Raw genomic sequence first — 60,948 nt, 5'->3', positions numbered from 1 at the left:
ATTGGAAATATATCTTGATGGAACCTTTCTCCTTGTTCACTGCTGATGTCAACCAAGTCTAAAGCGAAAAAGTCCAAATGAGAATGTAAAAAATGAATTTTTAACGACATTCTGCAGCCTAAATTTTTGTACTTTATGGCATCACTTATGAAACACTTTTTATATGTATGATAAAACCACTAACACAACTAAAGAACACCGCAAGTCATACCATGAGCTGAAGTAATACTGAGGAAAATTTCATCATGTTCAATTACTTATTACTTGACTCACTGACATGTCTATTCATGTCTGGCTTGACATGAAATGACATCATTCGACTTTTATGTATCAAGTATAAATCTACAGCATGCATCAAAATATAAATCAGACGTGAATAAGCAAACATTCGGACATATTAGCTTATTTGTATTTTTTGTTCCAATGAATGATGGAACATATAAATTTAAGGAGTTGTAACTTAAGAACATTACGTGATTGATTGCTTTGAAATGCATATTCAGATTCAACACATAAAATACTATATAGAACACCTACTCTTTTCAGTTTCAAATTTTATGTTGACCAATGTAATTAATACTTTAATAACGAACTATATTAAATAAAATTAACCAATAAGGAATCTATAACTAAAATAATAGATAAAGAAATATTTTTAAAAAGAAAACTATTTATTAAACAAATGCATTTATAAACATTATCTTAAATATATGACTGTTAATTACAATGAATGATCTATAGCAATAACTATGCTACAATTTTAACTTTGACATTATCACTTTCATCTTCAGATTCTGTGTCACTCTCTAGTTCCTTATCCTTTGGTAGATATGGTGACATATCTAATTTTAGCCTTTCTACAGATGGCGGAGACTTTAAAAGAACTCTAAGAAAAAAACATCAAATTTAAATAAAAATAAATAGAATTTTACAAAGTCCGAGAAGGGTGTAAGGACCCCTTCGCAGATAACAGAAATACTAAGAAATAACATAAACACTAAAATATTAAAAATGAAATAAAACTTAAAACTAATATCATAGTCAGAATCTTAAAAAATACGATAAAATTATTTAAAAGAGACAAAAATAAAAACAAAAAACAATATAAAATTTACATAAACATAGAATTTAACAAAACCTGGGAGAGGTAAAAGGCCCCTTCTTGGATAAAAGAATAAATAACCAACAAAAAAACATAAATAAAAAACAGACACATTAAAAAATTTTTCCTACAAAAACTATGAGCAACAATATCAAATTTTATGTATAAGACCAACACAACGCAAAAATAAAAACATTTGGTCTAAAACTTCATTATCATTGCGCAAGATTGGTACACATATTTCTGGGGAATTTAAATTTACGATGCAACGCTGCATAACATACGCAATCCACAAGTATGTGGCGCACAGTCAAGCAGCAGTTGCATCATACACATAGTGGTGTGTGTCCTGCTGATATGAGGTACTCGTGCATGACTTTGGTATGTCCTATCTGCAATCGACAGAGGACCATTTCCTCATGACAAATTTTTCTGCATGAGGAATCCCATGGCAACACAGAATCTTTAATGTGCCGGAGTTTATCAAAGGTAGCTGTCCAGTCACCTTGCCTCTTTGCTCAAAGAGACTGTTTTATACAATTAATAAAGTCCAACGTAGTAATAAAAGTGGTGAAGGGAGGTTGATTACATGCATCTTTAGTAACTCACTTGTGTGTTGCAATGGTTGAATTCAGCAATTGTGTTCTAGATTTTAATGACTATAGGATGTCTAGAATAAAAATTTTCAAAGGCTTGGAGAGCTCTACATGAGTCACTGCAAATAAGGATATCTAGGCACTTAGGGTTAATGATATTCAGAGCCTTATTTATAGTGCATAGTTCAGCACACTCATAATACCAGGTAGACCAAACATATAAGTTCTATTACTGACAACAAACAAGCAACCAACAGAATTGTTCTGTTTCGATCCGTCAGTGTATACTACTGGGTCTGGGTTTATCTTGGAAAGAATATAGTGAAACACTTGCTGCAAGACAGTAAGTAGGTGGTGTTGATTCTTTATTGTGTATCATAAGGTTAAACATAAAATTTATAAGGTTGATTCCATTCCTATGCAGGATATGAGCATGGATATGTTGGAAAAATGGAATCTGTGTCAACATTTCTAAGGTGCAGTAGACATTGGGTATGAACACCTACAGGTGCAGTACAACATGGATGGTCCTCATACCTTCCTGAATTAGGATTCCAAGAACTGAATCAAAAACTGGATGATTTGGCTGTCTTTTGAGATGAGCAAAATAAGATGCTAGAAGTTGGTCCTGTCTATCCCAAAGTGATGGCTCACTGCAGTCAACAAGTAAGCTTGCAACAGGGCTTGATCTAAAGGCACCTGTGGCTAGCCGAAGGAAAGCATGATGTACAGCATCCAGCATTTTAAGCATGGTATGACACAGTGAAGAGTAGGCGACACAACCATAATCTAAACGGGAACAAACTAAGGAGTAATAAAAACATAACATACATGACCGATCGGCTCCCCAATTGATGTTGCTAAGGACTCGCAGCATATCTAAAGGTTTGGAACATTCTGTTTTTAATTCACTGATGTGGTTGACCCAAGTAAGGCAGCTATCAAAAAATAAACCTAAAAACTTGACATCAGGAGAGGTAGCATTTAGCACTCCGTTGAGAAAAACTTGCAGAATTGAAGGGTCCCACAGCCGAGAAAAGACTACACATTTTGTTTTCTCAGGTGAAAAGGTGAAGCCAGTAACCCTGGACCAAGCTTCAAGTGAGATATAATGTTCTTTAGTAGTCTCTGCTGTGGCTGTTAAACGGGACGCAATTAATATAGCAAAATTGTTAACAAATAAAGAACATGAAACAGGTGGTTGCACACAACTAGTAATACTGTTGATGGCTATACAAAATAAGGTGCTGCTTAATGCACTACCTTGAGGTACTCCATTCTCCACAATGACGCTACTGGAGAGAGAATCTCAAACACAAACACGGAACGTTCGGCGATTTAAGAAACCCCTAATAAAAGCAAGCGTGTTGCTCTTGACTCCCCATTCTTTGAGGGTGTTTAGAATACCACATGGCCAGGCCATGTCGTACATCTTTCTGATATCAAAGAAGATAGCAACGAGGTGTTGCTGGAGTAGGAAATCATTTTGAATAACTGTTTCCAATAACAATAAATGGCCAATGGAAGATCATTCTTTTCTGAGACCATACTGTTCTGGAGATAAAAGGACATGTCTCTCCAATTACCATGTAAGCCTGCGGTTCATTATTCTCTGCATTACTTTGCATAAAATGCTTGTCAAGGAGATAGCTTGAGGGGTTTGCTTTGTCTTTACCAGGTTTAAGTACTGGTACGACAAAGGCTTCTGACCGAACAGGTGGGAAGACTTTAGCAGAGAATAAATTATTTTAAATGTTCAATAGGTGTTGTAACGCTGAATTAGGAAGGTGTAACAGCATATCGAGATAAATGTTATTAGGTCCACGGGAGGTGTTACGTGAGTTTTTAAGTGCGTGTGACAACTCATTGGATATGAATGGGGCATTTAATTCACCGACCGAATCACCAACGTTTAACGATAATACTTCCATCTATCTGTATTTTGTATCTCTGAAAATCATTATTATATGATGAAGTGAGACACACCGTGAGGAAAGAATCTGCTAAAGTAATTGCCACTGCAGAAGATGGTGAAAGGAGATCTCTTTCATAAATAAGACACAGAATAGATTATTTCGGTGATTTGCAAATTGCATGGATCTTTCTTCACAGTAGACGCAGGAGTAGTGCGTGAGACAGTGTTCAAGTATTTTGTCTATGACTTCCTCTTGCTGTTGAAAAATACTCGATGACATACCATTCTAGTCCTATGGTATAAATTTAAATGTTCAGTTGTAGGCCTGTGGTTAAATATGCATAGTGCCTGCCGTTGACTGCTAATAGCGTTTTGGCAATCATCATTCCACCAAGGAATGGAAGGAATTCTTGGGTTACACGATGTTTGTGGGATATATCTATTAGCATTCTCAAGCATTGTGCACGTAAAAGAGGAAAGTTGATCAAGGATGTCTGGGCCAACATCATACTGTGGTTATGGTAACTGTTCCAATCCGCCTTTTCAACAATCCATCTTCGTGGTCTTTTTTCACCTCATGGTCAACACCAAAAGCAATAATAAATGGTCTGTGATCACTGTTGTGAAAGTCATCACAAACAAACTAATTAAGACGAGAGATTAAACTCTGTCAGCACATGGAGAGGTCAATGTTGGATAAGGACATGAATATGTGTGACCCATCATTCAGTAGACAAAGATCCAAGTCTTGTTCACTCTGTTTATCATATTTCCTCAAGAGGAGCAGAAAGATAAGCCCCAGGAAATATGGTGGGCATTGAAGTCTCCTAATATTAACAACAGTGGTGGGATTTGTGTCAGGAGGATTGACATTTCTAGGGCATTTAACTCAAGAATTTGGTAAGTGATACAAATTGCAAATATGCAATCTGAAGGCGACAGAGACCTTCAAAGCAACAGCAGGAGTAAGGATGGCTAGTGGAATCCTTGTAGCCGACATCTCATTCCTCATGAAAACACTCTCTACTGTCAATTAGACAGTTGTATCTTCCACTGAAATAGCCTCTGAGTGTTAATGCATCTTGTAGAAGATGTGTTTCTTGGAAGCATATGATTAGTGGTTATTTGTGCGCGCCAATACAATAATATCTTTAATGCAAGACCAAAGACCTCTAACGTTCCACTGAATAATGTTCATAAGTAAAGGTAGTTATATATTCAGAGTTGTAGGAAAATATATAAAAGTTAGTTGGATGTGATCCGATTTTTCTTTTTTGCATTTTTGATTTTATAGAACTCCGATGCCCAGGGGTCGGGCAGTTCCTCTACCACATCCTTCAGTAATGGAGGAGGAGATTTGGAAGAATGGAAAGTTGCAGATGACATCCCAGAGGGGGCGGTTATGTGGGTTCCCTTAACAGGAAGTTTATTACATGGGTTACCACCAGCTGTGATTACTCCTGCCCATACAGGTAAAACTTTGGGGACAGGAAGTTTCAGAAGGATCCCACTGTTGGATTCACTAACTGCAACTAAAAACTTTTCCTTCATCTTTGTCAGCTCTGAAATACTGGCTGTAAGTGAAGCAACTAGATAACATACGAAAAAGTATTTTTAGCTCATTGCAGGATCCACACTGATGATTACCTAAATTTGTAGAAGCTTGTTTTGATGTAACGATGGCAAAAGATACATCTGGTTTAACCATGTTCATTGAGTTAATTGGTTAATTGTCGTTTTATATTCACTGTGTGCCGGTGGGAAAGATAGCTTCTGCTTGATAGAGATTCTGGGAATTGCCTTTTCTTAGTTGGGCACTCAGGAGTGGGCTGTATGTGAACCAAGATTTTGTAGTGTGATCATATCATTGGCATTTGAAACAACGTCATGGGATTGGAGATTGGAATGAAAGGTCATACTTGAACTGAAAGATAACAAACTCTTATTTTTTCTGGTGGTACTGGAAGATTGAAAATCAGTGTATAAGAGAAGATAGAGAAGTTGAGAAGATAGAGAGTTGGTTCTTCTTTTCCGTTCTGCCATTTCATTATATGTTTTACTTCTACAACATCTTGGGGATGAAACTTACTAGCTATTTCAGTGACATCCACATCCAAAAGGTCTCGGCAAAAAATTACTCCCTGGCTCATATTTAAAATTTTTTGGGATTCTGCACTTATATTTATACCACCCATATTAGTCAGACGTAACAGAGATTGCTCTGATTGTCATTATATGTCTCCATCAGAACTGATCTGTCTCATAACTTTTTAATGTTCGGCAAACCACTTGAATCCGTTATGACTTTGTTAATTAGGAAAGGTGAGCCACCTTTCTGACTATTTCTAAGAACTACAGATCTGATGTTCTTGCATTGCAGATGTGATTTGTCACCATTTAAATTACCATTGTGTTCTGGACTGTTATCCTCATCAGACACTGAGTGAGGCCTTTTCCCTAGAATATTTTTGGTGGTTTTTTCAGATGGACCACCAACCATCATAAGAATTTCTTGTGGACTTGTAATTTTGGTCCCACGAGTACCGGCGATATAATGCACCACACCAGCTGAATGCACGCATACTGGGGCTAAAGCTAAATAGAACTGGGTTTGCCCAGGTACTCAGAGGCCATCATTCAAGACTCACTACTAACAGCCATTCACCTATCGGCATGATACATTCCACCTTCGGTTATGGTTGTGTTTTGTAAGATGTTGCAACACCATCGAGTGTAAATGTAAGAAGAATCAGTGTAGGATGTTGTTGTGAAGTTGTGTAAGGGTATATGTTGTTCTTGGAATGTGTGTGTATAGTATAAAGTGTTCTGCAGCTTTGGGTGTAGTCAGAAGAAAGGATGCAGAGGCTAGGGCCATGGGGATGCCAACCCCCAAATTCTTAAAGAGTAAGACTCCCCATAATGGACTGCTAACTCATTACTACACTGACCTATCAAAGGATAAAAAGGATTTGAATAAAAATTTGAAGTTTATAAATACAAAATAACTTTCCTGTAGACCACAACCAAGTTGTTATCCACTCTGAAGTAAAAACCCCTGTAAGCTAACAAATGCTAAAACTCATCAAAATACTTAATTTAAAAAAACACATTTCAAACAATTACCTTGTAATAAAAGGTTTAGCTGTTTTTGGAGGTGCTTGGGTCAAGACATCATTTATTAATTCCTTGAAATTTTCTTCCAGAAGGTTAGTATCCATATTCAACTGGAAAATAAAGTAAAGTACTATTTTTATTCATACCAGAACTAGTAAAAAAAAAAATCAACAAAAAACAAACTAATACAGTAAACACATATGAGGTTTGTTCAAAAAGTAACAAGAATTTTTGTCTTTTGGAAAGAGTTTTATTTATTTGTCTACATTAATGTTATTCCCTTCAAAATAGTCCTTATTATATATAATATACTTATGCCAGCGCTTTTTCCAATCCCCGAAACACTTCTGGAACTTGATCTTTGTAATAGTGATTAGCTCTTTCAGCTATTCGCTTTTAATCCCATCTATGCTTGTAAAATGCCAGCCCTTTCAGGTTCTCTTTATTTTTGGGAATAGATAAAGCTGGTGAATATGGGAGCTGGAATATCATTAAAGTGCTGTTTTTGGCTAAAAATTGACGAACTAACAATGAAGTATGAGCAGGCACATTATTGTGGTGCAAAAACCATGAATTGTTTCACCACAAATCAGGGTGTTTAAGCATACCTTTACATTCAACCATACTTGTTGAGCTTTTTTTCGGTCTTGGTAATCCAGAATACCTCCACTGAGATGACTGAGCCTTACTTTCGACATCATATCCGAAAACCATGTTTCATCACCTGTTGACATGTTTCAGTAGTTCTGCATTGTTGACTTCATTCAGCAACTCCTGAGTAACTTTCATTCGCTGCTATTTTGTTCAAAATTTAACAATTTTGGAACAAATTTTGTTGTCACATGTTTCCTACCCAAAACAACCAAAAAAATTTCATGGCATGAGCCAATTGATATCCCAACATCATCAGCGACTTCTCCGATTATGATTCAGCGATCATTCATAATCATTTCTTACACTTTTTCCATGATTTCATATGTTGTTGATGTGCTGGAGCGTCCAGGGTGCTCATCATCTTCAACGACTTTACGACCCTTCTTGGAATTGCTTATACCACTCGTAATCACTGGAAATGTTTATACCACTCGTAAACCCTTGCTTTACTCATAGCAGACTCACCAAAAGCAACATTTAACATTTTTAAAACATTGCTATACTTTATTCCATTCTTATAGCAAACTTTAATACAAATTCTCTGAATTTAATACAAATAAAACATCGCTGATCGTACCAAAACACGTGTTATCCTTATCACAGCTGACAACATACTAAACATCCAATATGAATAAAAATGTACAAATATAGTTTAGACATGCTTACCAATACAACAATGAAAAAATCCCAAGAATTGATCTAATACAACCTACGAAATTTCAAAATTCTCGTTACTTTTTGAACACAACTTTTATATACAGCTGATTTTTACTCAATTATAATAATATGAGGCATGTTTTTAAAGTAAGTACCATTTTGAATATCTGCAGCTGCTATGCTGCGGTCAGCATTCCTCATATGCGCACTGTGTACTTGCATCTGTTGGCATGCCACAGACGCCATTACGGAATTATTCTACGGTGTTAACATTTGTTAGTGAGTATTTAAAATGCCTCCACTGATCAAGAATGCCACTGACTGTGAAATACATGGTATGATTCTTTTTCTTAGTGCTAAAGGTGTTAAAGCAGCTGAAATTCATCATAAGGTCAGTGAAGTGTATGGAGAAATCATTATGAGCGATAGAATGGTATGAAAATGGGTTAGAGCTTTTAAAGATGGCTGCCAGAATGTTCATGATGAGAAATGAAATGGACGACTTTCTGTCATTACTGAAGATTTGGTGCAGTAAGTTGTTAATGAAAAAGTGAGAGAGAACAGATGCTTTATGATTTCTTCGCTATCTGAGGAGTTTCCTCAAATTTCAAGAAGTGTTGTCTATGAAATTGGGACCAAACGCTTAAATTATTAACGATGATGGTGTCAAGGCGACCATGTTGCAGTGGTTATTAAGTCAGGCGGCAGACTTCTATGATGACAATGTTCAAAAGCTGGTTGCATGATACGACAAGTGCCTTAATATTGGTGGTAATTATGTAGAAAAATAGATTATAATACAGGCTTTCACGTAAAAATAAAGTTGTTAAGAATAGTGTACTTGTTTTTTTTTAATTCCAAAATGGTACTTACTTTAAAACATGCTTCGTGCTAATATACTATTCAAATATATAGATTAAATTTCATTTCATAAAGCACTTTTTTTCTTCTTTTTAGTTTTATAGAGTGCACAATTAAGGTTCATTATTAGCACCTGATAACGCTTTCAGAGTGAACATATTATATAATAACACTTTCTAGTGGAAATGTTTATAATTCTACTGATATCTATACATCCTTATACTTCAGGGGATGTGGTAGTAGTAGCAGGCTATCTGGTTTGCTGACTCAGGAACATGCAACATACAGTTGTCCATGTGAGAAGCAATCCGCATCTAAATCTAAACCACACAATTCTAAAGATTGACCTTGAGCTTTATTGATTGTGATTGCAAATGCCAATCAAATTGGGAACTGCAATCTTTTAAATTGAAATGGTGTATCGGTTGGGATCATGGGTATTCGAGGAATGAGGACATCTTCACCTTCGAAAGGCCCCGTTAAAATCGTTGCTTCCACTACGTTATTCATCAATTTCTTAACTGCAAGTCGCATGCCGTTGCAGAGTTTTGGCCGATTAATATTCCGCAACAGGATAATTGGCACACCTATTTTCAATGTTAATATGTGTGGTGGCATCCTTGGCAGATCAAGTGAGTTTAAAAATTCTGTTGGATAATTAACTACTTCATCTGCTTCCACAACGGTGTCTATCGACTTATATGAAATTTCCTCACTTTGAATGCTGGATTGAATAACATTATTAAGTTGATAAGACAACTTTATTCTTTGAGGCAAGGATAGCTCGTTCACTGAGCCAATCGTGATTTCTATGATTAATCTGAATATCAGAAAATACTTTTTCGATCAGTTCTTCTTTCGATGTTACTAAATTACAAAAATTATCAGGAAATGATATTCGTCTAGACGTCTCATCGACTGGCAGCTGTCCGTTTCCAATGTCCAGTAACTGTCGTGAGAATACCTCAGCTGATGGATGATTCTGCAACTGGACACGCATATTCGTAGTCAACTGCAATATACCTATGTGTCGCCACAGTGTTGAATATTTCAGGCAAGCATTTATTTCATCTGCTGGCGTCGATCAAGAAATTACAAGCAATGTTTGCCTAAAATCTCCTGTGAGCAATATCAAAGCATTCCAGAATGGTTGAACGTTTCCACGCAAATCTCCTAACGACCGATCAAGAGCTTCAAGCAATTTTTTATGTGCTATTGTGCCTCATCCCAAACAATGAGTTTACATTTTTGTAATACTTTTCCTATACTGGATGCTTTGGAAATATTGCACGTGGGAGTCTCTATGATTTGCATATTTAATGGCAACTTCAGAGCTGAATGCGCAGTCCTTCTACCTGGTAACAATGTTGCAGCTATTCCCGACGAAGCAAAAGCTAAGGCTGTAATTTTTTGATCGAACTGTTGCTAGAATCAATCTAATGAGGAATGTTTTCCCAGTTCCTCCTGGCGTATCCAAGAAGAAAGTTCCCCCAACTCCGTCATTTATCATTTGCAGTATGCGATCATAAATGCCTTTCTGTTCACGGGTTAATTTGGGAATGTTTGATTGGACATATGACTGAAGATCACCAATGTTGTAACTCTGTTCACGGCGTAAATCCACATCAAATGAAGCAGTCGCAGCTCGGGTGGGTGCTGGCATTCCCAATTGATTAACAACTTTATTTGCAATAGCTAAGCACTTGTCTTCAATATTTATCAATGCTTCATTGTAAATGCCTTCTGTAAATTCCATGGTCATATTGGCATTTTCTAGGCGTACTCTATGCAAAATATTCTCAGCCATATGCGATCAATATCTTTCCCATAACTCTGTGGGAGATGAAGGGAAGGAAGCGGTCAATATAATTGCGAATTATGCACGAATTTAGTTTGGATGTGCAGTGTTGCACACGTCATTAATACATATAGATGACATTGCATCTTGAGCATATTCTTGCATGTGATGTGGACTGCCTATGTATGAAGATGGCAAAATAGTTAGCTTTCCAACGTTGGTTGTATTACTGTCATTCACAACTACATCTCGCAAATGAATGTATTCTTCAGAGCGGAATTTAGTCTGATTCAAACGGAGGAATAGCAAACATTCCGTTTCAATTTTTGCATACACATCCAGAATATACTGGTGAAACAACTGACGTCATTTCAAAATATAATTGTCCTCGTTCCTCCGAATCATTAAGCGGTATGCATAAAAGTTCATTGAGCTGCACTTTTTATTGATTTCTGCACCATTTACTAGATTTATCATTTTCACATTGAAATGATATCAATCGGCACCATCCCAAAAGATAACTGGATATTGTAAAGCATCGTAACAACGGTGAGTTTCTGCGACGTTTATCAATTGATCGTTTCTTCGATGGAGAACAATATCTCTAGGTTAGAACTGATCTCCGACTATGACAATTGCTACTTCGTCTATAGTTGGAGCATTATATCTCCGGACATGTTCTCCAGCAGACGTTTTGTCTGTGTGAATGACAATCTTGTGGGTATCTGATGGCATCATATCAATTGTCGTTTTGAACAAACGCACCGAATTGTTCCTTTTGTGAAGGAGCTTCTGTAGCTGCGAAATAATGGATCTTCTTAGCGAGGTATGCATTCCACAACGTGCATCGACTTCATCTATATCATCACCAATGAAGTACATTTGAAGGAATTTATGGTCACTATCTGGGAACAGGAGCAGGGAGCCAGCTTTGTGATATATTTACCCTTTCATTTTAAAAGTTGGCATGAATTGAGTTGTCACGATTTCTGCACCAAATGACGTCATTTGGAAGCAAGAGTTATATTTCCTGATGTTCGATAGGAAATGCTTCGATTCAGCGGTAGATCCAGCAAGTAGAGTTTTCAATGGCTCTGGTGGTGCATCAAGTTGAGGCAATTTGATTCTTCTGCCAGCGCAACACATCCCTTTCGTTTCGTTATTAAAATTTAGAGCCTGGCAGTAGGTACAGACATGACTCTCATCTGGCCAATGACAACATGCCGACTTGAACTATAATCAACAGCTGGAATGTACCGGAACGCAAGACGGTTGTATTGCAGATTCAGATCAGCTGTTCTTTGGGCTCGTGTTTCAGCTATCCTCACCCTGTCGCGTTCATTCTATTGAGAACGAACCAAATCTGTTGCTGCAGAACACGAGTGACGTGCTCGTAATCGTGCATCTCGAACCTGGCTGCTCATCTTTCTGCCGTTTCCATGTTACGTATCTGGATGGTGCTTAGTCTGTTCCTCTCTCGTACGGGATGCCTGCTCTTCCTCAGTCATATTCGAAAGCCGTCTTCTTGATCCTTCTGTGTGCCCAGATTCGACGGCCCAAATTCGATTTTCTGCGAGGCATTATTTCGATTTCTACTGGAATGGAAGGAAGGGATAAGATTATAACCTCTTATGGCTCTCACAGCTCTAGGTTGAAAACCATGACAGAAAGGACAAAAAGTTTAATAATGAAAATTTTCATTTAGAAAAGGTCAAAAAAATTTATTTTAACTTTTTTCACCTATCTCTCATGGTTTTCATAGCTGCAACTTGACAACAATAAGACACAGGACAGACAGTGGCTAAAAATTAATAATATTAACTAAATACATGAATTTAAATAAATAAGTAAAATATTAGTTAAATGAAATAGTTAAATAATAATTATAAAAAAATAATTTTTTTTCTGACCATCTCTCATATAAAACATAACCTCTACTAACGATTTGGTGAAAGGCGCAGCTCAATCACGACACGATCACACAAAAGTACCTCGATTAAAGTGAATATTTAATTCAGATTGTATAATAATCTGAATCAGATGCAAGTGGATACGTTTTTTTTTTTTTTTTTGTTAATAAACAATGTAATTGGGAACAGGTATTGTTTCACATGTGACTGTGGTTGTCGTTAGCTAGTATGGCGAGTATAGCAGATGGCACACTTGCCATCTGCTTCCTCGCTTCCGGCAGATGGCACGGTCACTGGTACACAGCTGACCATTAAAAAAACAGTTTTCTTACAGTCGCAGGTATGTGACTGATGCGAAAAATAGATAAAAACAATCTTTGATGCGGGTTATATATTGTGCTAAAATTTGAGCTCAATCGGTGCAGAACATTTTGAGTTTTTGAAGCGTTCACAAACGAACTTAACATTTTTATATATAAAGATGGTATTCATATAAACATACTTAACTAAATAGTATTTAGTATATACTATTAGTATTATATTTAGTAGTGGTGATGGTACTAGAAGTAGATACACTTATATTTAATTTGGTAATAATATTACAATAAGTTCTCTCAATAACTTTATTATTTTCTGAAGTTCCTATGATCTGCTTTTAGAAAACGTACTATGCCAAGTCACAAAAAACAATAAAAAAGACTTCACTTATAAAACGTGTACTTATTTAATAGAGAGTCTAAACTACATTAAACTATTAACAGGTTCTCCTGCAAGATTATCTATTATATAAATAGATAAGCAGAATACCAACCATTCCAACTGTAACATCAATCCAACCATAGTCTAACTCTTTCTCATCTCTAAGAGCTGTATAGGTGATACCATCTCTAAATTTTTTAACTAATGCGCTCAGGTTTGTTCCCACAGTTCCTAAACAACAAAAAAATATGAGCAATGTATTATAACAAAATTAACTCATATTGCAGTTTAACAAAAAAAAAAATTGTTGAAATACAAAAAACACTAAAACATAAAGAAAAATTTGATGTGGTACCTTTGAAGATACATTCTTCTTGAAAAAAAATAAATAAATTAACAAAAAAAAGTAAAATCATTTTTCTTATATATATGGGAGATATATAGATTAGACAGGTTTTAACAAAAACTATCATAATACCAAGATCTGATATAACTACTTATAAGGAAACCAATGAAACTAAAAATTCAAGTTTATTCAAAAACTTTCATACAACTCTACATATTAATGAAATATTAACAGCAGGGGCAGTGCAGAGAATCTGTTACCTTAATGGGAATAGTTGTTTGTTTTATGTCAAGCTAACATGATTTGTAACTATTACTGATCTTTGCTGCCTTACATCCTCATCATATACTCTAATATCAGTCAATTTAAAATTGCTTCCTTCAGCTCTTCCATTTACATTTTGTGAGTAAACTGAACTCATAAAGCGTAGCCTCCTTTCTAAGAAGTTCTTGAGTCTTATGAAACAATAAAAATCACTAGCAACCAAATCTGGAGTACAGGAAATATATAGTCAAATATTTCTAACTGTTAACAAATCACATTGCTTGGGCAGCAGCATCCAGAAAGATGGGATCATTCAAGAAGAAGGATCACATTGGCAGTCAATAAACCTCTCCAACAATTGTGGGACAGAGTTGAATAACTACCTATCAAAATTGTTTATTCATGAAGTAGTTCCTTTTACAACTGGTAAATTGCAAAGCTATGTAATATTTATATTCTATTGTATTATATATTTCTAAATAAATTTCATATAATTATTGATTTTTTTTTACAACCTAACGTTATTTGTATTATTTTTTATAATTTATGCAATTTTACTGATTAATGACTTACCTAAATTTTTGTTACAGAGTTTTTTTTTGTTTTTTTCTGAGTTCTACAAATTATTATTTTAGTTAATTTTCAGTCATTTTTTTTTGTGAATACCACTTTGGAGTTATAGATTAGAAATACCAAGAATAAAGAAATCACAGATAATACCATTTTAAATTATTTAGTACTGGTAATCACAGACAGAGAAAACCATGAACATCTATCTACTGTAGGTGAAGTTAAGTTGGGTGAATATCTTATTTTGCTGTGCAAAATAAGATATTCACCCAACTTGCACTAAGGTTTTGCGCCTTTTGCACCCAATTTGCAAAAGTGAGTATAGTGGTACATCAAAACCATTTTCCTTCCTCGTTATCCTCTGAACAAAAGTGACTAACTGCGGGGACAGTTCCTCTGATTCTTTAATACCAGACAATTCATGACAGAAGATAATTCCAGAAGATCCCCTGGCTGGAATTTAAGGTATTATGTGGTTCATCCATCACTTCATCCTTCCCTACCAACTTAAGGGCTAGTAGCCTCTGACTTTGTTCATCAACTTTCACTTCAATCAACAGGGTGGCACTTCTAAGTTTTTTAACTGACTTCCCAGAGCCACACACTGTAACAACACATTTGTTAATTACGAAAGGTGAAACCTTTTCCAACCACCGAAAAAGTATTTAATGGGACAGACATATGGTTCCTGTGAATACCAGCGATATAAACGACCAATCCAGCACATTTCAACCCCCATAGGGAAAGACATGCCACACCACCCAACAGAGGTCGTCTTTTGACCCTCTGATTGATTACATATCACAGTCATCAGCAAGGTCTCAATTGGGATTCAACGAATGTAAATGCCTCAGTAGACATTTACATCAGTGAATTTTTAACTCAGCCTTTGCCTTTGCTGTAGAGGTTTTTCGAATATTTTCTCTGTCCTACATCATTGCCTTATGAACTAGCTAACAGAGTCTGTGGAAGCACAAACCTTGCATTTAGTTTAATACTTTAAACAAGCTACGAGTGACTGTAAATGTCTCATAATACACGAGTCTATTTTCAGTAATGATATTGCACACTACAAGAAACGATTGCAAAAACAAAATTTATACCTAGTTCCCTTAGTGATCTCAACATAATCAATTCTAAGCCTTTAACTTAATTGCAACTACGGACTCCGTTCTGGTCTACCAGGAAGTAGAGGACAGACCTCTTTTTCCCGTTTAGCTCCATCAAAGAGTCCTGCGTGACATTTACTTCTCACATAATAAACTACCCTCATCAAGATGGTGCTACACCTCTCGACTGCATGGACAACCACAAGCCCTTGGCAGTGCAGTCACAATCCTGCTGACAGCAATACTGCTACTCATTCCATAAACCGCCCTCGATTCAACCTTATACGATGGGCAGACATAAAGAACATAGTCCAAAGTATCATCAACTCTACAAACTGGGCTGAGGTCCAAATTGACCAAACCAAACCTAGCCAAACGTTCCCTAAAGGTACCATGTTCTGAGAGAAATTGTGTTATATACCGATTGGGAGAAACCCACCTAATTACTTGTGACAAGTGGAAGATTCATTCCACCTAACTTGCTGAGATTCTAAACCTTGGTCTTCAATCTCTTGCAAATGCCCAGGGGAGAGAAAGCTATCCTTCTTATTAATATAACACTTGGTACGTTCCAAGTGTTATAGTGAGGTTGCCACGAACAACCTCAACATAGTGCCTGGGCTGTGCTGGAGCAGGAGCTGGTTTTTTAACCACCTTGACCTCCTTGGGCTTCAAGGCCAAAGTCTCATAGCCTTCTGCAACAGCAGAAAAGGCTTCCTGGATATTTAACAAGCAAGGAAGAATTGTCTTCCTCGCACCTGAACTGACGCTGCCAGGGAGAACTAAAAACTCTATTAAGTAGTCCAGGTCGCCCTGGACTGCTGCAGCCAGTGAGGCAGAATTACTAGGTCTGCCCTTTGCTTTCTCAAATCCATCTACTGCTGATGACGGTTTAACCCGGGTGGGTGTTCCTACTACCTCCATATCTGAAACTTCATCTTCCGAGGAAGTTTTAGCCAATGGCTCTGGCTTCCTCTTTCGCCTGGGCTTACTAACTACCTCTGAAAACCCTTCCATGGCCGGAGATTCCCTAACCTGATGGGAAATTTATAATTCTCTCTTGTCTACCTACAATGACTAAGTTGGGTGAACTCACTTATGTGATGACTACCTGCAGTGAGTACAGGCAGCTGGAGAAATGAGGTATTCTGCTGTCACTCTTATACCTCTTAGCCGCTTCCAGATTGGTTATAAAATAATGAAGGATTACGGCCCTTGGCAACACAGAACAGAACAAGGGCTAGGGAGTGATCCCTTACTTGTGTTGGGGCGAGTACACATAAGCAAATCTGTGCTTTATACTTCGCAAGATATAAACCAATGACAAGTCTACAAACAATAGTGCTACACAGCAGCTGCAGTATGTAGTCAGTTAGCCTGATATTATCAGAAGGTGCACACTCAAATGATAGCCAAATCACCGAACAGCAAACCAAGAAGCTACAGAACTTTGTTGTAATTTGTGTAGTGTCTATGGTGTAGTGTATGTGTATGGCGTAAAAGATTTAGCAGCTCAGTGAGTAGTAGAAAGAAAAGATGCATAGGTTTTGGAGGATGGGGATGCCATCCTCAAAAGTGTTCAAGAGTAAGACTCCTCATCAGGGTTTATAGAAGATAGAATATAAATTTTAATCTCAAGTATTGGAAGGATGAATATATTAAAGTTTAGTAAGGGTTTTTTCCTACTTTAAAATCAATACCACAGGTAAAGTTTTATCATAATACAAAGACATTACAACTAACCTGCTTTTGGATTAGGAAATCTTTTTTTTAATAAACCACGAAGTCCAAGCATTTCTTGAACAATATCTGGATGTGCCAGAACAAAATTAAAATCTGGAAGCATAATTCGCCCTTTCTGAAAAAATGTATTATATAAAATTATTTTTTACAGTAATAATTAAAATTGTGTAATACAATCTTACATAAACATAAATTATTATATTTTTCTGACGATAAACATAATTTTCAGCAAAAGTAAATTTCATAATTTCACCTGTGATTTGTAGAAACACATTAACAGAAATCAAACTCTAACAAAATTTTACCACCTACTAGTGGAATAAACGTTAACATTAAACTTAAATATTCACATAATTTAAACTGTATCTTATAGTTCCTTAGAAATTTTCAGAAAATTGTAAAACACAATTTTAAAGCAAGTTATGGGTAGAGATAAGATAAAACTAGAGATATTGGATGTCATGTGTTTAAAAACTATTTTGCCTTACTATAAGTAAAAGCACCTTGATTACTAATCATTTATTACCCACATAATGTAATTATTCAATGAAATCGGTGGTAAAAAAAACTTTGGATATGTACAATACTTGTTTCCTTTTAGGAAAGAGACAAGTTTCATTACGTTATAATGAAAAAAATTCCAACTAAGTATATTAGATTATAAAATCTGGTGTAATTTTTTACTTCACTGAAAAGAGTTATGTAAGAAACCATATAATGTGTATGTTGCAATCTATTCAACTACTGAACAATAAGCAACCACTCCTATACCTTCAATGAGATGAGGATGATATATAAGATGTAAATGTGGGGTAGTCTTGTACAGACTGAGGCCGACCATTCCTGAGATGTGTGGTTAATTGAACTCCAACTACTAAAGTACACGATCTGCTATTCAAATCCATATAAAAGCAACTAACTTTTATTAGATTTGAATCTCAGGCTCCAAAAATCAGCTGTTAAAATTGACCTGCAACCAGGTAGATCATAAATGGAAAACTGTAGCTCTTTTTAAATAGCAAACCAGGAAGAAAACAATATGATAAAACCACCAAATTGTAGAATTTGGTGGTTTTATCCATTTGGACCAGCAAAATGGATGAACATTCACTCACACATACAAACATTACAAAACCATCATCTATGTACACATGGTGAGCACCAATTTAAATATACATAGCCATAAAATTAGCGCCAAAATGATTCTCTGGAGGCATAATTTTTATGAATCATTAAAACTTGTTAAGCTTTTAAAAAAATATTGTAATGTTTTATCAAGGTGACCAATGAACAGAATTTTGAATACTCTTTTACTTTAAAATTTTTAAATTTTATTTTAAACTGATCATTCAAATGAATTTATATGTGCGCATGCCGTTTCAAACAGAGATCTTTTAATATATGGTGGGAATGTCAATTTTATTCCAAAATTGAAACAACTTTTCTGATGATTGACATTTAACCTGACATAAAAAAAAAATGGAAAGCTCATGAAAAACCAATGTTACCTGTGATCATAATGAATGTTCAAAAGATCGTTCTTTTGAAAACAATATTATAAGCAGGCATTAACTCTGAAAATGAAATAAATTATGTAGAAAATTATGGGCCTCTTTAGTTTGGAATAGCAGCAAACAATTGAAATGATCAACATTCCCAGTCAGATTGTTAGCACAAATTATGAAATAATTTGGATTAAATTACAGCTTTTAAAATTACAGCAAAACATCACATAAATATATTTACTTTATTCAATATACAAATAAATATGATATGAAGGACATTTCTACATGTTTGTGCAAATAGTTTTTACTAATGTCAATTTACTGATAATGTAACATAAAATCTTTAAGAGAAAACCGATTCTTTTTATCATCACTCAATGATTGGTTTAATGAAATTTTCCATTACTTTCTGTTTTGCTAATCTTTGAATATCAAAATAATTGTCACATTCAACATCTTTAATTTTTGTTTAGTTACTCAATCTAAAAATCCACTTCAAATTTTGTCTTACCCTGAACGTTGTACAACAATATTAACCAAAAATTAATCCAATATAGAAAGTGTAAAACAAAGCATAATACATACTGTTGCACTTAACAGGAGAGTGCTTTAATGTATCATTTAACAACCTAATTCTTCTCCTAGTAAAACTTTTACCACAGGCTTATTTTTTATGGTAACTGAAGATACTCTTTTCTTTCTTTTTTGTACTTTTTTACCTTGTGCATTTACCTGTTTCTGTCATTATTTTTTGTTTCCATTGTTGCTACTTATTTATCGTTGTTCTAATGCTATTCTACTGTTTGTGATATTTTTGTTTTGTATTTACCCATATTTGTTTATTTGTCAGCCTTTTATTTATGTTTGTTTTCTTTTTCATTCATTCATCTATCAACCTGTATTCATAATTACATAAAAATTTTCTATTTGATAAAATCAAACATCATGTGAGAACTGAATGTGCTGGGACACATGTGGTCCATAGATTGCACAAGTTATAGAACCCAGTGATGATAGTGCTTATGACATAATGAGTGTATTACGTTTACTGTTATTATAATCACATAATATTAACAATTATTAAAATCCACCTTATCAGCACATTGAAATATTCTCTACATCTTTTGGCTTACTTGAATGCCATCATCAGGAGTAAAAATATCAAATTGAAGTCAAAATTTAAAACTCCTTTTTTAACCCCTGATGATGACTTTCAAGTAAGTCGAAAGCTCTAGAGAATATTTCAATGTGCTGGAAAGGTGGATTTTAATAATTGTTAATATTATTTAATTAATTAACATATCAGCGGTACCATGTTCGAGAAATCAGTTATTAAAATCATTTTCAGTTTCCTCATACATTCTTCATAAAACTCATTTAAATTCATAAAAACCTCATATTCATTCATGATATAAAACCTCTTCATTTTAAATTTTGCCAACTTAATTTTCAACATGCACCACATATTAGAGCCTCTATTCTTTGCCTACTGGATTTCTTACTTTTCATTGTTTTGTTGCATTATAAATATATTTTTTATTATTAAAATAACCCTCGTATTATAAAAGCAGATGTTTAAGACTGATAAAAGGTAAAACAGTTATGATATTTCAATAATTTGAACTTTTAGTATCTACTGTTTACTCAAACTAAGGATGGATTTTTATATATATATATATATATATATATATATATATATATATATATCTATCTTATTTCATAGAAATTAATATATTACATTATTATGATTAAGTTTCATATTATTCCTCTGTACTGTTAAATTATATTTAAATAAATCACCTAGTACAGAATATTAAGATGAGCCATATCTTACCTTAATTTTTCATGAAAGTACTTTTGTGGAGTCCTGCATCCTCAGTCATGATTGAAATAATTCTGTTATTGCATAACAGAAATTTAAAAATAAAAATACTAAGATAATAAAAATTGCGTATTAATTTTGCATAAGTATTCATCTGTTATAGTTTGTATAAGACCGTCTCCTTTGAACACTATCATATTGTTTATCAAATTGAATTTTGTTTGTATTTATATGTGTAATATTTTCCTAATATATATGTTAATGTCATTTATTAATATCTAATATTCCTAAATTTGAGTTAATATCAGAAACAGTGTTTGTTGTTTATTAGATGGTCTGCCATATTAGATAAACCTAATTTATTATTTTCGTAATTTCTATAATATTCAAGAAATTCAGTTTTAAAGGATCTATTTGTTTTCATTAACATTTAACTTTCATTACATTTAACTTTATAAATTCTACCCAGATTGTTTAATTTTATTATTTTTGTTTTTTAAATATTTTATTATGTGGTTATTAGGTCTGTATGCTGGTTTAAATATCTTTTTTGGTAATGTTGTCAATAGTATTATTAATATATAAATACCTTATACCTTTTTTTTATCTAATAGCCTTCATTTCCACGGTCTTGGGATGCTGATATGCAACAGAATACTTGGTTCAGATAAAAAAAGGTACTGAGAAACCTCGCCACATTCCTCATTATGGTCTTGGAGCTTAATACTCTTGAGAATAGCTATGTGATTTTTGAGAGTATTTTGTGACTAATGTCAGATTGTCTACAATCTCTGTCATTGTGGTTCTTAACATGTACACAAACTAAACTATTATACTAATAGAGTGACTTTCTATTATAAACAAATTGGCTGCCACTCCTCAGTCTACCTGTAGACTGTGAGGAATAGTGTGGTTGTTCAGAAAAGTTTTAAATGATTTATTGTACATATACTTGGTAGCCTGGTAATGTTTTGCAGCCTGTAGGGGGATACTAAACAACATATTTGTACTTAGCACTACCTATTGAGGATTGTTAGAAATAGTTTTTCAGCTGATGCTGTTGTAGCACAGATATCTACAAGAGATTGCTAAATTGATGTCCATGATTTGCAGTCAGTGTCAAACATTCACATATATGAAACTATAATTTTCATAACAATACTAATTATAAGAATAAAATAAAATTCAACAAAAATTAACAATAAACATTAAAACTGATGAAGAAATTAGATAAATAAATAAAATCATAATATGTAAATTAGGTTGTGGCAATCTCAGGTACACCACAGTTAATTTATTTATTACAAGTATGTCATGAAAATCACCAGCGATGTTATGTATGTTCTTATTATGCAATATTAGTTTAAAATTTTTATAAAATACAGTACTTTTAAAACAATATTTGGCATCAAATATTGTTTTTTTTCATTTTTTCATTTTTTTCCTTTTTTTCATTTGGCATCTTAGGAATGATTATCCATACATATTGTAGCAACAAAAAAAAATTGAATACTTAAAAAAAAATACTTACTTCAATATCTCTGATGATTTCCGTTCCCCCAACTAATGTAGCACCAGCCTCTTCAGCAGCTAACTTCTCTGCAGGTGATTTACAAAATACTATTATTGTACGATCCTCACCATGATCAAATCCATGAGGAATCATAGCAGTTCTAGAAAATTTCTCAACAAACTTAGTCTGTAAAATATATATATAAAAAGAGATTAAATTTAAACAGAAAAATGCAGCACTTTTTTAATACTCAAATAAATTTTTATAAATACTTAGAACATTTTAATTACAGCCAAGTGCAGATTTTTACAAGACCTTTTCACTTTCTTCTGCTTCAATTTATTTCACAGTTTCAACCTGTTTTCAATGTTGCCCTCATCTTCTCACTGCCACTTTTACATCCTTTTTTTCAACTTTTCTTGTAAAAACCTCCAGATAATTTTATTTTAGTTTTTATTTCTCTCAAAACATATTATAATAGCATTTATTCTATTATTTTTATATAATCATACCAGGGAATGGACATTCCTCAGTATTTTCTTTCATCTCTTATTTCAGATGACTATTTAAGTGCTACTAATATAATATTTCTTTTAATTTCTTTAACTGTATTTCTGTATCATCATTCATCCTTTCACAATATATCTTACTGTGAGGATGAGACAAAGCTTATACATTAATATCTTTTCCTCATTACGACTTTACTATCCCAAATATTTTAACCAATTTTTACTGACTAGTGTGGCTCACTGTGAATTGACATGGCCCCCACTTCTTTTATATTATTTTTTGTCAGTGTAATGCACACATGTACTTCTTAAAATTGTAATGCAGTTTAAATATATAATTAAAAAATAAAATAGTTCCAAAAATTCCAACTACATGTCAGTTATATAATTAAAACGACATGTTATACTGAAATTCTTCACTTTATAATCATTGATGTAATAAAGTAATATGATAATCAATAGATGCTGTTACTTAATGAAAATCCATCATAACAAAAGAAAATAACAAATATAATTGATTTTACAAAACAACTGTTTCAGTATGCAGTACCATCTCATCACATGTTAAAAACAGAATCAGATTCTGTTTGTAACACTCAAAAAGTAAAACACTGTATCTTTCTAAATTTTCCGTTAGACACTCAGTTTGTAATATTTTAGGAAGGTACTTTGTACCAAAACAGGCTGTTATGATTTTTAAAATAATTTTGTGAAAATCAAATTAAAACAATTGATTACTTTTTTTTTAACTATTTAAAATAATCTGGCTAACTTATTACACTATAACATATTAAATAAAACAATTTATTCAATACCTTATGTATTTTACTGTATGCTTACTAGTGCATTATGTACTATATATTCATAAATGTCTGCTTTATTGATGTTTATTTTTACAAAATGTAATTCAATTCAAAAAAGTATCAAAAATTTATGTTACTAAAAAATAAACATTTGTCTCAAAAGAAAACCAAATTAAGTAATTTTTTTTTCTTATATTTTAATCCTTAATTTTATTTTTTTATTCAATAAAAGAGTTTTTTGAAATTATTTTCATGGGTAAAATTATAAGTGAAATGGTTAATAGAATATCGTTCTATTTTATTTAATCTTTCTAAGATAACATGTGTCACCTCACCATCTAAAATCTTGTCTCCAGGTGCAAATTCTAATTCTTCTCTGTTTATTTTTATACACCTTCAAAGTTCTCTCCCATCTATCAACATTATCATCTTCCCTTTGCTTATATTAAAGAGATTTAAACTATAAAACCAGAATTAAATTTCACAGGATAATATCATTTTGTGCTACGGACACAATAGAATTTAAATACAAGATTAAACTACACTTTAAAAAAAAAAAAAAAAAAAATAGCTAACTCTTAATTAAAAAAGTAAGTTATCTTATAAAAGATGCACAGAACTGTTATAGATTAGAATGATATGAAGAACGAACTTCAGTGAATATTACAATTACTGATGTTATAGTACTACTGCATTATTACACTTTGATACCTACATTTTTTAATTAACATTGCACATTGTGTGGATATGATTGCATTAATATTTCTATCAAGGAGGTTGAAAGTTCAAGGCCTAGTCAAACCAGTTATATTTTAACGCTAATGAAACCTTGATACTGTTCCCAGTCATCATTTTGCTGCTGGATTCTAATCTACAATACATCCTGGCCTAGTAATCCATGGATGTAACAAACTTCAGTATACTAATGATGCAAATAAAATATATAACTCTTATTCAAGAAACCTGGACTAAATAACTGGAGACTTCCAGAATATCATAAGAATCAGTCGATTCAATTAAATTTTTCTCACTCATAAAATAATACTTTAGATAATTGAATTTAAACTTGCTAAACGAAGTATCTTTACAATATTTAATCACTTTGCCATTAACAGTTTATTTAGACTCTTCATCAATGTAGTTCAACAAGTACAACAAAAGGAGTAGTCATGACCCAGAATTTGTACAAATACTTATTTCCTTAAAAATATAAAGTTGTAAAAGTAAGGTATTTATAATAAATCAATTATTTTAATAATGAATAACCCATAAAGTAGCTCCAAGAATTAAATTGAAATAAATGAAAGTTTTTTGTGAATATGTTTTTCTTTCTCTACTCATGTTTTATTTTTACAACAAAATCTGAATTTTCAATAATTAGTTTATTAGTTCGTTTAATAAATAAAATATATCTAAGGAAAATTATAAAAAAAAATCCATTCATCATCTAATTTGTGTAAGTATGAAAATAAATTTAAATACAACATCAAGAATAATGTAAGAATAATATAACATTTGAAATATTAACCAAATATTTTAAATATTTAAACATTCAAGATTTTGTTAATCCTCAAATTTATTCCAACATAATTTTAATTAAAAAAGAGTGAAATCAAATATTGTAAAAACACTAAGTATGAAACATATTTTTTTCTTATTATTTAAAATTTGGCAATAAAATAAAATTTTGTATTCTACTGCACTTAAATGCACTCCTTCAGTTACTCTATTTTCACCTAATATTCTGGTTTTAACCCACCGGGTTGATCTAGTGGTGAACGCGTCTTCCCAAATCAGCTGATTTGGAAGTCGACAGTTCCAGCGTTCCAGTCCTAGTAAAGTCAGTTATTTTTACATGGATTTGAATACTAGATTGTGGATACCGTGTTCTTTGGTGGTTGGGTTTCAATTAACCACATGTCTCAGGAATAGGCAAACTGAGACTGTACAAGACTACACTTCATTAACACTCATACATATCATCCTCCTCATTCATCCTCTGAAGTAATACCTGAACGGTAATACCCGGAGGCTAAACAAGAAAAAAAAAACATCTTGGTTTCATAAATGGAATTAAAACAATTATTCTTTTCTACAGAATATTCCAGTAAATTTAGAACGCAGAAAAAAAGCTGGATTTTTTGCCATCTGTTCTAGCTTCTATTGTAACATCACTGTTACAATCTGCATTATCATAGCTATTTTAATTTTGCTATTATAGTCATAATGATCGTTGATCAGATATGAATTGACTTTAAATATTTACACAACATAGAGAAGAACGTATGGTAATTAATAGTTGTATTTCAGAACAACAGGAATACTGCACATTATTTTGGTTACTGTCTTTATTCACATTAATCACTAGAAATAATCATTTTACAATGTTTTGTAAGTATTGGTGATTAGTTAATTAATACTTAATATTTTTTATTCATTTAATTTTTTATATACCAATGCTTTAATATGTAATGATTGTGATAACAATCAAACTGGAAATTTGGTTTTAAATTTTAAATAAAATATTTTTATAAACATTTTTTGAATACTTTCTTGTTTTCCACTTTATTTCTATAGTAAGGCTTATATAAGTGATATATAAAATGCTATTAAATTCAAGAAAGTAAAACAATCAGACAAAAAGGAAGGAAAATAATTGGAATAAATAAATATCTAAATATGATAAAAAAGAAACACTAACATATAGAAGTAATATTGTCACATACACTACATTACACAGGAAAAATAACAGGTTGGATCTTTTAATGAAGAAAGAAAAATTCCTGAAGTTGCTTTTACAGAAACTGAATGTTAATGTGCAAAAAAAGAGGAAGAAGGATAAATATGAAGAAAAATCTAAAAAATTTATTGCTGTTCAAGGTCTCTTAAAAGTAAAAAAATGGAACAGTTCAAACATAAAGAGAGAAATGCATGAATTATTACAGCAATTATAAAATCTAGCTATATGCTACATAATTTCCATGAAATGGCTAAATATAATTTGTTTGATAACATATAGAAATTATTTGAAAAATTATAAATGGAATTTATGCTAAAGTTATCTGCAATGTTAAAAGACTGTGTTATGATAACTGAATATCTAATTCAAATAATACTTTAAAGCTATGTGGGAAGTTACGTGAAAGCGGATTTGGAAATAAAACAGATAACATCACCAAAAATGTAAAAGGACTGTTATCTCATTTTCCAGCTAAAAATCAAAGGAATTTAATACATCTTTTTGCAGTATTTCAAATAATAATAATAATATTGATTCATCTCAAAAGTCATTCTTCAGAGAGTCATATTCAGAGGGTACTTATGAAATTCCAACCAATATTTTAAAATAAAGTATTTTCCAGCTGCTTTAAGATTTCTGTTATACTGATCTCCTAAAGATTCAGCACTTAATTTGTAAAATTACAGGTCAATTTAATTTTGTCTGTATGTTCTAAAAGTATTTGAAAGGAATAATGAAAAATAAAATTTTAACAATTTCTGAAAAGCTTAATGTAATTATGTTGGACTAAATCCATTTGAGTGGTTATATCACTACCCAGTTACATGGACTTCTTAACCAACATCATTATATGGCTACTTGCCCACAAGTAGAAACTCGCACCATGTCCTATATTCATTCTTTCCAATTTCCAACATAATCCCACTTCCTTTTAAATCCTCTACAATTATTGCTATTGTCTGTACTTTCTATTACCCTTCCAGCATAGTTTTCATGTAATTCTCTTCTTATGCTTTTCTCAAATTTTCCCCCTTTATATTTTAATATTAAATTTCTTTAGCAACTTTTCTCAACATTTTTAATTTTGCTTGCTTACTATTAATATTTTCATGGTATATCTAACACCCAAACCAATTTCACCTGTATTATACGTTTATTTGAGGCAAGCCTCTTAAGATCATCTCTATTATCTTAAATTTACAGCTTAACTTTTGAAAGTTCTCATTAACTTTTTAAGTAATTACAAGGTTTAATCTCTTCCAGCCTCTCTTCTTTCCAACTTCAGCTGATCCTTCAGGTTTTTTTTATCAATTGATTTCCTAACATGATACATCATAGCTTTTCTCTTTTGGACTGTTTTTATTAAGCTTCTATTCTCAATCTTCCTTCTTACTTCATTTTTCATCAAGTCAATGTTTTTACTTTTCTTTAACCTCCACTATAATCATAATTTTAAATGCCCCTAGCCTTTCTTAATGTCTACATTTCATGTCCTCACAGAAACATATCCCAAACATAATACTCCACAAGACGGTTTTTCAAGTTTTTCTTTCTACTAAATGCTTTCTAAGCCAATTATATTCTAGTTTTTATTTCCTTAAATTCTCAAATGTTTCTGATAATATATGTATATGTACCATCGAATAACTATGCTTTAATGCACTATTAATTATTCTGTATATGTCCCCGGTTTGTTTGCATTAATAAAAAATTCACTGTTTGTCTATAAATGTATGTTTTATTATGAATACAGATTATAACATGTTGAATTTAATGGCTTTATATTATTAGTCAATGATATATATACTGATTAACTTATATATTAGAATTATGAAAATTATATTAGTACTTGTGAAAAGTTAACTTACACTTATAAAGATTAGATTTAGACTAACAATACAATTAAGAAATAGTAATATATTATATAAATCAGCTGGTGAACTTGCTAACTTGTATAACAAATTTATATGCCTTTAATGAGAAAGACGAATAGACCTTCTTCTTACTTAAATGTAATTTATTTACATTAAAAAGGAGGAAATGATAGGTGAGTCTGAACAATATATTTCCTATATATCAGTACAGATTTATTATTCAATTCTTCCTTGTTTTGTACAGACATCCACTGACTTACATCCATTGATTTTCACTACTTTTGTTTTCTTAACATTCATTTTTATAGCCTGTTCTATGACATATAAGAGTCATGTAATGGCATGGTCATTACATGACTAGCAAGTACGTATATTTTCAACCAAAAACCTGTTACAAAACAGATAAAAACCAAATACCAAACAGCCAAAAGGATGGTGAGTAGTAGTATCTGGAACATGATTTTATCTTCTTTTCCTTTAAAAAAACAGTGAACAGGGCCAGTATATTTATATTTAACCTTTCTAGATTGAAAATCCCAACACCATGTGACAACTTTTCTCAGAATACACTACAATAGGTTTTGAAAAATGATTAAACATACACACTTGACTTATATGTAGACAGATTACATTTTTAAGCTTTTCTGTCATAAACTCTGATTTAATAAGGGTAGCAATAATTATTGAATAAACAAGATAAATATTATTTTTAGAAAATTTAATAATCTTTGAGTATACTGCTTCTTTCATAAAAGTTAATCAGAATTAACAAATTTTGAAAATATTTTATTTTCAATTTTTTAAAATGATTAAATAATATTTTACAAACAAAAAGATTACTGTTTTTAATTCCAAATGTGATTGCGATTTACAGATTCCAAGATAAAAGCATGCAGTGAACTACACCCAGAGTTGATTAACAGTTATCCACAGGAAACGGTTTATACACGCAGCATTGATTATTGGTATTCTTTCTTAGTTTGCACAATCTAATTTCCAAGATTCCCAAACATTTCAAGAGAAAGGAATGGAGTAGTTGTTCCCATGGTTTCAAGAATATACAAGATTAATATATAACTAAGAGTGCTAACTGTTTATATAAACAGTTCTTGAGCACTTTTATTAAAAATTGAGCAATCTTATTAAAAATTAAATTTCTTAATGATAAAAGATTTAATTATTATATTCAATTTTAATTAATCATCCATACATAATTTATTTTAAAAACTCAAATGATTTTGATTATTCTGCTACAGTAGAATTAATAAAAGATACACTAATGAATAAAAAAGACAACAAATATAAAAAAAGGTTTCTGTATTAATATAAATTAAAAAAAAAAAACAAAACTCAAAAAAAGTAATAAAACCTGATAATAAGCAATCCAATCAAAAGCTAAGATTGGTTAACAATGTAGCCTGTTGTACCAAACTTTTCACCTGGTCTGGTCATCATACCCTATAATTATTATAAACATTAATAATATGAAATAGACAAAACATTATTTATTGCACTTACTGGTTTAGAAGTAGACATATCAAGTTCAATTAAGACTTCCAGTGGGGCTTCAGGTTGATTAAAAATGGTGGGATGATGTGTTTCACGATGACACTCAACAGCCTCAGCAAAACTGAACAGTCTCCAACGATAATACCTTGCAATCCATACATCATCTGATGATACAGTTTTCCATTCTTCTGCTATTCGTTTTGACTCGAATACACTAGTCTCACTATGAAAGTATCAAAACAGAATGGCAGTATAATATATGAATATAATAACCTGATGCAGAAATAGTAAATAAAACTATTAAAGTAATGCAGTAAACAGTTATTGAGCTCCTATTCTGGTTACATTATACAAAAATACAAATTTAATAAAAAAAACTTTGTAGTTAACCTCATCATAATCCCTTGTTTTCTTTGAAATTCCATGATTTATATAACATGTTTTAAATGTAGAAGATCCACTCTTTTACAACAAAAAACAATTTGTCAAAAGAAAAGTTATGAATGGTTAAATGCTCCTAATATGCCTTACATTATTACGGAATGGTGTACATTTTAAGATATGTACACCACTTTAATCAGGTAGATTCTTTATAGGTTTCTAACATTTAGAGAAGCTCTCTTGTCTAAATAAGTATGGTACTTACGTATTAACACCACCGTAGCTACAGCTTTATTTAAAAACAAAGTAGTCAATCGGGTTTCGGTGGAAAATGGGCTGATATAAAGTTTAACATAGATTCAAAACAGTCTCTTTATTAATTTTAATAAATATATTTATTTATTTTATAAATATAATTTAACCAAACTTAACCTACGCTCGCTAACTTTGACTAATTAACAGGAGTGTTTTAATTATTTAAATAATAAATAATTGCAATAATTACTGAATTTATTAAATAAATACTCAAAAAATTACGGTGTTAATTAGTCAAGGTTAGCGAGCGTAGGTTAAGTTTGGTTAAATTATATTTATAAAATATTTACCATATTTATAAATAACCATTTATTAAAATTAATAAAGAGACTGTTCATTTTCCACCGAAATCCGATTGACTACTTCGTTTTTAAATAAAGCTGTAGCTGCGGTGGCGTTAATACGTAAGTACCATAATTTTTGTAAGAGATCAAGCATCTAGGGTTAAATTATCTGGTTTCTTTAAAGAAGAAAAACGTGTTTCCTTAGCTGTTTCCAGATCTGCAGACCTTATTAGACCACAAATTGGAAGCAAACAATTTTAAATTATATTGGCTTACACTCATAGAACTTCCAACAAATGCTCGTGCTCATGCCCACACACATACATACACTCATACGCAAAAAAGATCTGAACAAGTTTCATATACAAAATACTACCCGTTCTCAAATCACTACCATACAAGACAATGAACTAGACCTAATTATGTTCAGCCAATCTTGGTAAATTGTTTTGTCATGTACAAAAACATATTACTGTACTATACAAAAGTTTCTATACTGTAACGTAGTACAAAAAAACAACTTTTGTCATATTTTGTGTGAAATTCATTGGAAAGCTTTTATCCTGTTTCTCTGTTTATTTTCTGAATGAACAATAAAATTAAAAATTCTGTGGTAAGTGCAATGAGATTAGTTATTAAATTTCTTAATGCAAAAATTATGTGAATAGTAAAATTCATCGATAGGTAAGGATGTTCAAGGTGGTATTCTACATTTGTTAAAACAGCGTGGATTAAGTAGAAAATTTAATGTAGAGAGAAAACACATTCCATCCCATATATGTTCATGACAATGATATCTAAAACAAACAAATTGGTCACTAGCTATTGTTACAAATGATATGTCACGTCGATGTATTAATTAGGCAGGATTGGCATCACACAATTTATGTCAATCAAAAATGCCCACCACACAATCTATAAAACTGTCAACATTCAGGTAAACAAGAATTTATAAGAGGTCTATTACCAATTAATACAAACCAAATAGAATGGATTTATTGTTCTTATGTCATTACGAAAAGCAGGAAATTTATTTTTATGCCAACCAAAAATGTCAACTGATGTAATACCTTATTCACCATCCACTTCCAACAAATTTAAACAAATGCTTTTGACTCAGCTTTCTGGGTGAAATATGAATTTTCAAAGGACGGTCTCTAACCTTGGTTCATTCTTTATTGAATTTATTACAAAAGAGTCAATTAAAGTTGACATCTAAACTGAAATGGTAAAGTAATTGAGGGGGCAATCCATCATCACAAGTCTATTATCAACCATATTCTTCTTAAAACTTAGACCACACCAATTCTGCCCAAGAAATCTAATTAAAGAACATTTTACTTCCAATCTACTTAGGAAGGGTATGCATCACGAGTGGTAAAGAGGCTACAGAAGCTTCATTATTTTTCTGAATGGACTGGGAGCAGACTAGTGATTAGAGTATACAGAGAATTATTACACGTTATAAATGCTTAAATATCAAAGAAAATGTGTGAAAAATTGCCATAATGTAAGTAAAAATTAAAAAAAAATCTGTTAAAGAAATTCTAATAGGTTACTTTCTTTTAGTAAAATGGGTACTACTTTTCTTAAAATACTCATATATTAATGTATATTTTTTATTAATAAATTAGTTATGTACCTGAGTTTTTTTGCACGCAACTTATGTGGTATGAAACCTAATTTTTGAATTTCTACTTTGACCTTTTTCCTTTGAGCTTTCATACGAGTACCCTTACGTGCGGCATAATTTCGAAACTGTAATATATCAAAACCTACAGTACTCTTTGTCCCACCAGTATTTAATAAAAGAAAATTACTCAGTAACCTTCCTGAAAACAAATACAAAAAAATTATAAATACCTATCCTAAATATAAAACCAATACTTTATCTTAATTTATAATACAAACAAATTAATCATCTTAAGTGCACACATTATTCCATTTTATCATAAAGCATGTATAGAAAAATATAATGGTACTGACCTATACATTCTCATATACAGATTTATTCAAATAAAACAATAACATGTATTTCCATATTATCGTTTACTAGCCTAATGCAATAATCTACAATTTTTTTTCTGATTAATAGAAAGTTTTCCACTTTCACTTTCAATCAGATCTTTCATTTAAATGTAACCACAAAAATATAACTAGATATATAACAACAATAATTAACTTTATTTCATATCATTCATTGAATACAATCTATTGCCAGAAAGTCATGTAATTTATAGATTTTTTATATGATTAATTTATCATATATGCTCAAACCTGAGACCTTCCAGATGAAAGGCTAAGACACTAGTAATCTGTCATACAGATAGTTATATTTTTTGTCTGAGCACAAATCCAGTATGTACTAAAAACCCAATAATGAACTAAACTGTGGTATAAAAAAAGCAATTTTATTTCACAAAGAAAGAAAATCAAATTTTGTAAATTTAAAAAACTTTAACATTTCAAGGTAAAAGAACAACAATTGGATCTTTTCTGTTAATTTGTCAAGAAGGTGAACTAATACTAAATTGTCAAACATAATTTTATTTTGCAATGATGCAATAATACTACAAAAATAAATGAATAAAATAAATTGAAGTCATCATACAATTCAGATAAGATGTAATATGAGTCACTGAATGATTAGTCATCAAGATGGACCTTCCTGCTGATTCTCAGTACTTATTTCATTTTTGTTGTGGGTAGAACTGTGTCTGTCTTAATTTTATATCATTAGTTGACCAACGTAAAAGAAGAGCAAATGTAGTCACATTTCTGCAAGAATATCAAATTTTACGTAACTGTATGAACTCAAGGGCAAGATGTGGTTTTGCAAATTGTACTGTTGGATCAGGTCCATGGATGGGATTGTAGGATGTGTACCACAGTAGGTTAATTTAAACAGGGTCATATGGGTACATTCCTTATGGGTTCAAGATTATATTTTTTATTTACTGTTGGGAAAGAGTCTGTCATCAAATTCTGTGAACAATTGGAAATAAACCACTTACAAGAAAATAAACTTATACAATCAATTTGGTGAATTTGATTCAACTGTTGAAATCAAATGAAAGTATATTTTGTTGTCAGAATTTTTTTTTTTTTTTGAGGGTGAAAATTGCTTTTGCGTTATTATTGCCTGTAAAAATGAAGTTGGCTGGTTCCTACTGCAGTAATGGGTTTTCGGCAGTTATTTCAGGGAAACAGAAGAATGTTTCCTCGTACAAGTGGCAAATAGTAGTGTGAAAGCAATGCTTCCTACTATTAAGTAAAGAATAAGGCTAAGATCCACAATACTTTCCGACAAATAGCATGCCTACACGGTATTCAAAATTTGCCCAACATATATTCATCAGATGTCAACCTTACACAAAATTTTGTGCAGACAGAAGCTAGAATGCAATCAATTGAAAGCCTATGAAGATTGGCCAAGCAATGAAAAAAAAGTGGAGTTCGGCACCACTTGAAAATTGCTGGACTGTAGTTGGAGCAATTTATGTTGTGCTGTTATAAGAACATGATTTGTTTGAACAGATTCTGAGACAAAGCTACGTGTTGATCTGGTATTCCCAGTAAAGATGTGTAATAATATATTTTAGTAACAATGATTATATTACAATAAAAGAATTATTAGTTCCACTTTTTTGATCCTTAACAGAAAAGATACGAATAATTAGCAATAAAGGCTACAAAAACTAAAAAACATTGCCAAAATTCAAAACTCAAATATCTAACAATCAGGAAGTGATAAAAACTACCTAAGCGCAGGTGGAGAATTGTTAAAACGTGTTTTATATTTAAAATTGGATTCATCTCCTACAACAATAAAATCATTTTACACTACATTTTACGTCCTTGATAAATTATTTTAACTTAATATTGTCGTTTACTTAAACGAAAGCCAAACAAAATCATATGCCTCTTAAACTATCTGGTATTTTTTATACAAAAAAAAATCAGTAACAGCCTAATCAGTGTGTTTGTCCCAAAATGTTGAGACAACGAAAGGTCGTTGATCTGTTGTTACTAATAAAAATCTACAATAGCTAGTTTTCATCTAAGATGAACAAGTTCAAAAAAAATATTTCATTACCTCTTCGAAGTAACTCCATCATAAAAATATAATGGACAAATTTTACGACAAAAGTATACAGTTAAGGATAAAATTAACTTATTTATTAATATAATACCATAAATAAAAGACTGAATCTAAACTAAAACTATATTAAGCAAACGTTTTTATAAAACATATCGCGCCATCATAATTGGTTAATATAACCTATATATATTCTCCGTTACTGATGGAAACTCTCGAATGAAAAAGTAGTGACAATTCGATTACTGAAACATCTCGAGATATCTCGAATTACCAACTACATCATTCCAATGGTTTTATATTATCTGCACTTTTATAATGATATTTTTAGTATATAACTATTTAAAAAAATTGTTTTCGGTACTTTCTTTCCCATAACTTCTTTTTTATTTTTTTGTAGTTATACTGTATTGTTTGCTTATATTCTGTGGATTTGTTTTCTTTGCTTACTACTGTTTAAATGTAATTCTTTCTTGGTCTGTGAAATTAAAGGATGATTCAAAAAGGACTTCACAAATTTAAAAATCATATAAAAATTTATTTAGTTAACCTACAGATTCGGTTAAGGTCTCATTTAATAGCAAAACACGTAAGTTTTGACTCACGTTATTCATTAGACTTGTGTCTCGCAACACGCAAGTGAGGATGCTGAACTTCAACGAAACAGGCCGATTGTAGTCACGCGCCACACTACTCTTGGCGCTTTATTTGAACGCGCGAGGATGCATGAACATATCAAGCAATCGGATTTATTATTAAATAATATTAATATCAAGGGATAAAAATTAGGACAAAATTCTATTTTTGTTTAATACAGCAAATGAAAAGTAATAAAATAAAAACAGGAAATAAAAATAAAACATGACCAGATTTAAACAATAAAAAATAAAAAAGAATGAAAAAAAAATTGAAAATGAGTAAAAAAATGAACGAAACATTAAAAAAATTTTTAAATTATTAAAAATATAAAAAACTTATCTGTAGTTTGAAAAACAAATAACAGAATGTAAAAAAAATATGAAATTAGGAAATTGACCAAAGCTGAAAAATCGTAAAATCGTAATAAAGAAAAGTTTAAAAAGTAAGAAAATTAATAAATCTAATTTAAATATCAATAAAAAATAATATAATTACAATATGTAACTAATCTTGAAAAAGCAAAAAAATAAAAACTTCTTTGTAATTATATTGAATAGAGATGTTATGGAACCCTACACATAACCTGTTTCTTTCAATTTGAACTCAGAAATAAGTATCATTTTACGGTGACTCATAGATTTTAATGATTGATGTATGACTATATGCAGGAAATACCTAAACAATGCAATCTTGCAATGAGTCATAACAGAGATCTTCAAAATACCGAGAAATTATCAGGTAAAATAACATTTTTAAGAACAATTATTAACAGAGTAAAAGAAAAATTATTTCAATTGAAACTTTTTATTTTCAATTTACAGGTCAAACAGAAAAAAATTTGCAAAGGAAAAAAGACTGCATCATGATCAATTCCGAGATATGCTATCTGAAGCTAATTCGGATACAGACTTAGAATTGATTAGTAAGATGATTGTCCAGACTCAAACAACCATGCGAGCGGCAAATTCTATGACACAAAGTGTCATGTTTTCATCAGAAGAACCGCCAACGAAACGTCAAAAATTTGAGCCTCAACGGAAATTTCTGTCTACCAAAAAGCAAAGGCAGAAACCGACGAATTCCATAATTGCTCCCACTGTACAAGAAAAACACGATATTGTAATAAATTTGTTATCCGATAGTAGCATTGTTTTCTCTACTTCCCAAGATTATTAATTTTGTTACTTTTTAAACTTTTCTTTTTTACGATTTTTCAGCTTTGGTCAATTTCCTAATTTCATAATTTTTTTTACATTCTATTATTTGTTTTTCAAACTAGAGATAAGTTTTTATATTTTTAATAATTTTAAAATTTTTTTAATGTTTCGTTCATTTTTTACTCATTTTCAATTTTTTTTTCATTATTTTCTATTTTTTATTGTTTAAATCTGGTTATGTTTTATTTTTATTTCCTGTTTTTATTTTATTACTTTTCATTTGCTGTATTAAACAAACAATAGAATTTTGTCCTAATTTGTATCCCTTGATATTAATATTATTTAATAATAAATCCGATTGCTTGATATGTTCATGCATCCTCGCGCGTTCAAATAAAGCGCCAAGAGTAGTGTGGCGCGTGACTACAATCGGCCTGTTTCGTTGAAGTTCAGCATCCTCACTTGCCTGTAGCGAGACACAAGTCTAATGAATAACGTGAGTCAAACGTGTTTTGCTATTAAATGAGACCTAACCGAATCTGTAGGTTAACTAAATAAATTTTTATATGATTTTTAAATTTGTGAAGTCCTTTTTGAATCATCCTTTAATTTCACAGACCAAGAAAGAATTAAATTTTAACAGTAGTAAGCAAAGAAAACAAATCCACAGAATATAAGCAAACAATACAATATAACTGTACAAAAAAATAAAAAAAATAAAAGATATGTGTAAGACAGAAAGAAAGTACCGAAAACAATTTTTTTAAATAGTTATATACTAAAAATATCTTATAAAAGTGCAGATAATATAAAAAGATAGACAAAAATTAAAAAAAAAAGATTCTTGATATTTCATAAAAAATAAAGACAAAAATATGATATTGCAAAAGAATTTTGAAAATTGCTTTGGTTCATAAAATACGAAAGGTTGAGGTTATGCTTAAGATATTGAAAATAAATTAAAATTATTTTTTGCATTTGCAGAATCTTCACAATAATAAAAATGATTAAGGACTAGTATTCACAAACTATATTAGTTTTACGGCGTAAATTATAGACGCTATAATGATATCTGAGCTGGAGTATACTACTCTAAATTAAGTTTCTTTAGACACTAATTCAAATGCTCCAACATAGGACAAAAGTTAACTCAGAAAAATAGTAAAATTGTACTTGTATTACCTTTATATAAATTATATTTATCTTTTATTACTTTCATTTTAAAATAAAGATTACTTTAGTCTGGAATATCATAAATCAAAATAAATAGTATTACGTAATTACAGAAAAAATAATATGATGAGTAAGTGAATTTGTAAAGTATTTACCTATAATTTATAAAAACCTTTTCTTTTCTCATCTGTAAAAACATATATTTAAAAAAAAATGATAAGCAAGTATAAATAATACAGCAAACAATTTTCATATTGACAGATTGTTAACCCAGTCACTGAATTAGTAAAACTGGTTAAAAAATTAAATCTATGATTTTTATGTGGTGCGTATATACATTTTACACTTAAAATTACGGCTGTTTAAGATAACTACTTTTTTTATTAAACTACCCAACTGATTAGATTTGACTTGTATTTTTTTGTAAAAACCGTGAACATAAAAAAAGCATAAAACTATGCATCGTATTAAAACCATGAGTTGATGTCAGCAATAAATCATTTTTCTTACTATTTTGACCTTATGCTTCATTTATTATCATTTTATAAGAATTTTTAACTTAATTGCTCAGTTTTTATTTAGGTTATGTTATTAGGTTTCCAGTATATATTTTTATGTTCATTGTAAGTTATTAACCTAGTTATATTATCTTAAAATAAAAATCTGATTTATAAACATGATTTGCTGATAAAATCATTTTTTATTATTATCATTTTGGACCCGTATCTTTGCACAGTTAATTTCTGCTTTCTTTTTTGGCAGTCATCTTCTATGACCACTTTGGTATCTTGCCACTACGTAAAACGTGTCCGTTAACGCATTAGTGTGACGGAAGGTTAGGGGCCGCTCTTAAGAGTTGTTCCTTATTAGTTTTGCGCGCCTCTCCGGCCAGGTGGGATTTTTCCCAATTAGTCTAATAACTTTCTTTTTTTTAGGAAGGGTCAGTGAGTCCTTTCTTATTCGATCACGACAATAAAAACAAGTCGCGATCTCACTCAACGTAGGCCAGTGTTTGAGTGTGCTGCACGTAATACAATGTCCATAAAGTCTTTCCATAATAGAAAAATTTATTACAATAAACTATTACAGTTACAGCTGTGCGGTTTGTGGCGAAAGAAAGAAAAATTATCAAGTTTTTTTTACTATGCCAATAAACTTCAACATGTGTGCCTTTTATCGTCCGTAGAATGTCCACCGATAATCAATTTCACGCCATGTGTTGGTCAACATTTCTTGTTGTAATACTAGCAACAGCTTCAGTTACTTTCCGTCACAATGTGTCCAGATCAAGTACTGGTGTTGCATAGACTTATCATAACCCCAGAGGGAAAGTCTAAGGGAATTATGTCGGGTGATCGTGGTGACCAGGGAGTGGGACCGTCGCGCCCAATCTATCTGCCATGAAATGATCCATTCAGAAAATCTCGAACTAGCAATCCTCAATGTGATGGTGGGTTATCCTGCTGGAAGGCCGTCCGTATTCCCTTCTAAAATGTCGCTGCACAGTAATCTGTGATTTCGACTCATGATACCACAACACACATTGCGCTTTCTCCTGTATTGATGCCATTTTATAAAACATTAATCACAGTGCTCTCTACTCTGCCTCTACCTGCAACAAACCAACGTAAAAAAAAACTTGATAATTTTTCTTTCTTTTGCCACAAACCGCATAATTGTAACTGTATTAGGTTTTTTGTAATAAATTTTTGTAATTATGGATAGACTTTATGCACACTATTTTTTTAATTTTATTTTACTGCTTTATTTATGTAATAATATTCTTCTTTTATTTAATAATTATATTTTTGTATTTGATGTAAGGCAGGCCTTACTTAACCATTTTTCTCTTAGTTTTAATTTTATTTATTGTCTTTGGTGGCCATCATGCTGGGCAGTTCTGATTCTTGTTCGCTCTACAATTTTCCCCATTTTATGGCAAGCTCTTTGATGTGTCATTTGCTCTTTCCTTTTCCATGTGTCATGTCTAAAGATCTTCAAAGATGAATTTCATATTATCAAATTTTGAATGTGACAACTGTGTGAACAACAGATCTACTATTGATAATAATACGCAAGCAATAATTTATATTATGACAATGGGCTCGGTTGTGGTAACAAGGCAATAAATAAAAATATGAATTCTACTGTAATGAGAAATAATGTTATTGTAGTTAATGGGTCAGAGAAGTTGGCACAACTTGCCAATGTAGCAAATGAGGGAAATTCTGTGCAATCAGACAAAGACCTGCTTCATGACTTCAATCATATTTTCATTCTCTATCATGCGTTTTGCAGTTGTCTCTTCAGGATGTACTTTTTGAAATTTTAGAAGTTTTGAAAAATGAAATTTCATCAAAGAAGTTAAGTTACATACATCTGAAAATCAAGTAGGTCTTGATTTTTGTATCATTTTTGAATCATGTTATTTAGGTAATAACATGATTAGTGTTACTGCAGTAGACTATTTCAAGAGAATAAATTTTTTTTCAAGCAAGGAAGAATTTCATTAATGATCTAAGAAGAGTATATATTTTAAATTATTGTTAAAGAATTTTTGAAAAACATAATTGTAACTCATCCACAGAGATGGATTGCTATAGGACACATAAGAGTTGCTTCTACTTGTCTTTATTTTTACAATAATTTATTTAATTTTTAATTTTTCAAATTAATTTTCCTAGTCCTTAAATTTATTTTTTTTTTTAAAAACGAAAAATACTTTTGATAATTGTTTTTTTTCATAGGCCTTGTATCATTTTTGCCCGGTTTTCTGTTTGGTCTGGAATGAGTTTTTTAATGAGTCATCTTCTATTTCAGCTGGGAGGCAATCTCACATAATCTTGGGAGTCTCAACTAGATCTTAATACCTTATCCTTACACCATGAGATCTTTTTTTCCTCTATTTTAGCCTCCAGTAATTACCTTTCAGATAATACTTCAGAAAATGATATGTATGAGTATAAATGAAGTGTAGTCTTGTACAGTCTCAGTTTGACCATTCCTGATATGTGTGGTTAATTGAAACCCAACCACCACAAAGAACACCGGTATTACAATCTACTATTTAAATCTATGCAAAATTAACTGAATTTACTAGGACTTGAACGCTGGAACTCTCGACTTACAAATCAGCTGATTTGGGAAGACACATTCACCACTAAACACCAGTCCGGTAGGTCAACACACCATGAGATCTGGGTGCAGATTTTTCTTATCCCCTCTCCCCCCAAAAATGAATATAGAGGGGGAGAGGGGATTTAGTGCAATATCTAAACCTTTTAATATATCTTCTAATGTTCCCTGAGGATTGAACCTTGGGCTCTTATTGTTTTTATTATTTATTAACATTATTTGTAATGTCATCGATTGTAATCATTTGTCATATTCTGAAAACAAAAAAATATATTGCACCATTTCTAATAATAATGATCATTTTCTCTTTCAGAGAATTATAGATAGTATAAATTCTTAGGTAAAAATCAACTTAATACCATTAAATATGAAAAAACGAAAATACTTTCCTTTTTTAAGAAAACAGCTTCATTGTTCTTCAGTTATAGAGAAGATGGGGAACCAAATAAACTATTTATGAGTTTAATGACCTTGTTGTTCTCTTTGATGCTAAGTTGTCGATGGTTAGACATGTTGAACATAATACATAGTGTCAAAAGCTAGATGTAACCTCAGTTTAATAAAATGGATGGCAAGGTGTTTTGTTGATATTAGAACTTGTCTTCTTTATAAATTGATAGTGAAATATCACCTCAAATATTTCACAACTGTTTGGAACTGTGAAAGAGAATATACCTCTAATATGATGGAAGGTGTCCAGAAAGAATCATGAAAAAATTTTATTTCATACCAAACACTTGCAATGAAGTGTTCTATCATAAGTTCAGCATTTCCAGTCTTGCCTATAGAATAGTCTTTTTTCATCTGGTGCATTTTTATCATTTGCTGCATAACATATTTGTTCAGGAATCCAGTATTCAAATTCATGTACCTTGTTCCTTAGTAAGGAATCAAAAACTGTTGTGCAATCGAAAGTCTGATCTATCACCTAATGAGCGATGTAAAGAAGTAATCAATGCTACAATGAGGAAGTTGATGTCTTTCAGTTCAGTGAAAACAAATTTTAAAGTAAAATCAAGGAGGTAGTATGCTCTTTCTTCTTGATATTCAAGAGAATATATATAACTTGTGAAAGTTTTAAAAAATCTTCAACATGCTGACTACTGTGTAAATAACCTAAATTAATAACACAATAACCATCAAACACAATAAAAAAACTAATACCAAAAGTTGACTTTCATGGGATCCCGCATCATCAGTCAGTAAAAAATTCCAAAATTGCATCAAACAAAAACAAAAAATAAATAAATAAAAACTAAAAATGTAAAAAACATAAACAATATGTTCAACAACAACAACAACAATGAACAATATAACTCAATGCCAACTGGAATGATGATAAATTTAAAACATTACGCAACAACATTTGTAAGCAACGTTAACTACTGCTACAAACCAACTATGTCTTTAATTAAATCACCATCTTCAAAAATGATTTTTTGATTAATCATTTCTTACTTCTGTTTAAATTTATAATAATAATATTTCTCGACTATACCCATTCTTTTCCTGTTGTTACAAATTTCTAAACTATTTTTACAATATTTTTTATAACAATTATTCTATATAATATATGGTTACTACACCATACCACACCTGCAAAAAATTGGGATGTGTTGTATTTTGTTGGAGAATTGTCAGGCCAATTTTTTTTTCAGAGACCATCACAACTGAATGGTATCACAAAATTATCATGCAGTTTATAGCTTTGCTATATACTGATGAACGTGATGCTGGCTACAACAAGATGAAGCAACTACACACACAGCGAACAGTAGTATGCAATTTCTTCTATGACCAGAAAATTTCTCATGGTTTGGTCTCCTCGTTCACCGGACCTGAGTCCTCCTGATTTTTATTTGTGGGGCTTTTTGAAAGATAATGTGTACTCAAACAACCCGCATATACTTGATGAACTTATACGAAATATTGAGGATTGTATATCAAATATCACTGCTGCTATATTGAAAAAGGTCGCATACAATGTAAGAAAACGCGCTGATACATGCATTGAAAACTATGGTGGGCATTTCCAGCACTTATTATAAACATATTATTATGAACTTCTAAGTATTACTTTTGTAAATTAATAAAAAGGCTTTCTAAAAAACAATTTGTCGCCATTTGGGTTGCGCGACTTTATGACCTACTGTTTTATAAATATATATATAATATACGGGGTGAGCAACTTAACACAAATAGCTACAAACTAAACATAATTGCAGCACGCAACACATGAAATCAAAAACGTAAATTAAATTCTGCATTTACATCACCAGAGTTTACATAAGAGCATAAGAGTTTACATATCTACCATAGTTTTATGAAAGATCTTGAAAATGGGCAACCAGCGCAGTGATGCACCTTTGTGTTCAAGCGATCATATTGAGAGTACCATTACTTTCAAAACATTGTTGTCAATGCCATATTATCTGTGATGAATGTCGCCTACAGTTCATCGATATTGTGATTTGATTCATAAACTCTATCCTTCAAATAGCCTCAAAGAAAAAATTGCAAATTTGGGGAACAAGGAGACCACTTCCTCTGCTGATAGCCACATGAATATGTGCTTGTGAATCGTTTGATGTGTGACACATTGCTCCATCTTATTTGGGAAAACTGTATTTTTTTTTCAAATCTATAAACTAAGCATTGAATTCTTAAATTGTATTGTACATTTCTGTATTGAAGGTCCAGTCAAAACATTACTTCTATGCAACTACTAGAAACAGCGCACCATACACCAATTTTTTCATCTGACAGGGATTTTCAGTTACCTAGGACCTGGTTTTGTGGGAATTAACATGCAAGGATAAATAAAACTGTGTCTCATCTGATATGAAATTCAGCACTGGATCTATCAGTCCATTGACAATGTTTTTGAAAAGTTCACAGTAATTAATGTTTCACTTTGTTTTCTTAAGTTGTTGAATAATTATTATACACGATACAATTTCATATTTAAATCTTGAAGAATCTTTGTTGTGATAACTTATATCTGGATTTTTTGAATCAGCAGAAACTCATCTTTAAATGTCAGTTATTACATCTGGAGTCCTGAAGAAAGGTTGCCTATTTTGTTTTGCATTTAAAACCGATCATGTTATACATCAAATCATGTTTTTTTTAATTTTTTAATCAAATTGTGTATACTACTCTTTGCTGGAAGATTGGCATTTGGAAATTTTTCTGTGAATATTTGATGTGTTTCTTGAAAGGTTCCAGAATGCAAATAAGTTCCACTAGAGCAACTTCAATCAAACAAGATGTTTTAGAAAAAACTGCAAAGAATGAAATTATACTGCACTGTATAAGTATTAGTAGCATTAAAAGTGACGTCAAATTACTGTAGTTTAAATTAGCCTGGTTTGGTTTTAAGCTGCTCAGCTGATATTAAATAAATAATTGAGGTTGTGTGATAGAATGCTGCACTTGTGCAGAATAGGAAAGAATGGATAAATAATTTAAGCCAGATAATACTGATGAAGAAAATATGTATTCTTAAAATATTTTATCAAGTTATATTTTTCATTAAAGAAGCAATTTAACTTTATTTTTTTTTTTAATGAGTTAAGATAATTTATTAACAAATTAAGAAATAATAGGGAATATTGGGTATTTACAGATAACACATAATAAAAATTATTAATCATGGAAGTCTTAACTGTTCATCATACTAAATAACACAATAAAAATTATTCACTTTATAAATGTATACCTCAAAATGAACTTAAAAGAATAAATAACATTTTAAAGATAATCATACACCAAATAAAACATATTTTCAAAGCAATTAATTAATTGACTGTATTAAAACAAATTTAATAAAAATATTTAGATACAATTGCAACACAAGAAATGGAACAAGCAGCTTTGTGCAGATCCATAGAAATTCATTAAAAGAATTAAGCTATCCTACATAGGGCTAAATTTCATGGAGAATTAACTTATGATGGTAGATATATTGATAAAAAGAATGTTATGAAATGGATAAAGCAATTTTTAATTGAAAAATATTGTTATTGTACTCCTTAGTTCTTTTACCCTAATCATAAGTCACCATTTAATACTAAATTAAATTAGTGTTAAATTAGGTTTTATAAAAAAAAAACACATTTCACCATAAAGTTGTTAAAAAATTACTTATGTATTTGTTACAGTACGATCTACTAAAAAACAAAGCAAATTACATAGAAACAACAAAGAAATAATTAAGGAATTATTAAAATATATAATACACTATAAAAGTTAAGCAGTAAAAATTTATATAAAATAAGTTATATTAATAAATTTAACAATAAGTAGATGAATGAAAATAACATTTATGTATATAAATTAAAATCACTTAGAAATAAATAAAATATGACAAATTATTTACATCTATATATATATATATATATTTATTTATTTTAGAAAAAAATGTATTGCATTTTGACTATTAAACAGTCATCATTAAAACATAAAAAGAAATATTTTATGGGAAATACAAGTGCTCAGAAAATAAATAAGTAAAATAACAAATTTACATTCACAAAATGCTATAAAAAATATATTCTGATATTCCCATAAGTCAGTGATTCTCAACCCCTGTGCCGCGGCACTTTTGTGTGCCGCCAAATTTTGTAAATATATAATAATGTTAATATTAAAAAATTATTTAAAAAAAATAAAAATATATTTAACATGAATATATATTTAAATCCACAAAAAAAAATTATTTTATTATTTACTTTGCAAGGCGTTTTTTCTTAGTGCCGAATTGTGATGAAGTGGCATGCATAGCCATAGGAATTGTCTTCAGTTGGCGCACGCTTGTCATTTCTGCGTATAAACGTGTTGTTTTAGTGGATAGTTGGAATTTACAAGGTGTTGCATAGTAGTTACTGCACCTTTTATTTCGTTAAAATTAGCAAACGTTATTATTCGGTTTATTATTAATTAATTTGCATATAGTTTCAAATTATAAATTTGTAAACTTATTAACTTTGCAGTACACATATCCATTGATTTACAACGTTTCCTTTTTGTTTTTATCGCACTCTACGAAATACTACTGTGATTGAATACGTTCTCTGTGTACACATCTCTCAAAAAATCCCGAGCTTATGTGCTGAATTGCTGCACGCATACAGTGTCCGCATTTATTCACATAAAATTTAATTTTTATTTACGGAAAATTGTATTTGAGTGATACAATTTCAGAAAGGTTAAATTTTCCATATTCATAAATTACAAGTTATTGCATAATTTTGATAATTATAAATTCAAATGTTATATTTGAACCATTTTTTTTTAATTTTTCGACAATATTTTTTTTTATTTTTTCAGACCCTTCTAAAAATGGACAAATGGATAAAAAGAAAAAAGTGTAATGATGAAAATAGAGATAATGATGACGTTCACGACCAAGTTAATGAACCAACCCCCGAAACAAGTAATATATACACCTTTCTCAAAAAAGTACGTTGTCCCTCGGAAATATAATGATGATTTTTTAAAATTTGGATTTACCTCGTCAATGGAAAATGACATAGTTGTTCCCGAGTGTGTAATATGTGGTTTTAAATTATCAAACAGTGTTATGGTTCCTAGCAAACTTCAACGTCACTTGGTGACTAACCATCCTTCGCTTTCAACAAAAGAGAAAAGCTACTTTAAAAGTTATTTATCATCAAAACTTAAGCAAGGAAAAAATTTTAAAAAACAATTATGTGTGTCTGAAAAGGCTCAAGTCGCTCCTTATGAAATCGCTGAATTGATTGCAGTAAAATTAAAGCCTCATAATTTGGCAGAAGAAATTATATTACCTGCGTGTCGTAAAATTGTTAAAACAATGATTGGTGGATCTGCTGATATTGAAATTTCCAAAATACCCCTTTCAAATGATACAATACATCGCGGGATAAAAGACTTGTCTGAAAATATTGAGCTGAATACTGCAAAAACTCTTGCAAATTCGAATTTTGCTATACAAATAGATGAAACAACCGATATTACAGGAAATTCTCAATTAATTGCATTTGTTAGGTTTATTCACGAAAATGATATTATTAATCAATTTTTATGTTGTCGAGAGTTATCTGATTTTACAACTGGTAAACATATTTTTAATGTAATCAATTCATATTTAGAAGAAATTAAAGTTTCTTGGAAGACATGTATTGGAATTTCCATAGATGGTGCTCCAGCTATGACTGGACATATAAAAGGATTTGTTGCACATGTTAAAGAATTAAATGAAAATATATTAGTTACCCATTGTTTTTTGCATCGAGAAGCACTTGTAACTAAATTTTTGCCATCAGATTTAAAAATAGTTCTGGAACAATGTGTAAAAATGGTTAATTATATCAAATCTAGACCATTAAAAAGTAGATTATTTAAAGAATTATGCCAAGCAATGGAAGCCAAGTACGAATCTTTATTACTCCATACAGAAGTAAAAGTAAGATGGTTGTCCAGAGGAAAAGTTTTATCTCGTGTTCTGAAATTAAAAGATGAAATGAAAATTTTTTTTGAACAAAATAAAAATCATGAATTTGTAAAACTGTTGGAAGATAAAATATGGTGCACTAAACTGGCTTACTTATCAGACATTTTTGTTATTTTTAACAACATCAATTCAAGTATGCAAGGGCCTAATGAAAATATCTTAAACTCAACTGATAAGCTGGTGGGACTCAAAAAACAAATAACTTTATGGAAAAATAAAGCTCAAGAAGGCAATTTAGAAAAGTTTGAGTCAGTCCCTAAAGACAGTTATAAAACAATTAAAGTAATTGTTCTTGATCATTTGACAGCGTTAGAGGAGAGAATTGTTCATTATTTCCCAAAATTAGATATTAAGAAATTTGATTGGGTTCGTAATCCATTTCTCATTACGGACACTTCTGTATTTGACTTAACTTTGAATGAAGAGGAAGAACTTATTTTGCTTTCCAGTAATCGAGATTTAATTTTAAAACATTCAGAAGAATCAATTAATTCATTTTGGATTAACATCAGATGCGAGTATCCAATCATAGCCAAAAAAGCTTTATACATTTTATTACAATTTTCCACATCTTATTTGTGTGAATTCGGATTTTCAGCATTAGCCAACATTAAAACTAAAAAAAGATCAAGATTGTTAAATGTAGAAGACGATATGAGAGTAGCATTGTCATTTTTACGACCAAATATAAATGAAATTATCAAAAAACATCAAGCTCAAATTTCGCATTAAAAATATTTTAATTATTAGCTTTTAATTTAATCACGTAATAAAGTTTAGTTATTTTGTAGTATGTATTAGTTTAATTTGCATATTTAACAATTTGTCATAAACTATATTTATTCAGTGTGTTGTAATAAGACAATAGTTTTTATTTTTTTCTTTATGTGCCGCCAAATTTCGAAATCGTTTAAAATGTGCCGCAGCAGAAAAAAGGTTGAGAACCATTGCCATAAGTAAACAAAGAGTTTGTCAAGGAGAGGAGAGAAATAGATTTTATTATATTTTTTAATGTTTTTTGTAAATAGATAAATTTTTTAAGTGCTTATTTATTCGTTTATTTTTCAATTACTTATTTAAATGTTTTTATTCATTTTTGAAGTTTGACTTCTATGTGAATATTTTAATTTTTAGTCTGTTTCTTTATATTCAATGATTAAAACTATGTAATAGAAAATGTGCATCTAGTTATATTTCAATTTCTCTTAAATGTAACCAGGATTCTTCTTTTTTTTTTAATTTCAATTCTTTTTTGTGTTTAAGATACAAAAATATACAGTGACTCATAAATTGAACAATATTTCCAAAAATACTATGGTATTAAAATATTATTACTTGAACTTTATTAACAAAAACTTTCATGATTTTGGCAAAATGATGAAAGTTTTTGTATATTTTAGTATATTTTTACTTGGTAGCTGATTAAATAAAATGCTCTTGGTAAATAATCTCTTGGTAGCTAATTAATCTGATTGATATTAACTTTTAATCCATAATATCTACAAAAGTTTCATAATCATTAATATATCATTAATTATTAATAATCTATATAAACTTAATATATATTAAGTTTCTCTATTAATACATAAAGATGAATGTTTGTTTGTGCCGTATGCATTCCTATACAATTCATCTGATTGTGATGATACTTTGGGGAGTTGTGCGCACACCGGCGAAGGTTTCTGAATTAGTTTGGACTCGCTACATGGTGCTGGGGTTGAGATATTCAGAAAAATTGTATTTATGGACTGATTTGGCTCATGTTCATTATATATAATAGTTACATGAAAAGAAAAATTTTTGCAAAAACTATACCTGCTAGGTGGCGCGGGTGTCTAGATATTTACAAAACAAACAAACAAATATACAAACTGAATTTCTTCTTCTATATATACAAAAGGCAATGATCATATGTGTGTCTGCTATAGACTAAAAACTACTAAACTGATTTATGCGTGGGGAAAAAGGGAGAAATGGAAAAATGGAAAAGGAGAAAATGGAAAAAGGGAAAAATAAAAAAAGGAGAAAGGAAACATGGAAAGAGGGAAGAGGGAAATAGGAGTAAAGGAAATGGGGTAAATGTATATAAATAGAAAAGGGGAAGGGGAAAGGGAAAAAAGTGATAAAGTGAAGGTTAAATTTTGTGAATTCCGTAATGTTCAGTTTTTAATGTATTACTTTTACTACTTTAACTTATTTCCTATGTAATTTTTTATATATATTCAATACATACATTTTACATGTATTCAAAATAATAATATACTAATAAAAATGAATGAAATAGTGTGAACTAAATTTATAGATGATAGTTACTTGTATTTATTAAAACAATCCATGATAATTAATATTTTCATTTGTTACTTTATAATCATACATAAAATTATAAAAGGACTGTGTTTTTAGATGTGTTTATTAACTATTTATAAATGCAATGCATAATTAATTTTGTTATCATTATTGATGATTGTTATTTATTATAAGATTAATAAAGCTTGATAAATTAAAAGGAATTTTGAACCATCTCATTATTGTAATAATTTACCATTCACAAATAAAACTAGAAACTTATCTGGAGTCTAGTGGCAAAAAAGAAATGTTGCCAAAACATTAAAAAAAAATTCTCATTAATTAACCTGAAACCTATATTATGTGTTAAAGATTAACTTAAGTGAATAATATTAAAAGTAAAAAATATGCATCATTTTTTCATTATATCAAGTTGACATCAAAAAACGTGCCAATTTAATTTAATAAAATAAATTTAATAGCATTTCTAGTTTTGAGATTTAAACTACTTTGTTTTTATAGCAACTAACTTATGTAAACATTTTCAGATGGAGAGAAAAACATATGTTTCTTTTATAATCTTAATGTTCTAATGCATTTGAAATATTGTAAAGTGTAGAATTCTGAAAATAAAATATGAAGGAAGAACAATATGCTAATGTTTGAAGCCATGTTTAATAAATTGCTTCCTACTGGTGGTCAAAGTTAAACAACATTACTGGTTACCAGACAATAGTTAAACTTTCTTTTTTTAATGTTAAATTAATAAATGGAAAGTCATTTTGAAATTTGATATTTAAACTATTTCATAGTAGGTTATCTTTGTATGTAAAATCTTCTTTTAACAGTCTACAATAATAAAAATTTGCCATTCAGAAATGTAGCTTCATTTCTGAAGTGAACAGGAGGCCTAGCTTTGCTCCAGTTGCAACTCAGTACCAAACTGGGTTTTTATAAAAATTAATAGATAGGAAACAGCCTTAGATAGATGAGTCTGTTGGTAACTCACTAAACAACCCTTATACAAATTACCAAGTATACAGCAATTTAAAAAAATTCTAATATTCTAGCTTTGTCTAACAAAGAAATTCTATACTATTCACAGGATTCTATCATGTATAACATAAATTTTTATACGTGTTATTCTAACACGTGTTACTTCTACATGTGTTACAATTGAATGACTAAGACACAGTTCTTTATTTTGTAAAACTATGTGTAGATTTTTAGAATTGCGGCTTATTTGGTACTTGGTACATTGTTAGTTTTAATTGGCCTCATTGTTGTCCAGTGGACATATCTGGGACTCTTTTTCCTATCTTGTAATTTTTTTCAAAAAGCTTAAAAAGGCTAAATTGTACATGAAGTAGCTACATGAATTGTACATGAAGTAGTAGGTAGCTCAGCTACCTATTACCTCCAAAAATATAACATCTGAGCAATAAAACTTTTTCAGTCTGTTAAAAAAAGATTTTGCAAAAGAAATGACTAAAATGAAATAGTTTTTATAAAAAATTTCACTATGATTTTTTCATTTTATTAGTCTAAGTAATTTTTTTCTTTGTTTTTATTAAGTATTCTCTGGTAACCAATCATTATTGTTTAACACTAGTCACCAGTAGGAAGCAATTTATTAAACATGGATTCAACTGAAAGTATTCATTCTTAACTCATATTCTTTATTTTCAAGATTTTACACGTTGCATTGAACATTAAGTTATAAAAGAATGCAAATATTTTCCATCTATCTAAAAAATCCTAAAAAAATCACATAGTTATTAAATTTATTTTAATAAATTAATTAAGTGTCACCTTGATCAAATTAAAAAATTATGTATTTATTTTACTTTTAACATTAATTACATGATATTAATCCTTAAAACAAAAAACTATTGGTCTCAGATATCTAATAAAAAATGTATTTTTGATTTGTTGGCCATGGTTATTATTGTTTGACTAGTCTTTATATGTAATTCTACTCTTATTTGCGAATAGTAAAAATTCTCTATTTGCATGAAATCTTATAATAATAATCATCAGCTATGCTAATAAAAATAATTTTCTATTATTTATATTAGTTAATAGTTAAGGACAAAATTTATGAATTCAATATTGATTATGAATTCATGATTATCTTTCAATTTTTTTTAGTATATGTGTGATGATTATAACTATATTGGAAACATGTTAAAGCAAAAACAATAAAAGCATTGCTGTAAAATTGTTAGGTATTATGAGTTAGCTGCATATAACAAAAAAAAACTCTTTCAAGAGAAATTTTCAACCACAGTCATCTGATTTTAGTATCAATGGTTAACTGTTATTTATCATTTACTGATGTTTTATTCTTTTGTAGAATTACTTTCTTTTTTTGTAGAATTACTTTCTTTTTCTGTAGAATTACTTTCTTTTTTTGTAGAATTACTTTCTTTTTTTGTAGTGGTAGTCATTGTGGTGGAAGGTTTTACGTAAATTTGACACGTGGTTTCACATTCACTTTCATCACTCCAGAAAAACCAATAATCATAATCATCTGAACTACATTTCTCTATACAGTAAATACTTCCATACTGAACAGGCATATAAGGCTGTAAATAATATTAAAAGTAAATATTAATAATTAACATAAAGTATTATAATAACATAAAGTATTATCATATTCATTAAATTGATTTAAGATCAATGTATTAAAATTAAATTTGATCTTAACATATTTGAATCAGATTTTGAAATGTCAAATGTTGAATGATTTTGAAAACTACATTTTTAATTAAATTAATTGTTTTATATAAATCATGTTTTTTGTTTATAAAGTAGCAATTAAAAATATTTAATAACTATAAATTTTTGAAATTACAATTCATATAAAATTTTATTAATAAAATATTTTTAAGTTTTAATTCATTATTATTTAATTTTTCATTGCATTTCTATTCTTTACAGACTGGTGTAGTCAATAAGAATTTACAGCCAAAAAAATTACATCATTTCTTATTTGATTTCAAGAGTTGAAAGAACAACAAAGGAATTCTGTGCCATAAAGGAAATACAACAAAAGAAATTAAAGACTGTTGGTGATAAAACTATGATGTTTTATTGAGTGCTTATTATATAGCTTTTCACGATTTTCCAAAACCTTTGAAGATTACATTGAATATTATGGATTCTAATTTTGTGATAACTGTTAAGTTTTCATTTGGAGAGTTTTTCAACAATAAATTAATAATATATTGGCTCTCTTATTGACTGATACAGAGTTTGATGTACACTACCAACAAATGTAAATAAAAATGAGTTACAGAAGACCATTTGACATAATTCTTTTAATCATTCTTCCATAAGTCTCCTCATCTTTAAAAGAATTGTGTATAATTATATCAGAAAAATAAAATCGCAACATATTTTAAAGAAGAACATTTAACTTAGAAGAAATGAGTTTCCTTTTCAAAAAATATTTTTTTCAGAAGTACAGCAACCAAAGTTGAACATTTTGGATTTATAGATTTGTGCTAACTTAAAAAAGGTATGATAATAAATCTGATTAATAATAAGATAGAGATTATTTTTAGCATGGGTTCTATTCATTTGTACTTTATATAAGTTGTTATTTCTTATTCTACTTTAAAAAGAAAAGATAAGAAAAAATGGAGGAAGATACTTGGGACTGAGGAGGATATTCAACCTGATATCTATCATTTTTTTTTTTTGTCTTCAGTCATTTGACTGGTTTGATGCAGCTCTCCAAGATTCCCTATCTAGTGCTAGTCGTTTCATTTCAGTATACCCTCTACATCCTACATCCCTAACAATTTGTTTTACATATTCCAAACGTGGCCTGCCTACACAATTTTTTCCTTCTACCTGTCCTTCCAATATTAAAGTGACTATTCCAGGATGCCTTGGTATGTGGCCTATAAGTCTGTCACTACTTTTAACTATATTTTTCCAAATGCTTCTTTCTTCATCTATTTGCCACAATACCTCTTCATTTGTCACTTTATCCACCCATCTGATTTTTAACATTCTCCTATAGCATCACATTTCAAAAGCTTCTAATCTTTTCTTCTCAGATACTCTGATTGTCCAAGTTTCACTTCCATATAAAGCGACACTCCAAACATATACTTTCAAAAATCTTTTCCTGACATTAAAATTAATTTTTGATGTAAACAAATTTTATTTCTTACTGAAGGCTCATTTCGCTTGTGCTATTCGGAATTTTATATCGCTCCTGCTTCGTCCATCTTTAGTAATTCTTCTTCCCAAATAACAAAATTCTTCTACCTCCATAATCTTTTCTCCTCCTATTTTCACATTCAGTGGTCCATCTTTATTATTTCTACTACATTTCATTACTTTTGTTTAGTTCTTGTTTATTTTCATGCGATAGTTCTTGCGTAGGACTTCATCTATGCCGTTCATTATTTCTTCTAAATCCTTTTTACTCTCGGCTAGAATTACTATAGCATCAGTAAATCGTAGCATCTTTATCTTTTCATTGTACTGTTACTCTGAATCTAAATTGTTCTTTAACATCATTAACTGCTAGTTCCATGTAAAGATTAAAAAGTAACGGATTAAAAAGATAGGGAACATCCTTGTCGGACTCCCTTTCTTATTACGGCTTCTTTGGTATTACGGTTACTGTTGCTGTTTGGTTCCTGTACATGTTAGCAATTGTTCTTCTATCTCTGTATTTGAACCCTAATTTTTATAAATGCTGAACATTTTATTCCAGTCTACGTTATCGAATGCCTTTTCTAGGTCTATAAACGCCAAGTATGTTGGTTTGTTTTTCTTTAATCTTCCTTCTACTATTAATCTGAGGCCTAAAATTGCTTCCCTTGTCCCTATACTTTTCCTGAAACCAAATTGGTCTTCTCCTAACACTTCTTCCACTCTCCTCTCAATTCTTCTGTATAGAATTCTAGTGAAGATTTTTGATGCATGACTAGTTAAACTAATTGTTCTGTATTCTTCACATTTATCTGCCCCTGCTTTCTTTGGTATCATGACTATATCACTTTTTTTGAAGTCTGACGGAAATTCCCCTTTTTCATAAATATTACACACCATTTTGTATAATCTATCAATCGCTTCCTCACCTGTACTGCGCAGTAATTCTACAGGTATTCCGTCTATTCCAGGAGCCTTTCTGCCATTTAAATCTTTTAATGCTCTCTTAAATTCAGATCTCAGTATTGTTTCTCCCATTTCATCCTCCTCAACTTCCTCTTCTTCCTCTATAACACCAATTTCTAATTCATTTCCTCCGTATAACTCTTCAATATATTCCACCCATCTATCGACTTTCCCTTTCGTATTATATATTGGTGTACCATCGTTGTTTAACACGTTATTGGATTTTAATTTATGTACCCCAAAATTTTCCTTAAATTTTCCCAAACTTTTCCTGTATGCTCCGTCTATTTTACCAATGTTCATTTCTCTTTCCACTTCTGAACACTTTTCTTTAATCCACTCTTCTTTCGCCAGTTTGCACTTCCTGTTTATAGCATTTCTTAATTCCCGATAGTTCCTTTTACTTTCTTCATCACTAGCATTCTTATATTTTCTACGTTCATCCATCAGCTGCAATATATCGTCTGAAACCCAAGGTTTTCTACCAGTTCTCTTTATTCCGCCTAAGTTTGCTTCTGCTGATTTAAGAATTTCCTTTTTAACATTCTCCCATTCTTCTTCTACATTTTCTACCTTATCTTTTTTACTCAGACCTCTTGCGATGTCCTCCTCAAAAATCTTCTTTACCACCTCTTCCTCAAGCTTCTCTAAATTCCACCGATTCATCTGACACCTTTTCTTCAGGTTTTTAAACCCCAATCTACATTTCATTATCACCAAATTATGGTCGCTATCAATGTCTGCTCCAGGGTAAGTTTTGCAGTCAACGAGTTGATTTCTAAATCTTTGCTTAACCATGATATAATCTATCTGATACCTTGCAGTATCGCCTGGCTTTTTCCAAGTGTATATTCTTCTATTATGATTTTTAAATTGTTGGCAATTACTAAATTATACTTCGTGCAAAACTCTATAAGTCGGTCCCCTCTTTCATTCACCCACTATATTTCCTTCCTTGTCTTTTCCAATGCTTGCATTCCAATCTCCAACTATTATTAAATTTTCATCTCCTTTTACATGTTTAATTGCTTCATCAATCTCTTCGTATACACACACTCTACCTCATCATCATCATGGGCGCTTGTAGGTATATAGACGTTAACAATTGTTGTCGGTTTAGGTTTTAATTTTATCCTTATTACAACGATATCTATCATAATCAGCAATAATATAGATGAATTGTCAATAATGGATTGAAAGATCTATTACAAAAGAAGTATTTTATTAATTCCCTAATGGGCTTTTAATGATAGTATTGAGTAAGCTACTGTTTATTAGATTAAAAAAAAATCATGTTATACATAGTTCAGTTCTAATAACTTTCATAATAAAATGCAAAATTAGAAGTAAATTAACATTATCATGAAGTAGAAGTTATGATAGCATATGATATTTAAAACTGCACTATGGCGATCGCAAAATCATCTTCATCCATCAATAGTTAAAAAAGAGGAAGGTGAAAAAGCTAAAGGATGCAAACCTGCATATTACGAGAATTAGTCAAAAAGTTAAGGGAAATATTGATTTCCCACCCAATCAGATGTATGGGAGCAATCATTGTTCTGCTATAACTCATAACCTCTATCAGCTGTTCATTGAAAGTATTGTTTCATTGTTAGCTATTTGTGATTGTGTTTAAAAGTCTGCTTAAAATGGGTGCTCCTTTGTCTGATTGCACCAAGGAAGAAATGCAAGCAGTGATACATTCCTCACTTCAGAAAGGGTGAAACCAGCAGAGATTATTTGTCGAATGCAGCAACAATATGGAGAGAGTTCTTTGAGTGGAAGCAAGATCTATGAATGGATTGATCGCTAAAAATGGTAGGATTTCTCTTTGTGACGAACAGCGGCAAGGTACCACTTCAAAGACTAATGACAATGTTGAAGCGGTGAAACAAATGATTCTTCATAATCGACGATTACAGTTGATGGCATTATAAGTGAGTTGAATATAAGCCATGGCTCAGCATTTTCAATCATCTATGATTCTTTAAACATTGAAAGGTCTGTGCTTGCTGGGTTCTATGGCAATTGATAAGTATCCACAACGAGAATCATTTGAAAATTTCCCAGAAGCTTTTAAAACGTTATGAGCATGAAGGAGATAAGCGAATAATAATCGTTCATGAGACATGGGTCCATCACTTTGAACCCGAGAGTAAACGACAAAGTTTAGTTTGGAAACATCCTTCATCTCCCACAGCAAAAAAGTTTAAAACTCAGATGTCTGCAGGAAAGGTGATGATGGTATTCTGGGATATGGAAGGTTCACTTTTGGTTTACTTCACACCTAAAGGTCAATCAGTAAACAATGACAACTACTGTGAGCTACTGGGTTTACTGAAACAAAAAATCAAATTTAAAAGATGTGGTAAACTTACTAAAGGCATGATTTTGCTTCAGGATAATGCTTGACCTCATACAGCCAATAAAACAGTCTGCCTTCAAGATCTCAGTTTTGAGCTGCTGGACCATCCTCCATATAGACCAGACCTGGCTCCAAGCAATTTTCAGCATTTTGGCCCATTAAAAGAAGAGTTGTAAGAGAATCCTTATTGATCTGATGAAGAGTCCACAGAAGCAGTGAAAAATCTTCTGCACAGCAGACCGAAAACTTTCTTCCAGGAAAGAATTCAGAAACTCGTTAAAAGATCGACTAAGTGCATAGAAGTAGGAGGGGATTATGTTGAAAAATAATGCAGGTGTCAATTATGTAAGTACAAATAAATATATTGATATTTTAAATTTAAAACAGTTTATTTTTTGGCTTGCCTTCATAGTTAACAGATAAACAAATTCAAAAGATAGTTGTTTCAAAGTAAGTTAAAACATTTATTAATCAATTTTTTTTAACTTGCCATTATAGATGCTTATATTTTTAAAATGTAGAGTAATGTCATGATAGGTAACAATGCTATAGAACAATAACCAAAGGTGAATTTTTAGGTGTAATGACTGATTTTTCTTATATTTAGGAGGACTAGTTACAATTGTTAATTTAGGTATGTATTTGTATAACAATTTTTTTGAAATAATTATATTTATTTATTATAACACAACTCTTACATTTATTAAATCTATATTTTATGTTTTTATAAGTGAATGATTAATATATAACCAAAGTATCACTTATTTTAACAGTGATTATGTTGCATACTTACACACTATTGTAAAAATTATTTGTCTATAAGATTTACATAAAATAAACATTTATACAGATTATGAAAACCCCCATATATTTTAATGATTTTATGGCAGTATCACCTATCATAATTATAACAATTTTTTAATTAATCATTTCAGCTTGATATTATCTTTAGTATGACATTTTTCCCATTCACATATGTTTAATACATAATTTATATTTATATTACATACATACTTTAATTTATTGTAAATTATTTCCTTACAGAAACTTAATATTCTTTTGTAGTTTAAATGAAAATTTGCTATTTGTGAACAGAAGTATTTTTTTTTGTATTTATATTTCAAGCAGTATATCAGCCTAAACAGCTAAAAAAAATAATCTTTTATTAAAAACTGTAGACCTACATAAGTGGAATCAGGAATTCACAATTCTGAACTCCATTTATAAAAAAAAATTCCGGACTCCTGTTATCTTATTATGTGATAGTGAAATCAAAATGGTTGTCATTCAAATCTTTTGCATCTACCATTTTTTTCTATAATTATACTATTAATGTGTTTTTGCAATTTCTAATTTTTGTACCTTTGTTCTATTAATGTTAATATTTTCATTTAGATGAGACTCAAACTTGTTGAGTAGTACCCTTTAAATTATATATGAGAAAGGAAAAAATTTTAATTAAAATTTATATTATATATTTAAATTTAAATTATATATGTGAATTTACAGATCTATGATTTTTCTGATGTTTTTCATTTAATTTTTATACAGATTTAATTTTACTGTTTTTAGTTTATCAAGGACTACTGAGACATTAACTAAACTTATTACTGGATCTACTACTTATTCCTTACAATATTTTAGGATAGATATGGTATTTGAAGTATTCCGCAATAATTATATGCGGATTAAACATTATATAATGTTTTAGAAACCTAATTGTTGAATTTAACTCTTTCTTTGTGACTAATTCTAAAACCATATTAAAATATCTTGGAAAAATCTTTAGAAAAACTTTTTTATCATTACATAAAATAAATTGATTACACAGACTTAAATTCAGTAGAATTTTTGTGTATACATAAAAAAATACATCTCTAATTTCTGGGTTTCCTCAATCTTTGAAAACTGGAGATGACCATATTGGCCTGAAGATAACACTACATTTCTGTTAAAAAATGTCTTAATTCAATTCAATCCACATTATATTTTAGGACATTTAATAATTTATCCAATTTAATATTAGAAAAGGATTTTATTTACAGAAAATACCACAAATTTATGTACATATTGCAACAATAATGGCATTTACTCTACACCATAATATTTGTGTGTTTATCTAGAAGCCCGGTTTTGAACAGAATTATTGTTGTAATTGGCAAACTGTTGGAAGATGAATCAGACAAATTTTCTACATATGGATTAAAGTTATAACATAATTCATTATTCATTGGTGTAATTGGATTAAAGGGCATAGAAGAATCCAGGAAGTAACATTTTTATAAATATTTGAGGTAATGGAGTAAAAAATTATTAGTTGAAAATACTATAAAATTACAAACCGACATATATCAAAAAGTCAGGTCAAACTCCAGTTTTTGTTTTGTCTTTGCTGACCAATTGAACAGTTAAATAAGAAAAAAAGTAAATCAATCCTAATGAAAAAGTCAATTGACAAAACATTCTAGTTCTGAGCAAGATGGTGAACAATTCCAATTTATTTTTTTTTTATATTTCTTACCCTTATTGGTTCTGAAGGTAGAGGTCTGATCTACATGGTTCTCTATGTTAAGAATAAAAGGAACTGAAAATCCTATGATCTTTTGTATTCGATAGAGAGAATGCCTGTGAACAGAATCCAGGGCTATGTTTCTTGTTTGAGGACTGTGGAACAACCCCTTAACAGATCACATCAGCTAGGTAAAGCTGACCTTCCTAATCCTCCCTCCCAACAAACTCAATACCAAAAGATTTAACCGTTTGCACAACATCAATTAACTATATTCAATTGAAATTACTGAAAAAATATGTTTTTGTTCTGATTTGATAACTGAGTTAACCCAACGACTTGATCTAGTGTGAATACATCTTCCCAAATCAGCTGATTTGGAAGTCGAGAGTTCCAACATTCAAGTCCTAGTAAAGTCAGTTATTTTTACACGGCTTTGAATACTAGATTGTGGATACCGGTGTTCTTTGGTGGTTGGGTTTCAATTAACCACACATCTCAGGAATGGTCGAACTGAGACTGTACAACACTAACTTCAATTACATTCATACATATCATCCTCTGAAGTATTATCTGAAAGGTAATTACCGGAGGCTAAACAGGAAAAAGGAAAGGATAACTGGGTTAAAGGTAATGCTTACTTTAATTTTCCATCTTTGTGTATAAAAAAAATGATCTAAATCAGTATTTACTGATACAGATATTGTATTTAATAATAATCTCACCTTTACTGTACATAATTATTGTGTGTTAACATAAAAATGTTTATTAAATTATTCATTAATGATTTAAATAATTCTATGACTTTTTGTCATTGGATATATTTTTTTAATTTTCATATTAAATTAAAACTCAATCTTCTGGTATTTTATTCGTATATCGTTACGATCATAAACGTTTTACGACTCCTATAAAAAATTTGAGCTAAAGTCAATTGCTGTTATGTGAAATTATATGTGTATAATAATTTTTCATAAAAATTTTCTGTTTTAAATAGCGGCCAATACAACTGACAGGAAGAGGGCCGACTGTTCGCCCTCAGTCACTGAGTCATCAATTCACGTGCTTTTTGGTACACACTGCATTTGTCGTTATTAAATCCTGATGTATACAGAATAACGCCTAAAATATTTTCTAATCGTTCGTCAACACTAGTGAATGAATAAGAGCATGCACAAAGCGTACCGTGCACCAACGTTCTAAAACTAGAACAAGTGTCGTTAGACTCTATGTGTAACTAACAGTTCAGTTATAAATATTAGTTTTAAAGTGTAGTTATAGAAGCTTTAAAGATGTCTGAGCTAGAGCTGACTCTGTAATCTTCTTTAGAAATTCTTCAAGTTACTCTAAC

At 30.6% G+C, this 60,948-nt stretch overlaps 2 protein-coding genes across 2 annotated transcripts; one reads left to right on the top strand and one right to left on the bottom strand.

Annotated features, from left to right (window-relative positions):
• Nucleotides 1-650: 650 nt before the first annotated feature.
• Nucleotides 651-34,902, bottom strand: mRpL1 (mitochondrial ribosomal protein L1). The gene is made up of 8 exons (XM_075368328.1): nt 34,690-34,902; nt 32,236-32,425; nt 29,623-29,836; nt 22,197-22,364; nt 17,339-17,453; nt 13,419-13,537; nt 6,737-6,837; nt 651-886 (listed from the first exon to the last, which is right to left on the bottom strand). Exons 1-8 carry the CDS (start codon nt 34,709-34,711, stop codon nt 748-750), a joined length of 1,068 nt encoding a protein of 355 aa, XP_075224443.1. The 5' UTR covers nt 34,712-34,902; the 3' UTR covers nt 651-747.
• Nucleotides 34,903-42,607: 7,705 nt separating this feature from the next.
• On the top strand, nt 42,608-48,024 carry LOC142317729 (protein FAM200A-like). The gene is made up of 4 exons (XM_075354278.1): nt 42,608-42,781; nt 46,128-46,233; nt 46,931-47,210; nt 47,427-48,024. Exons 1-4 carry the CDS (start codon nt 42,608-42,610, stop codon nt 48,022-48,024), a joined length of 1,158 nt encoding a protein of 385 aa, XP_075210393.1.
• The last annotated feature ends 12,924 nt before the right edge of the window (nt 48,025-60,948 follow it).

Source organism: Lycorma delicatula, chromosome 1 (genome assembly GCF_047948215.1).
Source record: "Lycorma delicatula isolate Av1 chromosome 1, ASM4794821v1, whole genome shotgun sequence".
In the NCBI taxonomy this organism is placed as follows: Eukaryota; Metazoa; Arthropoda; class Insecta; order Hemiptera; family Fulgoridae; genus Lycorma; species Lycorma delicatula.
This window is presented reverse-complemented; position numbering and strand designations above follow the sequence as displayed.

Excerpts from the sequence above, each read along its gene's own strand:
- mRpL1 (XM_075368328.1), bottom strand. The coding sequence starts at position 34,711 with ATGATGGAGTTACTTCGAAGAG. Across the intron at positions 32,426-34,689 it reads GATGGAGTTACTTCGAAGAG|GAAGGTTACTGAGTAATTTT; the intron begins GTAATGAAATAT and ends ATTTGTTTTCAG. Across the intron at positions 22,365-29,622 it reads ATATGTCTACTTCTAAACCA|ACTAAGTTTGTTGAGAAATT; the intron begins GTAAGTGCAATA and ends TATATTTTACAG.
- LOC142317729 (XM_075354278.1), top strand. The coding sequence starts at position 42,608 with ATGGTTTGGTCTCCTCGTTCACCGGACCTGAGTCCTCCTGATTTTTAT. Across the intron at positions 42,782-46,127 it reads TGAAAAAGGTCGCATACAAT|ACCCTTCTAAAAATGGACAA; the intron begins GTAAGAAAACGC and ends TTATTTTTTCAG. Across the intron at positions 47,211-47,426 it reads TGCCAAGCAATGGAAGCCAA|TATGCAAGGGCCTAATGAAA; the intron begins GTACGAATCTTT and ends CATCAATTCAAG.